Below are 71,570 nucleotides of genomic sequence, written 5' to 3'. Positions count from 1 at the left end.
CCGGTAAGGGTTGGTGGATATTTCACACAGGGCCTCAAGCAGTGGAAACTGCTTCAGCCATCTAGCGGCCAGTTTGGAGTCTGTCTGGGTGTGGTCAGACTGCAGGCTAAGAATGGCCGGTTGGGCAGTAGTGTCGTCCCTGTGACACCAGCATCCCCTGTTGGAGTCCCAGCTACTCTGCTTCTGATCCAGTTCCCTAGAGAAGCAGCAGGTGATGGCCCAAGTACTTGGGTCTCTAACATCCGTGTGGAACGCCTGGGCGGAGTTCCAGGCTCCTGGCTTCAGCCTGACTCTGCCCTGGCATTTGTGGCCATTTGAGGAGTGAAGTAGCAGATGGAAAAATAACTCTCCATGCCCTCTCTGCCACTCTCGATAAACAAATCTTTAAAAAACAATTGGCTAGATGAACATAAGCTTTATCATCTGCTCCATTCTGAATCTCTTAATAAAAGACAAAAAAGCCATTTTTTTTGTAAATGGCGTAAGTTCACAGGACAGTGGTAACAAGAGCCAGTGCCTGGTGCAGTGGGTTAAGCTGATGCCTGCCAAGCTGGCGTCCCACGGGAGCACCAGGGCCCGAGATACATGTACAAACGGTTGTGCGTGTGTGTGTTTTCAAAGTAAGTCATTTTTGTATTCTTTCTCCCAAAGCCCTAAAGTTGGTTCAGCATCAGGCCCCACAGAACGGGATCTGATCCCAAGGAGAGGGGTATCACGTCAGCACGGTCTCTCCTGAGTGCACCAGACTTAGTCAAGGCTGGAGTCCCGTACTGAAAACAGAGGCTGAGCAGACTTCCATGCAGTGTAAGTTTCGATGCTGAAAGTTAGGCCCTGCTCTGCCCCAGACGGCTCTGACCTACCCCAAGAATACTGTTGGCTGGGATTATACCCTCTCATCAGGGGACTGAACAGAAAGTTGTTCCTCTGAAGTTTGGCTCCCACGAGAAAAGACCTGATGATATTGCATCCGGGGTCCCACGGGAAAGGCCCAGTGAGTGACCCACAAGGAAGCCCACAACTGCCACCCTGCCCCTCTCCCCAAAGAACTCTCAAGTCTACTGCTAAGTTTAAATGTATATACACAAAAGCCAGCATCCGATGGAAAACCCACTAAAAACACTCTGAAAAGTAAAGTAACGGGATATCATCAGTATAAAATAAAAAGGCTTCTGGGTAGGCGTTGTGGTGCAGTGCGTGAAGCTGCCTCCCGGGACAAGGGCCTCCCACATCAGAGGACTGGGTTGAGTCTCAGCTGCTGCAGCTTCCTTGCTAATGCCCCTGAGAAGGCAGTGGAAGATGGTCCAGGTGCGTGGACCTCTGCCACCCACATGGGAGACCAGCATGGGGTTCCTTCCTGGCTTCTGGAATTGGCCTGGCACAGCCCTGGTTGTTGTGGCCATTTGGAGAGTGAACCAGCTGATGGAAGATTCTCTCTCTCTCTCCCACCCTCTCTTTCTCTGTATATAAATAAGTATCTTCCAAGAATTAAAAAATTCTTCATCATGCCATTCCCATATTGGCATGCTTATTTAGCACTTTTTTCAGCACTTATCACACACCCAACACTGCTTTGTTTTACTCACAGTATTGGCTCCTCACAACAAAGTAATATAAAACAGGTATGGCTAATGTCGTGCCTCCTCCCACCATTTTACTTGACAGAGAAGGGAATCAGGATTAAAATCCAGGCAGTTTGGATCTTAGGATAACATGCAAGTGTACAACCCTCCGTCCTCTTAGGATCTTAGGAGTTGAGTCTTATGTGGGCTTGGCTGGAGGACACGGTAGAGGTGAGTATCCTGGCTGGAGAGTAAGGAAGTGGGGGAGGGCTCCAAGATGGCGGAATATGGAGGGAGCTCACTGATAGTCCAGGAAAAGAGTTTAATAAAAATGGAGATACTGTAGTCTCAAGGAAGAGTTAGGGAAAAAACTTCAGAGGAAACTCTTCCGTAACTAGTGGGACACAGTGGACCTACGTGGAGGGCATGGGCTCCCACGGCTCGGGACCCCAGCTGCCGAGTCTACACACCAGCGCTGGAAAGGGAGGTGAGGTGAAACCACAGTAGCCTGAGACACTGGCGGGGAAGTGGCAGGAAGAGCCTAGAAGGAATGCAGAGAAGGAGTGAGCACCTGCTGACCTGCAGTGTTTGCTGGCCCCGTCTCTCCTCACCATGTCCAGTTTCTCAGTTTATTGTCTGATTATCATGTTTGTCACAACGAAGAGAGAGTGTTATCAAGAAAAGGCGAAGCTACATTTAGTGAACTGCATGGGGAAGCGAGAAGTCTGTAAAGCAGCTTAGGCTGCCTGGCACCCCAAGTGGTTAAAGCAGGTGTGAAGATGAAAGGCAGGCTCAGGAGGTTCCCCAGGGAACTACTACCGAATGCTTTATTTCCCCAGGTGTCCGTGTAGCCCAAGTCTTATTGCATCAGTTAGTAGCCTTGGCCAGGACTGCGTGGAAGTCCATTTGCTATTATTAGATAAAACCTTGCTGCTCTTCCCACCGGAGTGTGCTGTTCCGCTCAGGGCGTGGGAAGCAGCTCATCACAGTGGCTCCTGCAGCACTCTGCTACTGACTTCTGATCTCTCAGGTAATCCAGGCTCCCTGAAAGTGAATTACACGTACACCCTCAACTCCAACGTTTGTGTCACACCGTCCCAGACTGCCCTCCAACTTTAAAAAAGAATAATCCAGAAGTATTTGAGTGATAGATTAACACTTTTACTTTTTATATAGAAAGGAGAGACATAGTTCTCTGCCTTGACTCTACATTTTTTATTTGACAGGCAGAGTTAGGCAGTGAGAGAGTGAGACAGAGAGAAAGGTCTTCCTTCCATTGGTTCACCCCAAAATGGCCACCACAGCTGGTGCTGCGCCGATCCAAAGCCAGGAGCCAGGTACTTATCCTGGTCTCCCATGGGGAGCACTTGGGCCATCCTCCACTGCACTCCCGGGCCACAGCAGAGAGCTGGACTGGAAGAGGAGCAACTGGGATTAGAACCCAGCACCCATAGGGGATGCAGGCGCCGCAGGTGGAGGATTAACCAAGTGAGCCATGGTGCCAGCCCCCTTGACTCTACATTTTAAGTCAAGCAGAAGGTGTTTTTGTTTGTTTGTTTGTTTAAGAGTGAATGCCTTAGGGGGTGGGGGGAGATCAGTGCTGTGGCATAGCAGGTAAAGCCGCTGCATCCATTTGGGAGACCTGGATGAAGCTCCTGGCTTCCCTCTCCCTCTCCCCTCTCCCTCCTCTCCTCCTCCCAGTCCACTCCCCCCCTCCCTCTCCTTCTCTGTAACTCTGCCTTTCATACAAATAAATAAATCTTTAAAAAGAAAAAAACAATGAATGCCTGGCTGGGTTGGATGCAAACCAATCAAACAGCATCTACGGGGGGTCCTCAATATTAAAATTCAGGCTATCTGGGGCCAGCAGTCCGGCACAGGTGGTTAAGCCGCCACCTGCAATGCTAGATTTCTGTGTCAGAGCACAGGTTTGAGTCCTGGATGCTCTGTTTCCAATCCAGTTCCCTGCCAATGCACCTGAGAAGGCAGCAGGTGATGGCTTAAGTACTTGGATCCCTGCCACCCACATGGGAGTCTTGAGTCTTGAGAAGTTAACCAGTGGCTGGAAGAACTCCCTCTGTGTGTCCTTCTCTCTCCATCACTCTACCTTTCAAATAAAATAAACATCACTTCAAGTTCCTGGGTCCCTGCCACCCATGTGGAGACTCAGAACGCATTCCAGGCTCTTGTCTCAACCTTTGCTGTTGTAGGCATTCTAGCAGATGGAAATGGAAAATATTCTCTTTCTCTCTCTCCCTCTCTCCCCCTTTTAGCCTTTCAAATAAAAGTCCATCACCTCTTGTAGTTACCGTGTATATGTATGTGTGTCTGTGTGTGTACATGAGAGAGATATTTAAGATCTACCCTCCTTACAGTACTTTAACTATTGTCACTAGGCTGTATATTGGATCTCTGAAGCTTATTGTTTTTTTGTTTGTTTGTTTGTTTGTTTGTTTTGACAGGCAGAGTGGACAGTGAGAGAGAGAGACAGAGAGAAAGGTCTTCCTTTGCCATTGGTTCACCCTCCAATGGCCGCTGCGGCCGGCGTGCTGCAACCGGCGTACCTCGCGGATCCGATGGCAGGAGCCAGGTGCTTCTCCTGGTCTCCCATGGGGTGCAGGGCCCAAGGACTTGGGCCATCCTCCACTGCACTCCCTGGCCACAGCAGAGAGCTGGCCTGGAAGAGGGGCAACCGGGACAGAAACCGGTGCCCCAACCGGGACTAGAACCTGGTGTGCCGGCGCCACAAGGCGGAGGATTAGCCTAGTGAGCCACGGCGCCGGCCGCTTATTGGTCTTATAGCTGCTAGTTTGTGACCAACTTTGCACTATTTCCCCCATGCCTCAACCTAGTAACCACCTTTTTACTCTGTTTCTACAAAGTTGACTTTTATTTATTTGTTTATTTGAGAGGTAGGGAGAGGGAGAAAAATAAAAACAGACAGAATTTCCATCCATTGGTCCACTAGGAGCTGAGGGTACAGGAACCCATTTACTCGAGCCATCTCTGCCTCCTCCTAGGGTTTGCAATGGCAGAAAGCCGACATCAGGAACCTGAGCCAGATATTGAACCCAGGTACCACAATGTGGGTAATCAGTGTCCTAACTGGTGCACCCTACCCTCTAGGCCAAACACCTTCCATGGGTTTTAAATTCTACAAAAGAGAAACCCTGCAGTATGTTTGTTACAGCGTCTGATTTATTTGACTGAGCACGTTGTCCTCTAGGTTCATCTGTGGTGTTGTAAATGGCAAGATTTCCTGCTTTGTTAGTGCTGAATAATATTCCACTGTATATGCACAAGAGCCAGGCTCCTGTGCTAGAAGTTTGGTCCCCAGTGTACTGAAAGGTAGAAGCACTTAGACAGAGGGAGGTGATTGGAAGAGGAGACTCTCCTGAGGGATTATGCTAGTCTTACAGATTGGGTTAGTCCCAGTGAGAGAGAGCAAACTTGGGCGCTCCTGTTCTCTTGCTCCTGCTCTCTGGAACACAAGCTCCTGCTGCACCTGTCCACTTACCCCACCTGTGTGCTGTGTTGTGAACAGCCAGGAGTGTCCTCCCCAAACGCCAGTGCGATGCTGTCTGAACCTTCCAGCCAGCAGAATCATGAGCCAAATAAACCTCTTTATTATTTTTTTTAAAAATAGATTTCTTAATTTATTTCAAAAACAGATTTAAGAGTCAGAGTGAGAGACAGACAGTGAAAATGATCTACAGGGCTGGTGTTATGGCATAGTGGGTAAAGCTGCTGTCTGTGACACGAGCATCCCATATGGGTGATGGCTTGTGTACTGGTTGCTCCACTTTTGATCCAGCTTCCTGCTAATGGCCTGGGAAAAGCAGCAGAAGATGACCCAGGTGTTTGGGTCTCTGTCACCCGTGTAGGCGACCTGGATGAAGCTCCTGGTTTTGGCCTGGCTCATCCTTGGCCGTTGTGGCCATCTGAGACATGAACCAGCTGGTGGAAAATCTCTCTCCCTCTCTCTCTGTAACTCAGACTTTCAAATAAATAAATTTGAGAGGGGGAGAGGAGAGAGTGATGTAGAGACTCTTCTTCTACTGGTTCATGACCCAAATGGCTGCAACAGCTGGGGTTGGGCCAGGGAAAATCCAGGAGCCCAGAATTCCATCTGAGTCTCCCATGTGGGTGCAGGGGCTCAAATACATGAGCCATCTTCTACTGCTTTCCCAGGCACATTAGCAGAGAGCTGGGTCAGAAGTGGAACAGCTGGGACTTGAACTGGTGCTCATATGGGATGCCAGAGCACCTGCACCACAATGCTGGCCCCAAATAAACCTCTTTTTAAATATATTACCCAGTATTATGTTATAGCAAAACAAAAAGAGTATGATAGACACTTAGCTTATTTATATATCTCAACTATTGTACACAATGCTGCAATGAACATGGGGGTGCAGATATCTCTTCTATGTACTGCTCTCAATTTCTTTGTATATATACCCAGAGGTCGGATTGCCGAATCATATGATAGGTCTATTTTTAATTTTTTTGAGGAACTCCATGCTGTTTTCCATAATGGTTGCTTTAATTTGCATTCTCACCAACGTTATATTAAGGTTCTCTTTTCTCCTTTGACAAAACTTGTGATCCTTTCATTTTTGATAATACCCATCCTACCAGGCATGATTGTGATATCACTGTGATTTTGATTTGCATTTTCCCAATGATTAGTGATGGGAGAACTGTTCCATACAACTATTGGCCATTTATATGTATTCTTTGAAAAAATTGTGTATTCAGGTCCTTTGCTCATTTTTTGATCAGATTATTATTTGTTGCCATTGAGTTTTAGGAGCTCATTCTATATTTTAAATATTAACCCTTTTAATTTATAGGGCTTGTAGATATTTTCTCCTATTCTCTGGGATGCCTTTATTTATTTATTTATTTATTTATTTATTTATTTATTTTGGGGGGTGAAACACCTGTGGAACACTTGACTACTTGTCTTCTGTGATGTTACGGGAATTTGTGGTGTGACTTCTTTCCAGAAAAGTCTTTGTTTCCCCCAAGAATCTTTTATTTAAGGTATAAAAACTTCATAAATTTCAAAAATACAGATTTAGAGATATAGTGATTCTTTCATCCCTACCTCCCTTCCACTTGCACTGCCACCCCTCTTCCTCCTCCCTCTCCTATTTCCACTCTTATTTTTTACTAAGATCTATTTTCAATTAACTTTAAATACATGTGATTAACCCTACACTAAGCACAGAGTCCAACAAATAGTATGAAAAAAAAGACTGTTCATCAACAGCCAAGACAAGGGCTATTCAGTCATCTCAGTGTCAATTTCACTTCTATAGACTACCTTTTAGGTACTCTATTTGTTACCACAGATCAGGGAGAACATATAGTATTTGTCTTTTGGGGACTAGCTTATTTCACTAAGTATACTGTTTCCCAGTTGCATCCATTTTGTTACGGAAGACAGGATTTCGGGGCTGGCGCTGTGGCGGGGTGGTTTAAAGCCCTCGCCTGAAGCTCCAGCATCCCATATGGGTGCCAATTCTAATCCTGGCTGCTCCGTTTCCGATCCAGCTCTCTGCTTTGGCCTGGGATAGCAATAGAAGGTGGCTCAAATCCTTGGGCCCCTGCACCCATGTGGGAGACCCAGAAGAAGCTCCTGGCTCCTGGTTTCAGATCGGCACAGCTCCGGCTGTTGTGGCCATCTGGGGAGTGAACCAGCGGACAGAAGACTTCTCTCTCTGTATCTACCTCTCTCTGTAACCCTGTCTTTCAAATAAATAAAATAAATCTTTAAAAAAAATGACAGGATTTCATTTTCTTTTTATCACTGTGTAGTATTCCATGGTGTACATATCCCATGATTTCTTTATCCAGTCTTCAGTTGGCAGGCATTTGGGTCGATTCCATATCTTTTGTTATTGTGAATTGAGCTGCAATAAATATGGGGTACAGATAACTCTTTCATATACTGATTTCATTTCCATTGTATAAATTCCTAGGGGTGGGATGGCTGGGTCACAGGGTAGGTCTATATTCAGATTTCTGAGATATCTCTGTACCGTCTTCCACAATGGCTGTGCCAGTTTACATTCCCACCAACAGTGGATTAGGGTACCTTTCCCCCCACATCCTCACCTGTCGCTCCCCCTCTTCGTGGAGGAACGACACTAAACCCTGCCTAGGCTTCATATCCGAATCACGGCACCATTATGTCGCTCCCCCTCTTCGCGGAGGAACGACACAGGGTCCTGCGCTGTTCTTTTGTCTGCTCGGCCCTCCCCGGGTTTGCTGCTGGTTCTTCCCGGGTTGGCTGCCATCCCTTCCACCTCCGTGGAAGGGCGGTTCCCCCTGCCACTTTTCCCACTTCCGCGGGGGAGCGGCACACTGCCGGCCGGCTCTCTTGGGGGCTACACAGGTGTTCCTTCAGATAGATGTTCCTGGTGCATGTTGTCTCTCTCCTCCTTTATAGTCCTCTTCCACCAATCCCAACTCTGCTACCCACACGCCGAGTACGCTGCTCTCCTCCAATCAGGAGCAGGTCCTGCTGTTTATTGGTTGAACTGGAGGCAGCTGTGTAGAAGCTGTTTCTTCCTCTCCCAGCACCATATTGTGGGAGAGCAGATGCATAGAATAAGTCTTAATTCGAGTAACAGTCTAGTCTGAGTTGCTCCCCACACTCACCAGCATTTGTTGTTTGTTGATTTCTCTGAGAAAGCCATTCTAACTGGGGTGTAGTGAAACCTCATTGTGGTTTTGATTTGCATTTCCCTGATGGCTAGTGATCCTGAGCATTTTTTCATGTGTTTGTTGGCCATTTAAAATTTCCTCTCTTGAAAAATGCCTGTTTAAGTCCCTTGCCAATTTCATCAGTGGGGGTTTGCTTTGTTGTTGAATTTCTTGAGCTGTTTGTAGATTCTGGATGTTAACACTTTATCAGTTGTGTAGTTTGAAAATATTTTCTCCCATTCTGTCAGTTGTCTCTCCACTTTGCTGAGTGTTCCTTTTGCAGTGCGTAAGCTTCTCAGCTTGAAGTAATCCCATTTGTCGATTTTGGTTTTGATTGCCTGTGCTTTTGGGGTCTTTTCATTTTGTTGAGTGTTTCCTTTGCTTTGCAGGAGTCTTTTAGTTTATTTTTGCTTTTGTTGCCTGGACTTTTGTGTCAAAAAGCCATTGTCTATGCCAATGTCATGGAGCTTCTCCCTTAGGTTTTCCTCCAGGAACTTTGTGGCTCCAGTCTCTACATTATGCCTTTAATCCATCCTGACTAGAGGTTTGTGTGTGGTATAAGATGAGAACCCAATTTCATTTTTTTTTTTAAACAGAGAGGGTCTCCAGCTGCTGTTCACTCCCTGATGCCTGCAATGATGAGCGAGGAGTTGGAAGCCAGGAGCTGGTAACTCAACCCAGGTCTCCCACGTATGTGGTAGGAACTCAATTACTTAAGCCATCACCATTGCCTTCTGAGGTTCATATTAGCAAGGAATAGGAATTGAGAGATGGATCTGGGAATTGAATCCAGGTACCCCAATGTGGGATGTGGGGTCCCAACTGCTGTCTTAACTGTTAGGCAAAATGCTTTTCCTTCTCCATTTAATTTTTTCTTGGCATGTTGATATCCCATTTTTCTAGTACTGTTTTTCAAGAGTGTATCTTTCCCAGGTGTGTATTCACAGTGCCTTTATCAAGGATTAGGCAACCTTATGTATGTGGTTTGTGTGATTTGTTTCTGTTCTGTTCTATTGGTCTATGCATCTGTGGTGTTTTTTTTTTTTTGCCATTAAAAACTTTTTTGCTTACTTATATTTGTAATATAATTTTACATCAGAAAGCCTCATTTTTCTTTCCCAAACTTGCTCTAGCCATTCAGAGTCTATTGTGGCTCCTTATTTAGCTTATTTCAACCTTTAAAAGATACCTCATCATTAAATAGACAATAGAATGGAATAATTTTAAAATAACAATGATATTGCTTCTTACGGCTAAAACTGCAGATATTACAATCTTTACATGTAGGTTTAGGAGCCACCAAGAGTTTGATATTTTTATGAGAAATACAATATGGAGAGAATTATATAGGAGATGGCAAGGAAGACTCAACTTGATCCTAGGGGTTCTATTTTTTTTTAGCACCATTTTCATTTAATTCAGAGTCCTAGTGATAAAAATCACTTATGACTTAGCTTTAAGAGTCACCATGGAGACTACAGCATGTTCTCAAGTCGCATCAATGAGCACCCTCTGTTGTGCCAAGGAAGCTCTTGCTCCGGCTATAAACAGAGGTTATTGATTGTGTGGCTGCAAAACACACACACACACACACAGAAAGAGAGAGAGAGAGAGGAGAGAGACAGAGAGAGGGGGGAGAGAGAGAGAGAGAGAGAGAGAGAGAAATCAACATCAGTAGCAAGAAGTTTATCAAAAGGACAAAACTGGCCACTTCAGAACATTTGAAGAAAGAAAATGTAATTGAGCTACCTGGAAAATGAGGAAAGAATGTTAAACACCCCGCACTTTGTTTCATCTCCCTGAGTGCCATGACCGCTGCCTCTCTGTGCTTGCTTCTAGGCTTGCTTGTGGCATCTCTATAACCCCATAAATTACCTTGTGTTTGGCTTTGACTTGCTGTCCCTTGTCAGGCTTTGTCCTGACCTTTCAGTCCAAGGACTTAGCACTGCATGACCGATTGGCTCAATATTCATATTCAGAAGTCCCAAGGAAAGAATCTGATTGGTTAAGCTTAGGTCAAATTGCCTCCAGGAGGACTAATAGGCAATGATAGTGGTGGAAGCTTTAAATAGGCCTTTACAGGGGTGTGGTCAGTTAAAATATCTTTTCTATTATTCATTTTTTTTCCTGAAATCATTGGGGGAGTAAAGGAGTAAGATTGGTTGTGATGATAATATATTCCCAGTTGTATTCTGGAATTTTAATGTCAATAATTTAATCACATTGTCCTCACTGATTTTTTTAAAAAATTATTTATTCAAAAGGCAGAGTGACAGACAGCGAGAAGGATACACACACACACACACACACAACACAAAGGAAGAAATAGAGAGGGAAAGAGAGTATGTTCCATCTACTAGTTCACTCCCCAAATGCCTGCAGTGGCTGGGGTTGGGCCAAGCCAAAGCCAGGGGCCTAGAACTCCATTTGGGTCTTCTATGTGGGTGGCAGGAACCAAAGTTCTTGGGTCATCATCTGTTGCCTTCCGTGGCACATTAGCGGGAAGCTGGATGGGAAGCAGAGTCAGAACTAGATCCCAGACACTCCAGTATGGTATGTGAGTGTCCCAAGTGGTGACTTAACCCGCTGTGCCACAATGCTGGCCCCTCTTTCTCCCACTGAGTTTAAAAAATTAAAAAGTACATGTACATACACACATATACATCTACACAGTGTAAGTTATGAAACAGTTGTTGACAGAAAGTTGATGTTCAATTGATTTTTTTCAGCTGACTTGTTAGCTGAATGACAATTCAATCAGCAAATATTTATTGATTTCCTTTAATGAGCTCAGTACTGGACAGCATGAAGTGAGGGTGAGGCAGAGCGTAAGTGACAAAATTTGTGTTTGATATTTAAGTTTAAAGTTTTTCCTAAGTTATGAAAACTCCAAATTCCCAAAGGACCCTCCATTTCTGGTGGTTCCCAGCTGTCTCATTGATGTACTCATAAAGGCTACACATTCCTACTGTTTGTCTCCTCGTCACTTTTAAACAATTCTTTAAAAATTTTTTTTGAGAAGGAGAGAGAGAAAGAGAGAGTAAGCAAGCTCCTACCTGCTGGTTTATTCCCCAAATACCTGCAACAACCAGGGCTGAACCAGGGCCAAAGCCAGGAGCCGGGAACTCAATCCAGATCTCCCCTGTGGTTGGTAGGAACCCAGTTACTTGAGCTATCACATGTTACCTCCAAGAATATTCATTGACAGGGAGCTGGGGTCAAGAGTTAGAGCCAGGAATCAAATCCAGGCACTCTAAAGTAGGAGGTGGGCACCTCAACTGCTAGACTAAACCCCTTGCTGTTTAGCTCCTTGCTGCTCAATTCTTGCCACAACATTTCCAATCATACTCTTCCTTCTCAGATCTTGACCCTTCTATAGATTTCAAATGCAAGATGACTTCCAGAAAATTCTCTTAAGAATTTTTTTTTCTGAGGGGAAAGAGAAGCCATGTTGTTTTTTGGTTGGTTGAATTTACTGGTGCGCCGGCTGCAGCGCGCTGGCCGCGGCGGCCATTGGAGGGTGAACCAACGGCAAAGGAAGACCTTTCTCTCTCTCTCTCTCTCTCTCTCTCACTGTCCACTCTGCCTGTCAAAAAAAAAAAAAAAAAAAAAAAAAAAAAGCCAGTATCTAAAAATATCAGGAAAATACATGTAATTTTTTTTTCTTGTTTCTTTTGAAAAAATCGGGGAATCTGGCTATTTTGAATTTGTATTTCCACATGTTGTTAGTTCTCTGAACCTAAAGAGCTGTCTCTCTCTTACTGGAGGGGTATGAATATCCCAAGTTATCTGGTCCCCATACTGTGTGATAAGTTATATCTAGCCTGCTGGATTCATTTCACTTATCAGCCTGGCGGACACTGCATTTGCAAACCTTTATCTTTTATCGTTGATGAGATGTATTGTGTTCTATATTTTTTCAAACCAGATTTCTGGAGTAACTGGGACACACCTCCTGGTTTGACAATATCAAACAACTCATTTCTAGTCTCTTAATCACGGGGTAGTTCTTTGTTCACCTTCTAGGACTTCTCCAGCTCTGAAAAAACCTATTGTCTGCTTAATTTGTCCTGAAATTTAATGACCATGTTCTTGATTAAAATATTGGTTCTCTTTATCGTTTGTGTAGAAATCTAGAGCAAAACGTGCCGCCTTGTGGTTTTCCATAACATTGCAGCACATAGAATAAGGCTCACTCCCTCCCCTCTTTTTTTTTTTCTTTTTTTTTGCACTTGTGGTGCTCATTCTACCAAGAAGATTATTGTTTTTTAAATGGTAATGTTAGGAAAAATTGTCCACCACTTGGAAATAGGCAAAAGAGAGGATTGATGTTAGCAGAGCTTCTGGAAATCTTCTGATTATATACAGTGTCCCCTTTGACTACTGATTTGCCATAGAGGAGGCTATTTTACATCTGAATGTGGGTAGCAATTAACTTCCACCCACCTAATAGTAATGCCAGCGGCTGGCGTTGTGGCACAGCAGGTTACGCTGTTGCCGCAGTACCAGCATCTCATGAATGCCCTTTCCATTCCATTCTACCACATGCCAATCCAGCTCCCTGCTTAATGCACCTGGGAAAACAGCAGAATCTGGCCTAAGTGCTTGGGCTGCGGCCACCCACATGGTCACCTGGATGGCGTTCTAGGCTCCTGGTTTCAACCTGGCTCGTGCCTGGCCATTGTGGCCACTGGGGTGTGAACCAACGGACGGAAAAATCTCCCTTTCTCCCCGTAACTCTGCCTTCCTTGTCTTAAAAATACAGTTGATTTCTGTCTTGTAGAAAAGATCATCACACATTATTGCCTTGTAGGTTATTTAACCAGTTTTGCTTTTATTAGCAAATTCTTCACATTGCTGATCACGTATTGGTAGCTTTGGAATCCGCAAGGAGGGAAGGCCTACACTTCTGGGAATGGAGAGTCCCTACCTGTACTTCCAGGGAAGAAAAGTCCTTGTCAAGATCCCTGCGGGTGCCTAAAGTTCAACCAATGAGGATCAGACCCGCCTCAACCTTTAACCCCCATGCCCTGAATCTATAAAAGGAGCCCTCCCAATCTCTGAGGCACGAATTCCCCGGCCCCCACTCTGTTGGGACCGGGGAACCTCGCCCAGGAGGGGAACCTCGCCCAGGAGTGGAATCCCAATAAAAGCTTGTGAATTAATTGATTCATCTGCCTGGGAAGATTTGTTACGCACCGGACAGCTTGCACGTGTATGTGTTTTTGAAATTTTCCTTTATATGAACTCTCATTAATTAATGAGCTGAATAAAATCTTTCACTGTATTTATTTCATATTTGCATGAGGGATACTTTTTTTTTTTTACTTTTTCAACATTTTAATTTAGCAGTCAAATGCCTGACGTTTTCATGATCATACTTCAATAGGTTTAATTAGGAAGGAAACTCAGACATATTGCTAAGTGTGTAAACCTGAATGACACTAGGGGTGGTAGTGAGCTGAGGTGGAGACTGCATTTTGGGTAGAGTTACTGTAGCTTTTCCACAGTGTGTACAGTGTCCTGTTGTAGCATCCCCATCACAAGGGTCATCTGCTCTCAAAACCTCCCTTCTGTTAGGTAGGAAGTCAGTTATGAGCTTATGTGTGTGTGACATGAAGGCCTAGAGAGAAGACATCTATGTCCAGCATATGCTGCATCTCAAGGTCATCCCGATGGTGTTTCAGGGGCAGCCCGGTATTCACATCCTGCCCTGCCCTGCCCCCTTCCACCTGATAACCTGCCAGGTGAGGGGGTCCCCACCCCTTCTGCCTGACAAATCTTCCACAATCTCCCAGGTTCAGCCCAGTATCTGCATCTCAAACACCCTGCTCCCTTCCTCGTGTCTGATAACATTTACATCCATAAAGTCCTTTGTTTCAGACCTTCAAGAGAGAAGTTTTTCTATTTACATCCAAAAAGCCCTTTTTTCCAAGGGGAACAGAGGTGGGGAAGCAAGACCCATCTCCTTAAAAACCCCCGGCCTCAACTGGACTGCGTGCTCAGCCCTCTGCCTCTCTGCTGAGCCACCCGCCTGGTCTGGCCAGGTGTACTCCACTCAACCATGTAACCTCACTCCTTTCTCCCCTCTACCCCACCCCCCCAGTCTGAGTGACTGCACTCTTTCCCAGGTCCTGTCTGGAGAGGTGCCCATCCATCCTTACGGATGATGTCCCTTCCCTAATAAACCTTGCTATTTTACCTCCCACTACTCTCTGTCTCACGCCTGAATTCTTTCTCACACGAAGACAAGAACCCTGCAATTTCTCCAGTAACATTTTTACCGCTGGCTTGTTTGTTTGTTTTTTTTAAGATTTTATTTATTTATTTGAGAGGGAGAGTTAACAGACAGTGAGAGGGAGAGACAGAAAGAAAGGTCTTCTTTCTGTTCTTTCTGTTGGTTCACTCCCCAGATGGCCGTAATGGTCGGAGCTACGTGGATCCGAAGCCAGGAAGCAGGTGTCTCCTCCTGGTCTCCCTCGTGGGTACAGGGGCCCAAGGACTTGGGCCATCTTCTACTGCTATCCCAGGCCACAGCAGAGAGCTGGACTGGAAGAGGAGCCACCGGGACTAGAACCCGGCACCCATATGGGATGCCGGCGCCACAGGCAGAGGATTAACCATGGCTCTGGCCCTGGCTTGGTTTTTAATCCGCCAAGAACAAAACGGCATTTTAGAGATGGGGAAACTGGATAAGGAAGGGAAACACAAGTGGTGGAAATAAATGCAGACATACTCAAGCTCACTGGTTCGGTGTGTCTCTGTCAAGTCTCCTGAAAGGTCTGGAATCTCAGAAGCCTGTGGGCTCCGCGGCAGTCATCCCTTTCCTCCTGGGGGACCCAAGGACTACTCTGGAAGAACATTAATCCCTACACCCCACGCACAGTGAAATAAATGGTCTTCCATTGGACTAGAATTTTCTCTGCTATAGTTTTCTTTTCCTATAATGGGAGAAGAGATATTCGTCAGCTTAGGGGAAAGCTGTTAAAAATACAATTGCTTCAAGAGGCCTTTACAGTTGATTCACAAAGAAACAAAGACATTGCCACCTAGTGGTTTAATTGGAGAAGCTCAGTAGAGCGATTTTTCTCATGAGGTTTCACAGTAATATTTTCATGTGGCCCTGAATATAAAAACATTTGTTTTAAGGAAACAATTATTAATACAGTTTTTCAAATTAACATTGCAGATTCGGTCACTCATCTTTTCCTTTCCAGGTTAAAAATTTCTATTTATTAAACTCAGTTGGATATGAATTAGAGCACACAAAAACCTTTTCATAATTGAAGAAAATATTAATAAAAGATGATGTTTCACTGAATAAATTTTAGATATAAAACATCCTAAACCAAATAATAAAATTAAAGTAATGATCAAATTAATGGTTTACAACAAATTGTAAAAAGAAATTATGTAAAATAAATAGTTGTACATTATGTACAGTTATAAAGCCAGGTGTTCTGAAGTAAAGTCTAAAGCCAGGGTTCTTTGTTTTTATTAAATAGCTCCATCACAGCAAAACTGACTGCAAAATAATATTCCATTAAACACAATATTATTATATCATTGACTTTTAATCTAAAATGAGAAAGGTAGTTCTATAGAACTCCCTAATTAAAGAAACTTTGACTGCTACTATTTTTAAAAAGATGTATTTATTTATTTGAAAGGAAAAGTTACAGAGAGAGGAGAATAAATAGATATCTTGCATCTACTGGTTCACTCTCCAAGTAGCCATGGCTGCCATGCCATAGCCAAGAACCTGGAACCCCATCCATGTCTCCTACATAGATACAGGAGCCCTGTAGCACTTGGTCCATCTTCCTTTGCCTTTCCAGGTGTATTATGAAGGAACTGGATCAGAAGTGGAGCAACTGGGATTTAAACCAATGCTCTCATATGGAATCCCAGCATCACAGGGTTAGCTTAACCCACTGGTCCACTTTGCCAGCCACGGACATCCAATCTTTAAAGAATATATCCATAAATCCAGAAAAAATTATTTCTAAACTCAGAAAATTCAGATATTATCAAATACATTCTCCATTTGTCTATCTTTTTTTGGTCCCATGTGACACAGAATCCCTTTAGTCCACTACAGAACGATAGTATTTCCAGCAACAGTACAAGAGACAACCGCTCCTGTAGATATTCTGACTCCATCAGGCTGGGAAGGGGATTTTCCCAGGTTCCCTTTGGATGTTTCAGACTGGACAAACAAGACAAACAACGTGCCACGTTGACATGACATCTTCCAGGGCTGGTAGAAAAGTCTCGGGGGCAGGCAAAGAACTAGACATGGACAGCCAGGCTCTGAAAACAGCTTAGGGGTACAGACTGTGGGTGGTTTGGGAGAGGGAGGAGGGAGAAGGTGTAACTTGCCCCCATCCTGCAGCTCCTCGATTGTTGTCAAGGTTCAGGTGATGACACAGACCCTCCTGTGGGAAAGAACAAGCTCAATATTTGGAGTAAAGTTTGGTGTATCATCCCCTGAGAAGGAATTCTGGTGTGCAGGAAGAAAATACCCCACTCCCAATTCTTTGGCAGACATTGGCAAACTTGCACGGTATCTTCAATATCTCCTAAGAAGAAAAGAAAAAGATAGACAATGACTTTTGTTAGGGTCCATTAAGTCACCAACCCTGCCATTCAAGGCAAAATACAGCCGGTGCCATGGCTCAATAGGCTAATCCTCCACCTGCGGCGCCGGCACACTGGGTTCTAGTCCCGATCAGGGCACCGGATTCTGTCCCGGTTGCCCCGCTTCCAGGCCAGCTCTCTGCTGTGGCCAGGGAGTGCAGTGGAGGATGGCCCAAGTGCTTGGGCCCTGCACCCCATGGGAGACCAGGAGAAGCACCTGGCTCCTGCCTTCGGATCAGCGCAATGCGCTGGCTGCGGTGGCCATTGAAGGGTGAACCAATGGCAAAAGGAAGACCTTTCTCTCTGTCTCTCTCTCTCTCTCACTGTTCACTCTGCCTGTCAAAAAAAAAGTCTTTTATAAAAAAAAAGGCAAAATAAAAGGGGTCTTCAAAAAGTCCATGGAAAATGCATATTCTGAAAAATATGTACATGGATTTTAAAATTCTTTGTACCAAAATAAACATTTCCTTTAATTCCATCTTTCTTTGCACATTTTAGTGTACATTTGCATGATTGCACTGGTAACCTTCAATATCTATTTGTACAGAAATTGATAACCTCCTTTGAAATAGGTCAAATACAATTGTTTTTTTTTCTTTTTCTTTTTCTTTCTTCCCCCCCCCCCCCTTTTTTTTTGACAGGCAGAGTGGACAGTGAGAGAGAGAGAGAGAGAGAGAGAGAGAAAGGTTTTCCTTTTCCGTTGGTTCACCCCCCAATGGCGCTGCGGCCGATGCACTGCGCTGATCCAAAGCCAGGAGCCAGGTGCTTCTCCTGGTCTCCCGTGTGGGTGCAGGGACCAAGCACTTAGGCCATCCTCCACTGCACTCCCAGGCCACAGCAGAGAGCTGGCCTGGAAGAGGAGCAACCGGGACAGAATCCAATGCCCCGACCGGGACTAGAACCCAGGGTGCTGGTGCCGTAGGCAGAGGATTAGCCAAGTGAGCCGTGGCACCGGTCAATACAATTCTTTATGTAGAGGACAAGACACCTGACTGTGTATCTGTTTGTAGAAATGTCACATTTTTCTTGAACCATCGATAAGACCTGACTTCAATGTGCATTAAAAATCATCCATTTTTTATAGAGGCTAATTTCTCCTTCAAGATCTTGTTCAGAGCCTTGCCCCTCCATCCCTTCTCAAATAGTAAGCTAGTAGCTTTGGGACTGGAGTTCAGATATCATGATTTTTAAAAGTATATTCCACATTTAGAGACAGAGAAAGAGATCTTCCATCTGCTATTTCATTCTTCAAAATGCCTGCAATGGCCAGTGCTGGGCCAAGCTGAAGCCAGGAACTTGGATCGCCATTCAAACTCCCAGAAGGGTGCCAAGGGGTCCAAGTGCTTGGCAGGAAACTGATCAGAAGCTGAGCAGGGGCCGACGCTTTGGCCTAGAGGGTAAAGTCTCTGCCTGCAGTGCCAGCATCCCATATGAGCACCTGTTTGAGTCCCAGCTGTTCCACTTCTGATCCAGCTCTCTGCTATGGCCTGGGAAAGCAGTGGAAGATGGCTCAAGTCCTTGGACCCCTGCACCCATGTGGGAAACCTGGAAGAAGCTCCTGGCTCCTGGATTTGGATCAGCCTAGCTCCAGCCATTGTGGCCATCTGGAGAGTGAACTAGTGGACAGAAGACTTCTCTCTCTGCTTCTGCCTTTCTGTAACTCTGCCTTTTGAATAAATAAATAAATAAATAAATCTTTTTTTTTTTTTTTTTAAAAGAAGCTAAGCAGCGGTGACTTGAGCTGACACTCCAATATGGGATGCCAGTGTCCCAGGAGGTGGCTAAACCCAGTGTGCCACAATGCTGGACACTGTTGTTAGCAAGCTGTCTGGTCATTCAGCTGTATCTGACTTTGAAAGCCGGTCTTCTAGATTTCATTAACAAAACCTGTAAGACTAAGTACTTTTCATGGAAAAGATTTTAAGGCAATCAAGGGTGAAAAAGTGGAACAGTGGGTTAGACTTCATAGCCATTTAGCTAGAGGACTGGCAGATCACCAATAAGATTCCCAATTTATAATGCCATCTGTACAGAGAATAATTTTTCTTTAATGAGTCTGATTACCACAAGTGACAACCTGATAAAATCTCTGTGAAAGAGTGGCAATTTTCAAAATATAAACACTTTTAGCTATTAATTCAAATGCTACTTAATAAGTATTAGGAGCTATGCTAGGTACCAGAATTGGAACAAAGTTCTTCCCTGTAGGAAGCTGTTAGCATAATAAAATAATTCTGAGACTTCAATGTGGATAGAAATCACCTTGGGTACTCATTAAGAATGTAAATACTCAGGATTTGATTATGAAAAATAATAGTCTAATTAGTAAGACAGAAAGTAAACAGACATTTATAATGCAAATAAGATGTTTTAAAGAGATATACAGAAATCTTTCACTGTTACAGACCAAGAAGAAAGAGGAGCTACAAGAAATACATTTTCATAGAATATGATTAACAACTTGAATTTTGGAACAAAAATTAGGACAAAGAAATGGGGGTATGCATTTGGTCCAGTAGTAAAGAGAATGCTTGGACACCTGCATCCCATTTTAGAGTCCTGGGTTAGTCCTGGCTCCGCTTCTGACTCCAGCTTCATTTTTCTTTTTCTTTCTTTCTTTCTTTCTTTCTTTCTTTCTTTCTTTCTTTCTTTCTTTCTTTCTTTCTTTCTTTTCTTTCTTTCTTTCTTTCTTTCTTTTCTTTCTTTTCTTTCTTTTCTTTCTTTTCTTTCTTTTCTTTCTTTTCTTTCTTTTCTTTCTTTTCTTTCTTTTCTTTCTTTTCTTTCTTTTCTTTCTTTTCTTTCTTTCTTTCTTTCTTTTCTTTCTTTCTTTCTTTCTTTCTTTCTTTCTTTCTTTCTTTCTTTCTTTCTTTCTTTCTTTTCTTTCTTTCTTTCTTTTCTTTCTTTTCTTTCTTTTCTTTCTTTTCTTTCTTTTCTTTCTTTTCTTTCTTTTCTTTCTTTCTTTCTTTTCTTTCTTTTCTTTCTTTTCTTTCTTTTCTTTCTTTTCTTTCTTTCTTTCTTTCTTTCTTTTCTTTCTTTCTTTCTTTCTTTCTTTTCTTTCTTTTCTTTCTTTTCTTTCTTTTCTTTCTTTTCTTTCTTTTCTTTCTTTTCTTTCTTTTCTTTCTTTTCTTTCTTTTCTTTCTTTTCTTTCTTTTCTTTCTTTTCTTTCTTTTCTTTCTTTTCTTTCTTTTCTTTCTTTTCTTTCTTTTCTTTCTTTTCTTTCTTTTCTTTCTTTTCTTTCTTTCTTTCTTTTCTTTCTTTTCTTTCTTTTCTTTCTTTTCTTTCTTTTCTTTCTTTCTTTCTTTTCTTTCTTTCTTTCTTTCTTTCTTTCTTTCTTTCTTTCTTTCTTTCTTTCTTTCTTTTCTTTCTTTGACAGAGTTAGTGAGAGAGAGAGAGAGACAGAAAGGTCTTCCTTCCGTTGGTTCAGCCCCCCAAATGGCTGCAATGGCAGGAGCTATGCTGATCCGCAGCTAGGAGCCAGGTGCTTCCTCCTGGTCTCCCATCCAGGTGCAGGGCCCAAGCACCTGGGCCATCCTCCACTGCTTTCCTGGGACTGGAAGAGGGGCAACCGGGACAGAATCCGGTGCCCCAACCGGGACTAGAACCCTGGGTGCCAGCGCCGCAGGCAGAGGATTAGCCTAGTGAGCCACGGTGCCGGCAAATGACTCCAGCTTCTTGCTAATGCCCACTCTGGGAGGCAGCGATGGATTGAGTTCCCAGCTGCCAGTTTCAGCCTGGCCCAGCCATAGCTGTTGTGGGCATTTGGGCAGTGAACCAGTAGATGGGAGCTCTATCTCTCTGCCTTTCAATAAAGAGATAGATATCTTAAAAAAGAAACAGGGGAAAGAGTTGAACAGTGGCACTGAACGATGGGAAAGTGTGGACTGTGTTAGGCACTAAATCTTATGTGTAGGGCTTAGAAGTTGAGGGTCAGGTGTGGGGAGATGGGACCAGATCAATAAGGAGGAGCTAGGTCATAGCAAGACTCGGAGGCCTGAGCTGAGGTTTTAATTTCAATCAGAAAGAAGAGGAAATCATTGGGGAATTTGAAGTAGTGGGTGACCTCACCAGATCTGGGTTTTAGAAAATGCATCCTGAGAAACGAGTGGGTTGGATGGAGTTGGGGTCAGGCAGGACAGGGCGAATGGTGGGAAGGCCAGTGAGAAGGCTGCTCTGATAGCTAAAACAACACACATGAAATGCTTGCTGTACGGTGATGTTGCTGGAGTGGAGAAGAGGCAGGGAGAGATGCCAAGTGAATGAATTCATGCGACCTGGAGAAAAAGGTGGGGTGGGGAATGAGGGGCAGCAGGTAGAGGGAAAGAGGGCTTGAGGCTTCTGCTTCAATCCCTTTCATCTCATCTCCTTAGCAACAGTGTTTTCTCCTTTTAGTTGGGAAGAATTTCCGTCTGCTGTCATAGTGCTGGCTCAGTTGTGTTTTTCGTAGTTATATCATGGTCGAGTGCGTACTGTGATGCAGTATTTCTCCATAGAAGATAATCATCTGTGCCTGCCCATATCTCCCCAGCGTCCTCCAGAGGTCACCTGTGGCCTTGATGGACAGTTCCTGTAAAAACCCAAAGCTCTGCATCTGAAACCCTGGGTGCTTCTGCTGAGGGCCTTCTCTGCACTGGAGTGCGCCTGACATGTGCTCAGGGCAGGCCTGAGTGTCTGGGAGACCTTGGTCTCAAGAGCAAGCCTCCACCACAGAGACCCAGGAGGTTGGCAATAAGTCTCCTTCCCAGTTCCCTAGCTGACCACAGCAAGAGTGGACTTCACACAGCCACTCCTGGCTCTCCTCCTCTCTCTTCCCAATTTATCAGTCCCTTACCTTGTTTCTGAGGTCATCTTGCAAATAAACTACTCACACTCAAAACCATGTCCCAGTACCTCCTTTGGGGAAAATGTAAATCTAGGTACTCACTCCTCAAAATTACCCAGGGAGCATGGTGGGAATTGTCCCTGTCTCCCTCTTGTATGTATTCAAGCAGGTGCGTATAGAGGTTGGACTGATCGTCCACATCACTTGGCTGGTGAGTGCTAAAACCTAGGTTCAGATCCGAAGCCTGTGGTCTTAGCACTAGGCTGCACCACCAGCCCTTAAGTCCAAGGTGCAAGCTAAGCACCACCAACCACGGAGTGAAAGTCAGACGCTGTCTGCTGGTGCCTCTTAGGTGACCCTGAAGCCGACTACAGTCTTCTCCCTATGACCATCACCAGCGCTAGGTCTGAGACTTGCCTGCCAGCACATCTTCCTTTTCCTCACACCCGCGTCACAGGATTGAAAACTCACTGTGTAGATTTTTTACGCTTAACTAGAGACGATCGTAGCAGAATTCATCAGATCGCGTTTGAAGGTCAACTCTCAGCACCTGGTTGCAGAAAGTGGTCTGATGCATCAACTCTTCTCAGTCCTTTGCTCTACTTGTCAGGATCTCCCCCTGCAGTGCCTTGGTTTGGCTCTTGGTTAAGAATTTAAGTGAAGGGCTAGCATTGTGGTGCAATGCTTTAAGCAGCTGCCTGAGACCATGCCAATGTTCCATAGGAGTGCTGGTTGGTTTCCTGGCTGCTCCACTTCTCAACCAGCTCCATGCTAATACACCTGGGAAAGAAGCAGATGATGGCCCAAGTCCCTGGGCCCCTGCCACCCACGTGGGAGACCAGGATGGAGTTCCAGGCTCTTGACTTTGGCCTGGCCCAGACTCAGCTGTTGCGGCCATTTGGGAAGCAAACCAGCAGATGGAAGATTTCGCTCTCATTGTGTAACCATGCCTTTTAAGTAGATAAATAAGTCAATCCAAAAGAAAAAAAAATAACTTGAAGAGAAAATGAGCAATGAAAGGAGAATGGCAACTGCTATTTGAGGTCAAGGAAACAGTGATGTCAAGAACTCAGAAGCATCTCAGAATGTTCTCTCCCTGCTTGCCCTAAAAGTGATCCATGTCCAGGGAAGTGTGAAGGGGAACACTGGAAAGCACATGATTTAACCTCCATGCCTTCACCAACCCGCTGTGTGGCATTGAAACCCATTATGTTTCAATATCCTATACAAAAACTGAAATTGAGCAATAAATATACCTCTTAAGGTAACATTGAAATAAATACTGTGTCTTTGAAATATTTGCAGCATTGAGAACTTGGGACTGAATGGGTTGAATCAAATCACCTAACTTCAGGGCTGGAGCTGTGGTGTAGAGGGTAAAGTTGCCACCTGTGGTGCTGGCATCGCATGTGGATGCTGGTTCAAGTCCAGGCTGCTCTTCTTCTGATCCAGCTCTCTCTATAGCCTGGGAAAGCTGTAGAAGATGGCCCAAGTGCTTGGGCACCTGCACTCATGTGGGAGACCCAGAAGAATCTCCACACTCCTGGTTTCAGACTGGTGCAGGTTGGGCCATTGTGGCCGTTTAGGAAGTGAACCAGCGGATGGAATAACTTTCTCTCTGTCTCTCCCTCTCTCTGTCTGTAACTCTGCCTCTCAAATAAACAGATAAATAGATCTTGTTTTAAAAATCAAGATATAGAGTTGTCAGCTATAACAAGAAAAATATCTAAAGTAGGTGATCTATAAGTTCCTGACTGTTTTTCACATTTCTGTGGTCCTATCAAGTCCTGAGATTGAGTTACTTGAATGAAGGAAACTCGGTTTCAAATATACCATCCCACTTTCAAGTCCCTGCAACCTGTTTTGCTCTTTCCTAAGTTCATGCTTTTTTTCCCTTTGATTTCCTTTCTACCTGAAATGCTTTGTCTTCTTTTATAAAATTTCCATCCAACTTTGAAAATCCCTTGTCTTAATGATTGCAGAAATAATTGTGCCCTCTGAATCTCTAAGCATTTATTATCACACCACTCATTCATGCGGCACTTAGCATTTATAGCAGAAGAAAACTCTGCAAGAGACATTTCAGCAGGCGTAGAATATGGGTTTAATTGCTGGAGAAGTGGTTGGGAGCATAGTTCTCAACGTGTGGTGGACGAATCACATCGAGTTCTGGGGACTCGACTGCTTTCTCTTTCACTGATCAGTCCCGTGCCAGCATGTCATAGCACTCCAGGCTGAACATAATTAGTATATAAATGAGTTCAAATGCCTGTGTAGGACATAATACACAAAATGAAGCAGTGCATTTGCAATAAAATTACGAGTGAAGAGACCTCCCCATAAGAAGGAGTGTGGAAGTACCACCTGGAGGGGGTAGTGGAGCCCTGGCTGGGGTGGGGGTTGGCGGGGAGATGGGGACAACACCAGTATTGCCAGGTCTTCCATTTTTTGAGAAAACTCAGAAACAGAAAGGCTTCCTTGTTTATTCCTGATTGCTAAATGTTAGCAGCAGAACCCAACATTTTAAATGTTTTTTCTGTGAGTTTTTGCAGCAGGGAGGTGATCATTAGGCTGTGGTCATCTCTTCTTCAGCCTGTTGCAATCCAACTTGTCCCCGGTGATCACTCCCCCTAAAAGGGGTCTGCCCAGCTCTGTGACCCTAGCCAGCTGCCTTTGTCTGAGGGTGAAACATATACCAAATGGCCAGAGTGTTTTATGTCTATGATATCAGCCCCACAGCCCACAAGTGTGCAAGCTGTGCATGAGAAAACACCCAGAAAAACCAACCCACGAGAACAACACGAAGTGATCCATGAATATTTTTGAATATGTTTTATTTAATTTTTTTCTTTTGAGAGCAGAGAGACAGAGCTATAGCCACACTGGCTGTAAACAACAGATGGGAAGGAGAAGCAGGCAAGGAGACATCGCAGAGCGAGGTTCAGGAAGAAATTTGGCCTCAGCTTGCAGGTAAGTCTGTACATCTAAGATGGTTCTCACCTGACAGTTCTCCTAATTAGAATAAAATGTCGAAATACATTTTGTATAAATAGAAACACTGTGACTATTTTGGCTGATGTTGTGGTGTAGTGGGTAAAGCTGCTGCCTATGATGCCGGCATCCCATGGGGCGCTGGTTCAAGTTCTGGCTGCTCCACTTCTGATCCAGATCCCTGCCTCTCTGGGAAAGCAGTGGAAGATGGTCCAAGTCCTTGGGCCCCTGCACCCACGTGGGAGCCCAGGAGGAAGCTCTGGCTTCAGCCTGGCCCAGCCCCAGCTGTTGTGGCCATTCAGGGAGTGAACTATTGGATGCAAGACCGTGCTCTCTCTCAGTCTTTCCCCCTACCCCCTCTATCGCTCTGTAACTCTGCCCTTCAAATAAATAAATAAATCTTTTTTAAAAATGGAAGTAATTTTTAATGCTTCTTTTCCCAGCCTCACCTAATTCTGTTTGGTTTATGCTATTTTATGTTATTCTTTCTTGTTTCCCTGTTCCTTCTTCCTCTGTAAGATGAAAGGAAACGGTGCAGGCATGTGTTGGAACTTGATGCCTCCTCAGTGATGTCAATGACTTCCTTGCTGAATGAAATGAGAGTTTCTGAAACTATTTTCTCATTTTTTTGTGTGTGATGCCCAATGTAATGGTTGCTACAATATTTTCAAGCTTAATCTGAATTATTAACATCTCCGTCATTGCTTTCTTAAATATAGACAATTGACATAACAAATTAAGCCCCAATTTGTATCATGGGACAAACCTGTGATGTAAACACCCAGTATTGATCCATCTTTTTTTTTGGACAGGCAGAGTGGACAGTGAGAGAGAGAGAGAAAGGTCTTCCTTTACCGTTAGTTCACCCCCCACTGGCTGCTGCGGCCAGCGCACCGCGCTGATCCGAGGCCAGGAGCCAGGTATTTCTCCTGGTCTCCCATACGGGTGCAGGGCTCAAGGACTTGGGCCATCCTCCACTGCACACCCAAGCCACCGCAGAGAGCTGGACTGGAAGAGGAGCAGCTGGGACAGAATCCGGCACCCCGACCGGGAATAGAATCCCGTGTGCAGGTGCCACAGGCAGAGGGTTAGCCTACTGAGCCGCGGCACTGGCCCTCAGTATTGATCCATCCATGCAAGATCATTGAGGGGCTGGCGTTGTGGTGTAGTGGGCTAAGCCTCCCCCTGTGATGCCAGTATCCCAGGTGGTCACTGGTTTGTGTCCCTGCTGTTCCTCTTCTGATCCAGCTCTCTGCTTATGGCCTGGGAAAGCAGTAGAAGATGGCCCAAGTGCTTGGGCCCCTGCACTCACATGGGAGACCTGGAGGAAGCTCCTGGCTCCCGGCTTTGGATCAACTTAGCTCAGGCCCTTGCAGCCATTTGGGGAGTAAACCAGTGGGTAGAAAACCTTTCTCTCTGTCTCTCCCTCTCTCTGTCTGTAATTCTACCTCTCAAATAATCATTGAAGATGCCAGTCAAAAGGTACTATATGGTATTTCCACTACTTATGTATATAAATGTGTATTTATGTATATGTAAAATGATGCTATTTCAAAAAGCTTGTGGAAAAATAAAATTGACAGGTAAGTTTAGGAGTGGGTATCAGGGGGCGGGTCAAGCTGCCACTTGCGATGCTGGCATCCCATATTGGAGTGGTTTGGGCAATTGTTGGAGTCCTGGCTGTTCTGGTTCCAACCCAGCTCCCTGCTAATGTGCCTGGGAAAGCAGAAGATGGCCCAAGTCCTTGTGCCTCTGCCACCCACGTGGGAGACCAGGATGAAGCTCCTGGCTTCTGGCTCCCACATGGTCCTGTCCTGGTTGTTGTGGCCATCTGGGGAGTGAACCCATGGATAGAAGACCACTTTCTCTGTCTCTCCTTCTCTGTCACTCTACATTTCAAATAAATAAATTAAATGTGTATTTTTAAAAAGATGTTTATTTTAGCGCAAAATAGGAAATTCATACATAGTTTTTTCACAATGCGCAGGTTTCTGTAAGCTTTTTGGAGACTGCTTGTGTGTCTGTGAAAATATCCATATTAAATATAAATAACTGTGGCCAGCCCTTGTGGTGCAGTGCATTCAGCCGCTGTCTGCGGTGCTAGCATCCCACGTGGTTGGTTCCAGTCCTAGCTGCTCCCTTTCAGATCCAGCTCCCTGCTAATGCTCCAGGGAAAGCAGTGGAGGATGGTCCAAGTGCTTGAACCCCTACACCCACATGGAAAACCTAGAAGAAACTCCTGGCTCCTGGCTTTAGACCAGCCAAGCTCCGGCTGTTGAGGTCATCTGGGGAGAGACCCAGGCGATGGAAAACCTCTCTCTCTGTCTCTCCCTCTCTCGTGAGAACTCTGCCTTTCAAATAAATGGAATAAATCTTAAAATATATATAAGTTGCTGCAACAGCATGGATCATACTAAAACAATTAGAAAATACTGAGTTTTATTTTTTGCTTTTGTGTTTAATTTGTGTCATTATTTTATATGGTTTAATTTTTACTAATGTTTATGTTCAGCATCCAGCTCACAGAGTCCCTGAATATGTCACAACATATTCAGTGCACTAACACAAGTTAGTGCACTAACACAAGGTTCCAGTGCACTAACACAAGGCGGCTCCAGCTTTCCATTGACACCGGCATTCTCTCGGTTCCTGGGTTACTCCACAGTCTTTCCTACCTCAGGACATTTGCGTCTACTCTTCTCTGCTCTTCGGTTCCTCACAAGACTGGATTCTGACCCTGGTTCTGGCATCATGGACTTTCTCACCTTATTCTCTTCACAGAGATTCAGCAGTAACTAGTCCTGAAAACCACGTATGCATTTATGATATTTGCTTATTTAAATGAACGATTCATGCTACAGCAAAACAAGAATTCCAACAATGCAAAAATGTATCCCAGGGGCACTTCCACTTCAAGGAAGATGGGAGAGATGGACTTTTCCAATTATGACAGAAAACACAGGTGTCATGTATGAAACATATGGATGAAGATTCTGACAGGTAAGGGAAGGTGGAAGTGCCACGGATCTCAGGACCCGAGGAGGAATGTGTGGTTGCTCCATGGGTGTTTCTGGTTGCTTCCCATGTCCCAGATTGGGTGCTGTGGAAGTCAACAACCTGGAAATGCCAGTGGGCACAGGCAGGTCTCAGAAACACAGCACTCCCATGAGCCAGAGGAGCAGAGGAAGGGCAGGCCACCAGGAGAGGAAACTTAGAAAATAACCAAGTCGGGGCTGACACTGTGGCGCAGAGGGTTAATCCTCTGCCTGCAGTGCCGGCATCCCATGTGGGCACCAGTTCGGGTCCTGGAAGCTCCTCTTCCAATCCAGCTCTCTGCTTTGGCCTGGGAAAGCAGTAGAGGATGGCCCAAGTGCTTGGGCCCCTGTACCCGCATGGGAGACGCAGAAGAAGCACTTGGCTCCTGGCTCTGTCTCTCTCTCATTGTCTATAACTCTACCTCTCAAATAAATTAATTAGAAAAAAAAAAGAAAAGAAAATAACCAAGGCACTGCTGTAAGCACTACAGGAACGACTGAGGCCCCAACCCCACCCACCCCAGTAAAGCCAAAGGGGGAGATTTGAACTTGACCTATTTATGGCTTTATTCTCCTGTAGTGCGCCTTCCTTGGAGAAAGTTTGTTGAGATAATCATATCATTCCACAGCTTCCTTTTTTTTTTTTTTAATTTTATTTTGAAAGGCAGAGTTGCAGAGAGAGAGAGAGAGAGAGAGAGAGAGGGAGACACAGAAAGAGAGGTCTTCCATGCTTCAGCTCATTCCTCAAATGGCTGCCATGGCTGGAGCTGCACCAGGCTGAAGCCAGGAGCCGTGAGCCAGGAGCTTCTTCCCGGTCTCCCACGTAGGTGCAGGGGCCCAAGCACTTGTGCCATCTTCTGCTGCTTTCCCAGGCCCATTAGTAGGGAGCTGGATTGGAACTGGTCTGCACCTCCTTTTGTTTCACTTGGTAAAACGTTTCAAGTGAGTACACACTCATCTGTCTTATTGTTTTTAACAGGTGCATAATAATTTCAAGGTGTGAATGTAAAGAATATATTCAACTTGCTTTCTGTTCATGGGCATTTAGTGGTTTTCCAATCCTTTTCTCTTATAAGCTGCATAAATAGGTTTATAAGTACTTTATGCACAAGTGCAAGTATATCTAGAGTACAATTTCTGAGAATAAATGTTCCAAAGGGTGTATACGTTTTAGGTTTCAATATATACTATATCCAAGATTCTCAAAAAAACTTGTCCCAAATTGCTTAACCTCCACAAATGTTTAAGGAAACCCTGTCCTGCTACACTTTCCAGAGTGAATTCATGTTACCAAGTTTAGATCTTTGCAAATCCAGTGGATGAAAATACGTATCTTATTATATTTGGAGCATTTACCTTATTTATAGAAAAGCTGAACAAGTCGTGTGTGAGAAAGCTGTTTGTGTTCCTTTCTGTGTGAGCTGTCTTCTCAAATAGCTGTACTAGAGAAACATATGCTATGTACAACAGAATGTAATGCACCACAGATGAAATAATATGTCACCGTTGTGTCTTCTTATTTTACACAGTATCTTGTATCCTATTGAATTTTACTTGTAGAGTTTCTTACACAGTTTGGAAACATACATGTGTATTTTCTTGCCCTATCTTATGCAAGCTACTAGGGTGACTTGTGACTCTTTATCTACGTTCACAAAGCTTATCTTTAATGTTCGGATATTGACTGGTTTAAGTCTTAAATATATATTTTTCATTCCTTTCTCTTCTGGTACCACTTCACAGGTTCTACCGTAAATATACCTTTTTCTTCTTCAAATTACTACCTTTTATTTGTTTAATAGCCTAATTCTGCCTACAGCTTTCTCCCTCCCCACTCTTCTCTCCTCCCCCCTTTCTTCCCCTGCATCTCTCTTTCTCTTCATATTTAAGCTGCTGCTACAGTAATCATTTTATATAATTAGATGCCCCAATTTGGGGAGAAAGAAAAGAATTTTTCAGGAACATTATGGTTTATTAAACTAAAAGAACCATCATTTTCCTCCTGCTCTTGATGTTGCCTTGATATTGTATGTAGGTGGCAGCTAAAAATAATCCTATTAATATTCCCTTCTATATTGTATTCACTAGCATGTTTAGTGCCTCATTACTAATGAGAATTCATCAAAAAATAATGCAAAATTCTTTGCTTCTGATTGTTGTAATAAGAGCACCATTTGAGTTCACAGACAACCTGTGAATCTACAAATAAGAAAATCTAAATAAAACTTACTTGAAACCCAGAAATATAAAATCATACAGAGAAGAGAGGTTATATTTCTTTTTCCTTAGCCAAGACTCACAAAAGTGGACTGCAGACCACTGCTAGCTGCTACATTTTTTAAAGGATTTATTTATTTGAAAGGCAGAGTTACAGAGAGGCAGAAGCAGAGAGAGAGGTCTTCCGTCTGCTGGTTCATTTCCCAATGGCCACAACGGCTGGAGGTGGGCCACTTCGAAGCCAGCAGCCTGGAGCTTCTTCCAAGTCTCCCATGCAGGTGCAGGGGCCCAAGAATTTGGGCCATCTTCCACTGCTTTCCCAGGCCATAGCAGAGAGCTGGATCGGAAATAGAGCAGCTGGGTCTGGAACTGAATGTTTTGGTTTGAAGAGCATATCTAAGGACTGGTGCTGCGGCATAGCAGGTAAAGCCGCTGCCTGTAGTGCCGGCATCCCATATGGGCTCTGGTTCAGAAGCTGGCTTTTTTCACATACAGGTCTACGATGCATCTGAAGTTAATTTTTGTGTATGGTGAGAGGTAGGAATCAAGGTGCATGTGTGTGTGTGTGTGTGTGTGTGTGTGTGTGACGCTGCAGCATCATTTGTTGCAAAAGTCTTTTTTTTTTCCCACTGAATTCTGTTAGTGTATTTGTAGGGAATCCATTGTCAGTTTGAGTAGGTTTACCCTATAGATACATGTTTCTGCTCTTTCTCTAATAGTCTCTTCATTGTTATGCCCCATTAATTTTGAAAAGCAGAGGCCTTTTCTTAATTCTACTGCTTATCTTCTGTTCATTACTTAAATTTGTCAACTATTCACATTCTTTGTGGGGAACAACAAAGGCATTGACATCAGGGAGACTTATGAGAGAGACAGAGAAAGAAACAGAGAGAGAGAAGGACAAACAGAGCTCCCAGGTCCTAGTGTACTCCCCATTCAGCTGTGTTAATGCTAGCAGGCAGCATTTGCTGGCTCAAGTAGTTGCTATCCACATGGGAGACCCACGTGGAGTTACTGGTTCTTGGCTTCGGTTTGGCCCAGCCCTGGCTGTTGGAGCCATTTGGGGGAATGGACCAGCCTGGCAAAGATCTCTCTCTCTGCCTTTAAAATGGATGAAAGTAAGGAAACATTTAACACATCTGATGCATCCTGCGTGGTCCCTGTGCTTCTTCCTAGGTAGAAGATCTAGGAGAGGGCTGCCTCAATAAGCTGACCAACTGCAAGGCTGCTGAACACCCAGCGTGCTGTCACTGGATAAAACACACGAGAGAGTTTCTGGGCTAAGTCCCTGAGACTGTGTGCATGGTTGTTAGAGCAGTTGGCCTGCCCTACCTCATGCACATGCTCAAGACTCACATCTTCAGGGGCCAGTGCTGTGGCACAGCGGATAAAGCCGGCACCTGCAGTGCCAGAATCCCATATGGGCACCAGTTCGAGACCTGGCTGCTCCACTTCCGATCCAGCTCTGGGAAAGCAGTGGAAGATGGTCCAAGCCTTTGGGCCCCTGCACCCGTGTGAGAGACCCGGAAGAAGTTCCTGGTTCCTGATTGGTGCAGCTCTGTTGCGGCCATCTGGGGAGTGAACCATTGGATGGAAGACCTCTCTCTCTCTGCCTCTCCTCTCTCTATGTAACTCTGACTTTCCCTAAAGGGAAAGAGAAAGTGAATCTGCTTGGGAGCAGCTGAGCTAGCGCCCTCCGAGGCCAAGCCTGCCCATCCATCTCCGCATGCGCCTTAAGCAGCAGGAAACTTGGCCCGCCCAACCAACCGTGGGGACACCAGAGCTCGGCCATTCCTGCCCAACGCAGAACCCTTGTGAGGGGCGCTTTTAAAAACTGAGGATTTCTGTCTGCATTAAGGCCTTGTCACCACCACTCTGCGCTCTGAGGTCTCCAGGTCCAATCCGCCTTCCTTCTGCTTGGTACTGAAGCTGGAAGACCCCCGCTCCCTCCTGCTGGCCACACCTCTCTCCCTCACAGGTGCTTCCTGGCCTGTCCCACGATGATAATCCTGTTATCCAGACCTCGGAGGACCAGAAGGGACACAGCTGGCGGTCATGTAATACCAGCTCAAAAGTCACTTTCTCAGAGACCTTCTCAAACCTCCACTATTTAAGCTCTGGTCACCCCTGTTGCACGTTCCTGTCTCAATTTCTTTGTAGAATTTGACATTGTACCCTTTACATTTTTAATTTTTTTTCCCCGAATAGACTTTTATAAAGTAGCTTACAGGTATCTTTTTTTTTTTTTTTTTTTGATAGGCAGAGTTAGACAGTGAGAGAGAGACACAGAGAAAGGTCTTCCTTTCCATTGGTTCACCCCCCATATAGCCGCTATGGCCAGTGTACTGCGCTGATCTGAAGCCAGGAGCCAGGTGCTTCTTCCTGGTCTCCCATTGGGGTGCAGGGCCCAAGGACTTGGGCCATCCTCCACTGCCTTCCTGGGCCACAGCAGAGAGCAACCGGGACAGAATTCGGTGCCCCAACCGGGACTAGAACCCCGGGGTACTGGTGCTGTAGGTGGAGGATTAGCCTAGTGAGCTGCGGCGCCAGCCATATAGTGAACCTTTAAGTTAAATATATTTTGATTCAAAATATGAAAGTCTCACTTTAATTTCCAAGTGGACTGAGTGTTGTCCAATAGAATTTCTTTAATTTTGCATTAACAGAATTCGTGAACAAGGTATACTAAATTTAGTACAGAAGGACAGTAGCCACCTTCTCCTCTTTTCATTTCGACTGTGAAAACACAGGGACCGCAGTCAGTTCACCTTTCCTATACCATTTCTGAATTTGCTAAAGATATACTATAGCAAAGGAAGAGTGCTGAAAGATAGGTAGTATGAGAAATGGTGGTGGTTGGGGTCAGTGCCAGTTCTAGTCCCAGCTGCTCCTCTTCCTTTACCCGTTACGCCACAGCACCTGCCTCCACTCATGTTCTTTAAAAATAAATTTTCTATTTTACTTTTAAAAACATTGGGCTGTATAACTGTGCTGAGACAATACATTTGTCTTGCTTTTTTTTTTTGTTTCCTGTTTTTAAAAAATATATTGTATTAACTATGTCTTAGGTTGAGTTCTTTAAGGAAGTGACTGTGAGATCTGCATAACTGGGGTTTACTGGGGCAGCGTCTCAGAAACAAGACCTGTGGGGACTGACAGAGGCAGAACTGGGCAGAGGGAACAGGGGCGCTGTGATGCAGTCAAAGCAGAGGCCTCAGCCAGCTCTACAGGGCGCCATGATGTTGGAGAAGCCCTTCCCCTCAGAGTTCACCTGGATTGAGGCCAGGAAGCCAGGCTCTTCCCTTTCATATTGGCCTGTCTTTGGATAAATTCTGCCTCCAGGGAGACTTTGTAATCTGGCTGAAGGCACCTACTTTTGGGAAAGGGCAATTTACCAGGAGGAACTGAGCTGGGTGTTTTCAGCTGCCCAAATTTCTGGAAGCTGGGGGAATAGGTTCTTTGGTTCTGAAGACAGGAAGGCGGGTGGGCTATAGCACTGACTACAGCCTGATAATGCATTATTTTAGTTTATGTCATTTTAAAGCCATGGTATTCTTACTAACCTTTATTTTTAAAAAGAATTTCTAGTTACATTAGTTTTTCTTTTACAGTGAAGAAATATTTCTTTATCAACTCACTGAACATATTTAAGTTCTCTTTATCCATTTCTGTCTATTGGTTGGAATCCATTCAGCTTTTCTTCCCTCTAGGCCTACTCCATCAATTTATTTTAAATCTCTCATTTTTCTTTTTTCATTGATTTAGGAGGTGTATTAATTTTCTATCATTGCTATAACTAATTACTATAATTTTAGTGCCTTAAAACAACACTTGCATACTATTTTTTTTTAAGATTTCTTTTATTTATTTGAAGACAGAGTTACAGAGAGAGGTAGAGACAGAAAGAAGGGTCTTCCATCCGATGGTTCATTCCCCAGATGGCCTCAACAGCCGAAGCTGTGCTGATCCGAAGCCAGGAGCCAGGATCTTCTTCCGGTCTCCCATGTGGATGCAGGGGCCCAAGGATTTGGGCCATCTTCTACTGCTTTCCCAGGCCGTAGCAGAGAGCTGGACTGGGAGAGGGGCAGCCGGGACTTCAACCGGTGCCCATATGGGATGTCGGCGCTTCAGGCCAAGGCTTTAACCCACTTCACCACAGTGCTGCCGCCCCATTTCCTTTCTAGCTGTTGGCCAGAGGTCATCTCAACTTTTAGAAGCAGTCCATATCTGATTCTATAGATTTCCTGTGCAAATTATTTCTGTGAAATCCATTTTGCTATTATTATATCTTATAATCATTGTTCTCTCAAATGTGATGATCAGCTACTTACTGAATTCTTTTTATCAATTCCAATAGCTTCTTTGGTATTCTTGGATTTTCCAGGTGTTATATAATTCATACACAATGTTAATTTCATGTGGCACTTCTTCCCCTTGTTTTATTGCATCATTCATGAGAATTTCAAGGATAATATTGATAACCATTTTAATGGTTTCTGTGGCAGACTTGCTAATCCCATTTTATGTTTAGTAACAGATGGTATGACCTCATGTTTTATCAGGGAACATGGCATCCAAACTAGAGAGCTCTTCTCAGCCTCCCTTACAGCAAGCAAGTAGTGGCCATGTCACTAGTTTCCACGGCTTAAATGTGAAGAGAAGTGATGCGTGTGACTTCCCTATCATTCCCTTAACAGGGTATGGCACTGACGACATTTGACCTTAACAAGTAAAAACACATTTTCCCAAATTACTTGTCCACAGTGTCATTCTCTATGAAATGACCATAAGCATCTCACAAAACTCTAGTGTTCCGGGGATCAAGGTTGAGAAACCCTAATGTTCCATTCTAAGTGTGTTATTCAGCATGGTAAAAAAAAAAAAAAAAAAAAGCACTGTCCATACCTGCTTTATTAATATGTATCTTAGAATGAGTAAGGGATATTTTGTCCTTGAGATCATCTCGGTTATCTAGCATTATGATTATTTAATAGATTTATATGTTGAATTCTTCATAAACACACTCTATTTAATGATAGCGAACTGTGTCGTTAAGAGGACACCAAACGTTTTGCTAACATCTAGGACCCAAAGGAACATCAACTGCAGCCAGCCACTGGGGACACAATGAATGACGTGCATAAACTCGGTCGCAAGTGAGCCTGCGTAGGATGCTGAGGGTTGGGTTGGCCGCAAAAATTAAGCTCACGTCTCTGAGAGCACCTGCACCGGTCTCCTCCCCGCCATTCCCTACCTGGGAGCTGTCCACACGCCGGCCCGCAAAGGATTCGGGGAAAAAGCAGCTGGCCAATCTAAGGGGCCGGAGGGCACGGGAGAGGCGGGCACAAACGCTCCTTTGACTGACGCTAAAGCCATCCAATGAAAATAGGGCGTAGTGCCGAGCGGGGCACAACCTTAGCGGGTTTCGACCAATCCCGCTCAGAAGTGTCTGTCTTCTGGGCGGGGCTGGTGGTGGCAGCGGCCGTTCGCGTCTGTTGAACGGCTTGTGGGAGTCCTGCTGCTTCGGGCCAGGGCATAAAGTCTCTGAGAGGAACGTGTCTGTCCGGGGAGGAAAATGAGTTTAGCTCTGAGGTCGGTAGTCGTGAGGCGGCCGCGCTCCCCACGCCGCGGAGCGGGCCCCGGGCGTGCTCGCGTGCGTGTGTGGGTGTGGAAGGGAGGCCGTTGGGGCCGAGGTGAGGAGGGGGCTCGCCGGCCTGCCAGCCCCCAGCCCCCCGGGAGTGCAGAGCCCTGCAGGTGACCGGCCCGGCGCTCGCTGCCGAGGTGGTCGCCTGTGGCCGCGCACGGGGCTTTCGGCCTAGGGGGGTGGGCCGCGGGCGTGCGGTGCTGCGACCCCGCACCGCTGCCCACGGAGTCGCTCGCCCGTGTGCCCCCGGCCCCGCCGAATCGGAGACCCGCCCGGAGTCGGTGTCTTCTGTCCCGACCCTAGCCCTCGGTCTGTGCCCCACCCCACCCCCCGTGTCAGATAGCCTTGAAGGCAGGTGCTCAGAGACTGTGTTCCGCCACGGGTGGCCCTGGCTGCGGTCAGGTGTGGGCGGGGTCCGGACTTGCCCGCGGGCAGTCCGGGCAGGGGAATGGCTGACCCCGGCTGTGCCCAGGTGTGTGTCCACTCGGGTCTCTTGGGGAAGGTCTTCCTCAGCTCTGACGTACTGCACCTGCTGTCATTTGGTAGCCATCCCTATTGCCTTTTTTTCCCCCTTAAGATTTCAGAAACCAAAATAAGTTTTTTGTTTGTTTGTTTTTTTTTTTTTTTTAAAGATTTATTTATTTGAAAGGCAGAGTGAGTGACAGAAAGAGACAGGGAAAGAGATCTTGGATCCGCTGGTTCAGTCCTCAAAGGGCGTCCATGGTTGGGGTTGGCACAGGGGGGAGCCAGGAGCCCTGAACATGGCAGTTCACCTGAACATGCCACCCTCCTGGGTGGCAGGGGCTCAAGCTTTGGGGCCATCTTCCGCTGCCTTCCCGGGGAGCAGCTGGGACTCAGGGTTTGTGTTCCTTGGACCTGAGAGGCAGCCCTACCTGCTGGGCCACGATGCTGCCCGCCCCCCCCCATGGCTTTCACATGCAAATAAGATGATCTGTTATGAGACAATCAACTGGTTTTACATTTAGAATTTTTAAAACGTGTTCTTACAGAATTGGTGTTCTCATTTGAAACTCTGAAGCACTTCTACATCTGTCTCAGATGGAAGACATTCCTAACTTCCAAATAATTTTGCTTTTCATTTTCTTTACTCTTTTCCAGAGTTATGAGAAGTTTGACCTATAGTTTATAAGTTAAATGAGACAAGAATTTTCACATTTTTTGGAAGTAAGCACAAATGCTACATACCACTTTTTGATCTTTTAACATTCATGATATATTTAGACTCACTGCTTTGTTGGCTGACATGTTAATATTGATGGAAGAAACTACAAACAAAGTACCTAGATGTGATCCAAAATAGTTTTGAACTTACAATGCCAAAATATAGGTTAATTGATAAATTATTTGGCACTTTTTTGTAGTAATCTTGAAAACTTAATTACAAGAAATATACTGAAGTATAATAAATATTTATGTTGATTGTCAATTATGAATTCTACTTTGATTTGGATTTTTTTCCACTTTTGCAGAATGATATAAGTGTTGATTTGGTTTTGATTGAGGTTTTTGGTCTGAAAGTAATATTTCTGACCATTCTTTTTTTTTAAGGTTTTTTATTTATTTATTTGAGAGGTAGAATTATAGACAGTGAGAAGGAGAGACAAAGATCTTCCGTCTGTTGGTTCACTCCCCAGTGGCCGCAACGGCTGGAGCTGTGCTGATCTGAAGCCAGGAGTCTGGTGCTTCTTCCTGGTCTCCCATGTGGGTACAGGGGCCCAAGGACTTGGGCCATCTTTTACTGCTTTCCCAGGCCACAGCAGAGAGCTGGATTGGAAGAGGAGCAGCTGGGACTAGAACCAGTGCCCATAAGGGATGTTCGCACCACAGGTGGAGGATTAACCTACTGCGCCATAGTGCCAGCCTCCTCTGACCATTCTTGTTTCTGAGTTGGGAGGAGGGAAGGTTTGGTTCCCCCCCCCCCCCCTTTTTTTGAAACGTATATGAAAGAGTGACAGAGACAAAGTCAGAGAAATCTTCCATCTCTGAATGGCCGCTATGGCTGAGGCTGGGCCAGGCTGAAGCTAGTAGCCAAGAACTCCATTCAGGTCTCCCATTTGGGTGATTGAACCAACCACTTGAGCCATGCCATAGTTGTCTGCCTTCCCAGGTGCATTAGCAGAGAGCTGATTGGAAGTGAAGCAGCTGGGACCTGAACTGGCACTCATGTGCGATGCCAGTGTGGCAGGTGGTGGCTTAATCCATTGCATTGTGACAGTGGCCCTTGTTCCCCATTTCTGTCAGAGTTTCGGCTTCATACTGGGAAGTGTACATTCATAGAACTGTGGACTATGGAACAAGCAGGATGTCAACTCATACAGAAAAAATACTTTATCTTTCTTCAACATATTTCCTTTTTGGAAATTTAGAAAGTTGTTGATTGTTTAGTTTGCATAAGAGAATACGATTAGAGTGGACTAATGACTTTTTTGTTTCCATTTTATAGAAGTGAGCTTGTAGTAGACAAAACAAAGAGAAAAAAAAGAAGAGAGCTCTCTGAGGAACAGAAACAAGAAATTAAAGATGCCTTTGAACTTTTTGATACAGACAAAGATGATGCAATAGATTATCATGAACTAAAGGTAAAGTATAAAGTATATATTTATCTGTTAAAGTGATTTGCATTTTTGACAGCTTTAAAATACATTTATTTTATTTATTTATTTTATTTTTTTGACAGGCAGAGTGGACAGTGAGAGACAGAGACAGAGAGAAAGGTCTTCCTTTTCCTTTGGTTCACCCCCCAATGGCCGCTGCGGCCGGCGCACCGCGCTGATCCGATGGCAGGAGCCATTTGCTTATCCTGGTCTCCCATGGGGTGCAGGGTCCAAGGACTTGGGCCATCCTCCACTGCCCTCCTGGGCCATAGCAGAGAGCTGGACCGGAAGAGGAGCGATCAGGACTAGAACCCCGTGTGCCGGCGCCGCAGGTGGAGGATTAGCCTATTGAGCCGCGGTGCCGGCCAAAATACATTTCTATATAATTATTGTAACTGAACTGGTTTTGGAACTATGAAATCTTTTTAAGCATTCGTAGTTAGGTGCTATAGTAAAACAGAACCCCTAATGCAGTTGTATGAAAACGTTTTTGCATGGTAAAGTGAATGATATTTTAAATGTAAAAATACATTCCTATGAAAGATGGTTATTTTTCATTCACAAAAGTAATGGATTGGAAGCTATGGAATTTAAGCAGCTCTTATCATTATCATTCTTCCTGTTGGTTTTATTTAGATTTTGGTAACTCATGCTTTTTTTTTTCATACTGGGAGAGTGGGTTTTTAAGCTTTTAATTTAAACATGTTAGTAACACAATCTCAACCTACTTTCTGTAGTGCATGCATAATAAGTTGTTTGATGTTGAACACGTGCTAATGGAGAAAGATGTCAAATTCAAGGCTTAAAATTAGTTGTGGTGAGACACCAGCATCTTACATGTGTGCCAGTTGGAGTCCCAGCTAGCTGCTCTACTTCTGATTTAGCTCCTTGCTAAGACACTTGGGAAAACAGTGGAAGGTGGCCCGAGTACTTGGGACCCTGCACCTATATGGGAGACATAGATGGAATTCCAGGCTCCTGGCCTAGCCCAGCCCTGGTCACTGTGACCATCTGGGGAATGAACCCAGGATGAAAGATCTGCCTGTCCCTCTCTCTCTGTAACTCTGTCTTTCAAATATAAATTTTTTTGAAAGAAGTATTATTTATTAAAGATCTAAGGGGAAATTGGTATTTAAGGTTGTGTGGTTTTTACATTCAGCACAATTTGAAAAACAGCACTTTTGAGATTTTTAGTAGCCTTAATGGGTAGGTGAATAACTATCAATGTTCGTTTTGCGGCTTTATTTCTGGTAACTTTGTAAGGGATTTTAAAGGATTTCAGGTGGGGTAAGACATATGTAATGACAGGTTGGGATGTACGTGTGAAAGCAATACTAGGTGTGTTAAGTGCAACTTCCTTAGTCTTGCAGTCCTCTCTTTTCTCACATTTTAAAGAAATTACTCATTTGAGCAATTCTTCCATTATAGTGTCTCTGCCATTTGTTGCCATTGGTGTCTTGATTTGTGTGGGGCTATACTTCGTTCCTGGAGCCTCCTGAGTGGTTCCTTCACTTCTAGTTCACATTGTACCCTATCCTTAGATTTAGATCATTCTCAAACTCAACATATTGTTCAGTGCTCATAAAACTTTACTGATTGCTCATTGCCCATAAAGTTCAGATTTACTTGCTTTCTGTTGAATGCCTTCTGTATCATCTGCTTTTCTCATTTGCTAACTGCTTCACTCCATCTGAACTCTTCCCATTCAGGTGAGACTGCTCTGTTCACTGTTCCCCAACCCTATTCTTTGTTTCAGTGTCTTTTAACACCAGCCATGCTTGCTTGCTTGCTTTCTTTTTTTTTTTTTTTTAAGATTGATTGATTTATTTGCAAGGCAGAGTTACATAAGAGGGGTGGGGAAGAGAGAGATTGAGATTGAGATCTTCCATACACTGTTCACTCCCCAGATAACTGCAACAGTCAGGATGGCCCAAGCCAAAGACAAGAGCCTGGAGCTTCCACATGTGTGCAGGGGCCCAAACACTTGCACCATCTTATGCTGCTTTCCTAGATGCATTGTCAGGGAGCTAGATGGGAAGTGGAGCAGCAGGGACTTGATCTGGTGCCTATGTGGGATGCCAGCATTGCAGGCGATGGATTAACTCGTTATGCCACAACGTGGGACCCCCCCCCCCGCCCCGCCCCGCCTCCCCTTTCCCCGCAACCATCCTTTCTACATACCCACTACTACTCCTTGTCTGTCCACCAAGAAACAACTTGAATGCCTCCATATAAGACTGTAATGAGTAAAATGTCTTTCTTGTTAGTAGTGACAAAATCTCTTTTCTCTGGCTTCAGGGTCCTGGACTGTTTATTTGCTAACTGATCATGTAGGATCTGATGGTAATATTTCTTCTGTTGTGTAGCCTTATAATATTTATGCCACATCTTTTTCCCATTTTGGTTGTTAATCCCTTGAGAACAAATAAGTTGTTATGGCCTTTGTCAGGTGCCTATGCTGATGAACATATCCAGTGGCAGTGAAGATACCTTTCCCTACTATGACTCAGTATTCAAAAAATGACCCTCTGTTAATCCTCCTTCATTCCCCTCTTCTTTCAGCCCCAGGGATTGATGAAACGTCAGGGGCTTCTGTTTGGGGCTTCCTCAGCAGTGAGAAGATCCCCAGGTAGCTGTATGTGACTCACTTTCTGGTGCTGTCCCATGGGAAAAGTGTGACATGAGTGGGACAGCGTCTGCTTTCCAGCTGCCTGCTGGTGCTGTTGCAGTAACTGAATTAAGACTGGATTGTCAAAAAACAAAACAAAACAGATATGCAATATTTGAGTGAGCACTTAACATCTGCAAAGAAGGGAAATCAGAAAATCCAAGAATTGAAAAAACCCTAGAAGACCAGTGGCACACAACAATATTTCCTGATTGTGAACTATTTTCTAAACACTAACTTAGTGTTTAGAAAATGCAGCCCTAGCTTTTACAAGGTATTTATAAATATTCTGGGTCAAGGGAATACATACCATTGTTTAAAATAAAAATAAGGTATATTTGACTGTTTCTTAATTTCTTCTAATTATAATGATTTTTTTGTTTGTTTTTTAAAGATTTTATTTATTTGAAAGAGAGAGAAATGGAGACAGGGGAAGAGATGGAGAGGGAGAGATCCTCCATCTGTTGGTTCACTCCCCAAATGGCTAAAATGCCAGGGCTGGGCCAGACCGAAGGCGGGAGCTTCATCTAAGTCTCCATGTGGTGCAGGGCCCAAGGAATTGGGCCATCTTCTGTTGCTTTCTCAGCAGGTGCATTAGCAGGGAGCTGAATCAGGAGTGGAGCAGGCAGGACTCAGATGGCATGCCAGCATTGCTGGTGGCAGCTTAACTTATTATGCCACAGTACTCTTCCCCTGATGTTTCTCTTAAAGAGGGAAAGGCACTCTGTTTTCTTAAGACTTCTAACATTTTTCAGGTATGTATAGAAGGAGGTAAATAATACAGAAACCAGTCATGAAAGGGCTCTGAGAAGACTGGATTTGTCATTTCCATGGAGAATGGCAGAAGTTGGGTATTCCTGAAGTGTGATTATTAGTGGGGGGGGGGGATCTTCAGCATATCATGAAAAAATATACATGAATTTCAAAATTGCTTTATCCCAAAATATGCTTCTTTTAATTAAAAAATAGTTTGCTAAAATTATATGTGCATTGTCAGTTTATTGTATAGTATATTCTGTAAACACTTGATTAGTCTGTCATATAAAAAACAACCTATACATTGAAAGATTTCCTGTTTGATTTCAGCAGTGGAGAACTACACTAACACTTTGTTATTTTAGAAACATTCAGAAGAATTATATTTTATTAATGTGTTGCCATCTCTTTAAGATTTAAAAACTTCCTTAAGAATTGGAAATCACTTCTTTAGTAAAGAGTACTTTATAATTTGTTTTTCCTTTTTAATCCAAAAGGTGGCAATGAGAGCCTTGGGGTTTGATGTAAAAAAAGCTGATGTACTGAAGATTCTTAAAGATTATGACAGAGAAGCCACTGGGAAAATCACCTTTGAAGATTTCAATGAAGTTGGTATGTATTTTAATAAATAGTCTGTAGCCAGTAGTTAGGAAGGTATCTGATTAATACAAATTTTGTTTGCTTAATTTTCTGGATTATGGAATTTTTTAATTGAACATTGGTGTGTAATATGGCTCTTATGTCAGGTTTTTTCTTTTTTAACTCTTTAATTTTCAAAGAAAAATTATTGGCAGCTTTGCTGTGAAATTTATAGTTTTGTCTTCTGTTTTATTCTGAATATTCTAACCAAGGAACTATTGGGTAGCTTTTATGGAAAGCTTTTCCAAGTAATATGATTTATATTATGTGATAAAACTAAAAAGATGGTCAAAAATTTGTTTTCTTTTTTTTTTTTTTTTTTTTTATCTTTTATTTAATGAATATAAATTTCCAAAGTACGACTCATGGATTACAATGGCTTCCCCCCCCATACCGTCCCTCCCACCAACAACCCTCCCCTTTCCCATTCCCTCTCCCCTTCCATTCACATCAAGATTCATTTTCGATTATCTTAATATACAGAAGATCAGCTTAGTATACCTTAAGTAAGTATTTCAACAGTTTGCTCCCACACAGAAACATAAAGTGAAAAATAATAGATGATTTTTTTAAAATGATGATGAAATCAGATCAGACCTATTGTCATGTTTAATCCCAGTGAGAGTCAATTTTCTCTCAATAAAACAGAAAATTTGTATCCTGCTGTTTGGAAAACAATTCCCAGTACCTTTCTGGTATGTGATTTTTGTTGGCAAAGAGGAAGAGAAGGAAACTGGTAGCAGTTGATGTCCTTGGTTGTTGAAGTGCATGCCTTCAGGCTGACAGTTTATAAGGGGCTGTGTACTCTGGGTGACCTTGATCTCAGTGAATTAAGTCATCTGTTTAGTTGAGGGTGGAGTGTGGGAAGTAAGGGAGGCAGTTTGCCAACTGGAATCAGAAGAAAATACTTTAAAGTCATCAATGTATCATAGTTTATAATGGTTTAATATGGTTAAATTATTGCACGGTTGATTTTAGCGAAGTGTTTATAGCATATGTAGATTGTAGTTTTTCAGAATAGAAGATTTTGGAAAGACAGTTAATGTAACAATGTATTGTCTGTGACATACATAGAATGTATAAATAGTCAAGTTTATTTTCAGTGTTATTTTCTAAACCAATGATACCACTTTTGGTGAATCATAATATAGGCACAGCTAGATATTTTCAGATTATCTAAAAAATTTAGCAACAAATTAAATTATATGCACATACATACCATTACTTTAAATATTAAGCAAGAAGCAATATGAGAAGGAAAAAAAAATGGCAATGTGCAGACCCCAAACCCAGAGAAACAAGATTCATATCATTAGGTTTTTGTATTTGTTGTGTTTTTGTTTGTTTGCTTGTTTTGGTCTGAAAGCTCAAACCAAAAGCAGTTAAGCTGCGAGGTAGACCTAAGAGGAAGAAACTGTAGCACAGAGGATCCCCAGCTCAGGAACTGATAAATGACTGTTTGGAGAGGCATCTTTGGCTCTTTGGGGAACATATTCTTTCTTTTCCTCTAATTTCTAGAACTGGGGAGAGGAGGAGAGTCACCTTTATTCTCTCAGTTTGGCTGTTCTTCTGGAGTTTATGATCGTAGTATTCCAACTTTGAACTTAGTTTTTTTGTAGAACAGGGTTAGGATATATGGAAATAATGCAGGTATATTACCATTCCCCTTGTTCCTGCTATTGGGAAAGAGCTATAATTCAGGTGCATTAGACCCAGTAATAGTGGGTTAGCATGCACCACCTGGGAACCAGATCCCCAGGGTTCAGATCTTGGTTTTGCCACTTCCAGTTGTATATCTTGGTTATTGTACTGCCTTATTTTTAACTATAAAATGGGGATATTTGCACTCTCCAAAGTGTTCTTGTGAGGATTAATAAGTTAATTGTATGTAAAGCATTTAGAAATTGGCATAGTGTATAGTTAAGTGCTACGAAGTCTGAGTTTCATTGGCTGGAAATAATCATATATGCATCACTGAGAAATAAATATTGTTCTCTGCATATTTTTATGGTCTTTTTGTTTTAGTTGCCAGATATTTTAAGTACCATGTCATTATCATCAATAATTTTATAAAACATTTCATCTTGGGCAATTATAATTTTTTTAGGATTTATTTATTTATTTGAAATGGAGAGCGAGGGAGAGAGAAAGGTTTTTTCCATCAGTTGGTTCATTCCCTCAACAGCTGAAATAGCCAGGTGTGGATCAGGCTGACACCAGGAGCTGGGCCCTCCATCCGGGTCTCCCATGTGAATGACAGGAGCCCAGGTATGTGGGCCATCACCCGCTGTCCTCTTGGGTGCATTAGCAGGGAGTTGGATTGGAAGCAGAGTATCTGGGACCTGAACTGGCACTCTGCTATGGTGCCAGTGTTGCAAGCTACGTCTTAACCTGCTGCCACAATGTAGGCCCTGAGGGAGTGTAATTTTTTTTTTAAAGATATATTTATTTATTTGAAAGTCAGAGTTACACAGAGAAAAGGAGAGTAGAGAGAGAGGTCTTTCATCCGCTGATTCACTCCCCAGTTGGCCACAACGGCTGGAGCTGTGCCGGTTGGAACCCAGGAGCCAGGAGCTTCTTCTAGGTCTCCCATGCAGGTGTAGGGGCCCAAGCAGTTGGGCCATCTAATACTGTTTTCCCAGGCCTTAGCAGAGAGCTGGATCAGAAGTGGAGCAGCGGTACTCCAACCGATGGCCATATGGAATGCTGGCACTGCATGTGGCAGCTTTACCTGCTATGCCACTGCGCTGGCCCCTGAATATAATTTGAAAAGTGTGATTTTTATTAGTTGAGACCAGAGTCCCATGCCACCTCTGTTTTCTTGACATCTCGTTTTTTCTATCTTATTAGTGGAACAGAATAAACAGAAATACATCTTTTCTGTCTTATTAATAGAACAGAATAAATATCTTTGTCTTGACTCTCAAAGGCCATCTGTTAGGAGTAAAAATTTACTATTGGGGAATCAAGCAATGAAGAACTGTGTATTCTCCTTATTTGTTGATTGTTCTTAATTAATAACTGACCACATAATATCTGTTTTATACTTTGGGGCAAATGACTCCAAATCAAAATGTACCATCCATTACTGTCTCATGGATGTTTCTGGGTGAAGTCTGGCACTTTACTGGATTCTTCCCAGTAATAGAAAAAAACTGTAAAGCATATTTAATGTCAGTTTAGAGTCAAGTCAGCCCGAGGCCAATGAGTAACATAGGTGTTTTAGGAATCGCTAAGATCAAGATAAGTCATGTTTGTACTCTATTTTTAGCCATGTACTACTTATTATTTAATTGCATGGTTAGAGTAGACCATTATATCATTGTTCATTTTACTTATTTAACAAACACTGAGTTTCTTGGCATTAGGAACTGCACTGGTATGAGAAAGGGGAATTAAAAGTTACTAAGAGGTTCTTTTTAAGGAACTTACTATTTAAATATAGGTGACTACAAGCTATTGTACTATGTGGTAAATTATCGTTTTGTCCAGGGCAGGAATTGAGATACTAACCCTTGGCATAGATTTGCTTGTTGCCAGGACACTCACTCTGTTTTGCTGCTTTTGTGCTACCTTGGCAGAGTGAGTAGATTAGACAAAGAGTTTATGACCCCTGGAAAGTCTAAAATATTTACCATCTTGCCTTTTATGGGAAAGATTTCTCCATGCTGATAGACAGGGACTGGAGAAGACTTTGAAGAAGGGATCTTAATCTAGGCCTTTGGGATGTGAATAAGATTTCATTCCAAGGAGAAGATTTCAGGAGGAATAGAGAAAAGGCATTCCAAGAATAGAAGTCAGCGACAATGGAGTGGTACTAGAAGTGTACAACAGTCTTGGGAAAATTCCGGTAGCCCCTGGAACTGGAGGATAGGGAAATGATTGGAGAGGCAGGATTGGGCCGGTTTGGGGACATTTTGTGTAACATAAAGAGTTTGCACTCTAGTCAGCAAATGAATCATTGACAGTTATGAAGGAATGGATTATGATATTTTTTAGAAAGCGGATGAGAATATTGAAAGATGGATCAGAGGGAAAAGAGACTACAGACACAAAATACTAGACTTTTCATACTGAGGACGAAAAGAAAAATATTAAATTTAAGAGTAAAAACACCAATATCCTCAATATTAAAGGAGCTTATCAATGAGTAAGTTTATGGAATTCAAAATGATTCAGACTTTAAATATAGGAAACTAACAGTTAACAATACTGTTATCTTTTGGGGGTGGATGTGGAAATGAGGGGAATGGCGACCCCTACCACAGTCATGGGGGAAGGACGTAGAAATCCAGTATGCTGAGTGTAGGTTAACTGTGGAAATCCAGCATGCTGAGTGTAGGTTAACTGTAGAAATCCAGTATGCTGAGTGTAGGCTAACTGTGGAAATCCAGTATGCTGAGTGTAGGTTAACTGTGGAAATCCGGTATGCTGAGTGTAGGTTAACTGTGGAAATCCGGTATGCTGGGTGTAGGTTAACTGTAGAAATCCGGTATGCTGAGTGTAGGTTAACTGTAGAAATCCAGCATGCTGAGTGTAGGTTAACTGTAGAAATCCGGTATGCTGAGTGTAGGTTAACTGTAGAAATCCGGTATGCTGAGTGTAGGTTAACTGTAGAAATCCGGTATGCTGAGTGTAGGTTAACTGTAGAAATCTGGTATGCTGAGTGTAGGTTAACTGTGGAAATCCAGTGTACTGAGTGTAGGCTAACTGTGGAAATCCAGTATGCTGGGTGTAGGTTAACTGTGGAAATCCAGTATGCTGAGTGTAGGTTAACTGTGTTATGTTTGCATAGGAACTTCTAAAGCTACTGAGAAATAAAGCTCAAGTCATTTCTAGCCTCACTTCCAGTTATTTTTTAATTTACTTTTAATGTGATGTTTTTGAGTTTGCTGCATTCTAAAGTGGTTTTTATGTTTGTAAAGTCTAATTACTTTGATGAAGTATATTTCTGATCATATATTTAAATTATTTGAAGATGGAGTTACATGAGCAAAAATTTGGAGTTTAACAGATGATACCCACCTTGATTGCCAGTGTGTCGATTGCCTTATTACTTTGATTGAAAAAAAAAATTCTTGCCATTACGTTCTACTACATTGTAGGCCAGAAATAGAATGTGAAGGTGGATAAAAGAGTCACCATAAAGTTATTTACTGGATAATGCATTAGCTGTCCACAGTGAAGGCATTTGCAAGTCCTAAGAAAAACTGCATTATAAAGGAGAGTATTGATCAATGATTGCATAGAGCGTGAGTCTGAAGTAACTATAACAATTCAAGCAGTAGTGGGATAAGAATTTTTACATCTTGGAGCCCCATCTGTTCCCCAGATCGCCCTGTTGCTTCTGTAAGTGCATTAATACTTTCAGCAAGCTGCTTTTTTGGTTCACCTGTCATGTAAATTATTCAGTTGGTAACGAAAATTTCTTAATGCTTTTTTTTCCTTGTCCTTTGTTGTTGTTGGGATTAAATTCAAAATAAGTTGAGTATGAGCCATAGAGAAGGGTGGTATTTTATTTTGGTGTTATGGCTTTATATATGCCAACTACTTTTTGACTGAATATTTATGAGCTTTGATGATTTGCATACTTGTAGTAATATACTTCAGTTAGTTACTTGGAAACCTTTTTGTATAAAATTAATGGCTAAAAGAAAATTATGGAATATGTGTGTAGATGATATAACATTACTTGAATAGGAAGGTGCTTATTGAACCAAATACAGATGAAACAACAGTAAAACAGCAATTTGCTGGGGAGTTGGGTTGCCTTTTTTCATTCTGGATTCATTAGGTTTTATTTTCCTGTACTTTACATTTTTAAACAGTTGTAACTTTTTCAAATGACTTTATTTGAGAGGTAGTTACAGTCAGAGAGAGGGAAAAACAGGGAGAAAAGTCTTCCATCCTCTGGTTCACTCTCCAAATGACCACAGTGACCAGAGCTTGTCCGATCCGAAGCCAGGAGCCAGGAGTCTCCTCTGGGTCTCCCACGCGGGTGCAGGGGCCCAAGGACTTGGACCATCTTCTGCTTTCCCAGGCCATCAGCAAGAGGAGCAGCTGGAACATGAACTAGAGCCCATATGGGCGCCAGCGCCACAGGTGGAGGTTTAGCCCGCTGCGCACAGCACCGGACCCAACAGTTGAAATTTTTTAATGATTCTGTAAACTGCAACAGGATTAACTTTTTTTAAACATTGTTTCTTGTAGTGAGTCAAATAGCTTGTAAAAGTACATGAGATGTGCAAACGACTGAAATCTTTGCTTAATGTACACTAAACTGATCTTCTGTAAAAAAAAAAAAAAAAAAAAAAAAAAAGAAAGAAATTATCAATTCCCAACTTGACTCTCACTGGGATTAAACATGACAATAGGTCTGATCTGATTTCATCATCATTTAAAAAAAAATCATCTATTATTTTTCACTTTATGTTTCTGTGTGGGAGCAAACTGTTGAAATACTTACTTAAGGTATACTAAGCTGATCTTCTGTATATTAAGATAATCGAAAATGAATCTTGATGTGAATGGAAGGGGAGAGGGAGTGGGAAAGGGGAGGGTTGTGGGTGGGAGGGACGGTATGGGGGGGGGAAGCCATTGTAACACATGAGTCGTACTTTGGAAATTTATATTCATTAAATAAAAGATTAAAAAAAAAAAAGTACATGAGATGTATATTTAGATTTTTTCAAAATTTTATTTAGTAACTTAGAAAACTTTAATTCATTAATTTTTGCTTCAGTATGTGTTATTGTGGTTATGGATTAAAGACTGGTAATATAAAAAAATTAAGCTTACTAAATTGTTAGATATGGTTATATTTAGTATATTAACATATACTATCAGAATACACTATTACTGTTGAGCTCTGAAATTACATTTTGTTTAGTTGTTTGAGAGTTATTATCTTGTCTAAAAATGTTAGAGAGACTTCCTTTGTTTAGTTGTTTGGTGTGTTTGTGTGTGTGGCTTACTTAGTATAATAGATTCAATCTTTTTTTTAAGATTTATTTATTTATTTGAAAGGCAGAGTTACAGAGAAGCAGAGGCAGAGAGAGAGAAAGAGAGGTCTTCCATCTGTTGGTTCACTTCTCAACTGGCCACAATGGCCAGAGCTGGGCCGAACCAAAGCAGGAAGCCCAGAGCTTCCTCCAGGTATCCCACGTAGGTTTAGAGGCCCAAGGACTTGGGCCATCTTCTGGTTTTCCAGACCATACCAGAGAGCTGGATCAGAAGTGGAGCAGCCAGGACTTGAACCGGCACCCGTATGGGATGCTGACACTGCAGACAGTGGGTTTACCCACTACGCTACAGCATCAGCCACAGATTCAGTCTTTGTAACTGCTTTTCACGTTTTGGAAATTCAAGATGCTCTTCTAGCAGAAGGTGTTGTGGTGCAATGGGTTAAGCTGCCGCCTGGGACACCTATGTCCCATATTTGAGTAGGGTTTGAGTCCCAGCTCCTCTGCTCCTGATTCAGCTTCCTGCTAATGCTCCTGGGAGGCAGCAGATGATGGCCTGAGTACTCAGGCCCCTGCCACCTATGGGGGAGACCCCAATGGAGTTCCAGGCTCCTGGGTTCCATCTAGTTTAGCTCAGGCTGCTGCAGGCATTTGGAGAGTGAACTAGCTGGTGGAAGATCCATCTCTCTCTGACTCTCCCTCTCGGTTTCTCTGCCTTCCATATAAATAAATAAATCTTAAAAATAAAAAAGAGTTCTTGTAATCATGTGAAATGTTCGTCTCTTGTCTGAGATTGTGCCTATATCAATGATGGCTGTGATTTTGTTAATCTTTCGTTTTTAAATTTGGGAAAGAATTAGTTTTAGCAATAAGTGTAGTCAGCAAACAGCTTTTATTTAGTTTCTTCTAATTGTGTTGATATGTCTCTGTAACTAGGTTACAAATGTGTAGACTTGTGTGCTTAATGTCAGTGGAGCTTAGTACGACTTTTGATAATAGTAGACCGTAAGTAAGGAAAGTATGAGAATAGCCCTGTTTATTTTGCCTTCACGTGATACAGTTTTGCTTGCTCTTATAAGTCAAATTGTTGATAATAAAAAGGTTTATATAATATCAGTTTTTTTTTCTGGCCGGCGCCGCAGCTCACTAGGCTAATCCTCCGCCTTGCGGCGCCAGCACACCGGGTTCTAGTCCCGGTCGGGGCGCCGGATTCTGTCCCGGTTGCCCCTCTTCCAGGCCAGCCCTCTGCTGTGGCCAGGGAGTGCAGTGGAGGATGGCCCAGGTGCTTGGGCCCTGCACCCCATGGGAGACCAGGAGAAGCACCTGGCTCCTGCCATCGGATAGGCGCGGTGCGCCGGCCGCAGCACGCCGGCCGCGGCAGCCATTGGAGGGTGAACCAATGGCAAAGGAAGACCTTTCTCTCTGTCTCTCTCTCTCACTGTCCACTCTGCCTGTCAAAAAAATAAATAAAAATAAAAAAAAAATCAGTGTTTTTTCTAATATCAATTTGGTTTTTCTAATTTCACATTTATTTGGATTTGAGGAAATAACATGACATTTTATTGTCACATTAAATGTTGACATACTCATAGCTTTGATTGTCATCCAATGTTTAGTTGACCTTACAAATGAAAGCCTTTGTGATAATGAAGGCTTAAAAAGTTTCTTTTTAACTGCAGTGACAGACTGGATATTGGAAAGAGATCCACATGAAGAAATCCTGAAGGCATTTAAACTATTTGATGATGATGATTCAGGGAAAATCAGCTTGAGGAATTTGCGACGTGTTGCCAGAGAACTGGGTGAAAACATGAGTGATGAAGAGCTGCGAGCTATGATAGAGGAATTTGATAAGGATGGTGATGGAGAAAGTAAGTTTTGGGTAAAACATGTTTGTAGTGTCATGATGCTGTGCATCTAATACATGTTTCTGAAACTTAAAGACCTTCAAGACCCCTTGCAAGCTATCACTTATTCAGTGTATTTGTTGTTCAACCTGTAATGAGCTGTGTGCATACTCAATTTAGAGTGAAGTGGATTGTAATACCAATGACATGAGAGTCCATACTTCAGGTAGGTACTTTACTATTCTCTGAAGATGAAACATCTCTGAAATTTCAGCTTCTTAGTAAAACTTTGATGCCTCTTTCCTTAACCTGTGTGCATGTCTAAGCTCTTAGGAAGTTGCCTTGATTTTACCCTTCAGATGTTGATAGTTTATTTTTTACTTTGTCCACTGCTGCTGTCCTAGCTCAGAACCTAATTTCTTTTCAAGAATATTATGTTAGCCTTTATTTTGAGTGCCGTGTCCCATGTGCTGATTGCTACATAGTGACATAGACAGATACGGTTCCTGCCTTCCCTTTGTAGTCTCTTGTCTCCTCTCTTCCCATACTCTAGGCCAATAAGCCTCTGATTGCTACTTCTTCAGTCTATTGATTGTATAGACATCAAATCTAAAATACAGATTTGATGATGCCATTCCTGTGTGCTAACACAGAATGATTCCTCGCTGCCTCCAGCCTGAAGTTCAGAACCTTTTGTCATCTGTTCCACGTTAGTAACTAGTTTTATTTCCCACTGTATTCTACTTTAACCCTCCCTTTCCATATGTACATACTTTGACAATACTCTTGAGTATTTAGAAAAGATGCTTTGAAGCTGTGCCTTTTGTCATCTGTGCCTTTTGTCAGGGCTTTTCTTGATCTCAGAATGCACTAATTGCTGCCGTGTGTCTGCTAAAATGTTGCTCTTTGTCCCAGGTACATTTTAAATGCCATATTTTTCTCAAAATCCACCCCTAATGCCTCTGACTGTATGAATTATGAGACTTCCATTGAGGGCCCGTAGTGTATAGAGGAGCAAACTGGAAACTTTAACTTTTGGTTGCAAACCACATTTTGTTTAGAAATACAAACTGCTTTTTTACTTTCCTACTTCTGTGGATTTTAGTAATTCTATGTTTGTGAATTTTTCACTCTGCAGTTTCTAACAGCAATGAACATATTTGTTATATTTATTGAATAATAAACATGATAAGTGTGGAGTTAAAGGCAAACCAGTACTATACAGGAAAGCTGTGGTAATGATATAGAAAGGATTGTGTCCCCATCATCACAATACAGCTTTTTGGAAAAATATATGAAACATTTAAAAAAGACCAACTGGATCATTTTAAAATAATTTTAAAATTTAAATAAGTGATTTAGCAGTAACTGTTTCTTACATCTGTGTGTAGCAGAAGCGTGCATTATGTTACTTATCATGATAACTTTTGTAGATGTAGTATTATACCTTTATATGCATATTATAGATTGGTGAATAGTACATGAAGCAACAAAGCTTTGAGCAATTAATAATCTGCTGAGGTTATTACAGAGTAATGCATGGCAGAGCCGTAACTCAAACTCAGATCTCCATCATGACAACCAAGGTTTTTTTTTTCTTTAAAAAATTGTTTTCATTCTTATTTTACTTGAACGACAGACACAGATCTATCTGCTGGTTCACTCCCCAGGTGTCTGCATTAGCCAGGGCTGGACCAGGCCAAAGTCAGGAGCTGGGATCTCAGTCTCTCACACCGAGTTGTAGGGTCCTAAATACTAGAGCCCTCTAGACTGTGCATTAGCCAGAAACTGGAGTGGGAGTGGAGGAGCCAAACCAAGCACTCTGATCCTGGACATGGGCATCCTAAATGGCATCAGAACTACTGAGCCAAACACGTGCCCCAAAGAACAGGCTTTTAAATATGAAGAGTACTGTATTTGGCTATCATGTAAAATATTAACTAGGCATCCATGTTTAGGGATTTTAAAATTGCATACTATTGAAGTAGTACATTAGCAACACATTCAGCTGGCACTTTCAGTGCTAAACTTTGTTTTTTCTCCTTCAAAATCAGATGATCTCCGACGTACTTAATTTTTTTAAAAGATTTATTTTTAAATTATTTTGAAAGAGAGGCAGAGATAGAGAGAGAGAGAGAGAGAGAGAGGTCTTCCATCTACTGGTTCACTCCCCAAGTGGCCGTTACGGCTGGAGATGAGCCTATCTGAAGCCAGGAGCAGGATCTTCCTCCAGGTCTCCCACATGGGTACAGGGGCCCAAGCACTTAGGCCATCGTCCACTGCTTTCCCAGGCCATATCAGAGAGCTGGATCTGAAGTGGAGCAGGGGGGACTTGAACTGACACCAGTATGGAATGTCGGCACTGCAGGCTGGGGCCTTAACCCACTGTGCCACAGCGCTGGCCCCTGAGGCACTTAATTGACTTAATTCTCTCAAATCTTGCCAGCTTCCTGTAATAAGATCTGCCCTGTGAAATGATGGAGTAACAAGAAAACAAATGTCATATTTGCTCGAGTCAATAATTGTCTAATCAGATCCTTATTTTAACTGGGCATCATGCTGGATTTAGTAAGCTTTTAAATACATAAAACCACATGTTCAGAGGTATCACATATTCTCTTTTAATTACCTGAAAGCTCCCTGGTAGCAGTTATGTAGCTAGTTTAATTTCCTTAATCCCTACATTTTGAACTTAAGTGTTAGGTTTTTAGATATGAAACCATGGCATAGCTTCAAATACTTTTGAATGCTATTATCCTTGAAATTTTTATGTAAAACATAAAGATTACATGTTTTTTGGTCTTAGAACTTCTATATGAAGCTTAATTTGAAATTCAAGTAATTAAATTTTATAGATTAAGGAAAAGTTGTAAGTCTTTATGTAGCAAAACAGTACTTTTCATATTTTGCATATTTTAATTATGTCTCATATTATTAAAATGACATTGTTAAATCATTGTAAGGCTGTTTTCATTATTTTTTTTTAAGATTTATTTATTTGAGAAGCAGAGTTATGGAAGGCAAGAGGGAGAGACAGAGAGAGGTCTTCCATAGCAGAGAGCTGGATCAGAAGAGGAGCAGCTGGGACTTGAACCGGTGCCCTTTTGGGATGCTGGGACAACAGGTGGCGGCTTTACCCCTACGCCACAGCGCCGGCCCTAGTCAAGGGGTCTTAAGTGAGGTATGCACTGGTTAAATAGTTGAACTTTTAAAAATTAAGGATATTGAAGCCAGCGCTGTGGAGCAGTAGGTTAATCCTTTGCCTGTGGCACTGGCATCCCATATGCGTGCCAGTTCTAGTCCAGGCTGCTCCTTTTCCAATCCAGCTCTCTGCTGTGGCCTAGGAAGGTGGTAGAAGATGGCCCAAATGCCTGTACCCCTGTACCTGCGTGGGAAACCCAGAGGAAGCTCCTGGCTCTTGGCTTCAGATTGGCTCAGCGCTGGCTGTTGTGGCCATTTGGGGAGCGAACCAGCGGATGGAAGACCTTTCTCTCTGTCTCGTTCTCTCTGTCACTGTCTGTAACTCTGCCTCTCAAAGAAGCAAGTAAAATATAAAAAAAAAAAAAGAGGTATATTATTCAAAAGCATTTATTTAACTGCAGAGATTACAGCTCATTTCTCCCAGTGTGTAAGATCTTTAGAAGTTGTTACAAGTGTTATAGATTTTTATATTCTGTTCTTACCAGGTCTGTTGTAGTATCTTGTAGATATGTGATACTGAATACATGGATTTGTGGTTCTCAGATTCTGGACAGCTCGTTCTTCTTTTTAAACTTTATTTGTTTTTTATTTTTTAAGATTTATTTTATTTATTTGTAAGGCAGAGTTATGGTTGGGGGAAAAGAGAGAGATCTTCCACCTGTTGGTTCAATCCTCTAATGGCCACAACTTCCAGGGCTGGCCCAGGAGCTTCTCCTGGGTCTCCCATGAGGGTGCAGGGTCTCAAGGACTTGGGCCATCCTCCACTGCTTTCCCAGGCACATTAGCAAGGAGCTGTGTGGGAAGTGGAGCAGTCAGACTTGAACCTGTGAGCATATGGGATGCTCCCATGGCAGGCAGTGGTTTTACCTGCTGTGCCACAATGCTGGCCCCAGCTCATTCTTAACACATAGCTTATTTTTGTTAGGCACAACTGTTTTCTTTCTGTAACTATGTTTCTGAGGCTGTTCATCTACCTCAGCTCTCTTTCCATCATCTTTCCAAATTCTGTATTTTTATTTAGAGACCAAATCATGATTACTTTTTAACCTGAATTTTTCTGTCAGTAGTGAGTTTTCACATTATGATGGATTTTGATTTTCCAATTGATACTGGTTTGTATTTTAGTAATAGATCACATATTGTGTTATATAGTGTTTCTTCTTGTTATAAAATCTGACTAACAGAATTACTGAAACTGGTTTTCTATGTAGTTTCTGTGACCAGAATATTCTTTTCATTCCTTATGAACACATTTTATCTTCTCAACATTTTAAAATTAATTTTAAAATCTTCATTTTGAATATCTTCAAATATAGAGAAAAGCGGTTCGATTACCATAGTAAGCACCGATGTACCTTCTGCCCAGCTTCAGTGAATATATTGCTGTATTTGCTGCATCTTTTTCTTTCTGAACGATTTGGAAAGGAGTTCCTTATATCAAGAACTTGACCCCCTAATGTTTTAGCACGTGTTTACTAAGAACATTGTCTTTCATAGCTATCAGACTGTTATACCTAATAAAATCAGAAATAATTTTATGATGTTGTCTAGTATCTTCGTCACGTCAGTTTAATTTGACATATAAATAAGTCCTGAGTAGGAACTCTGGTGTGTGTTTTTGCATATTCCACTCACTAAGCATGTAAAGATGTTTGTGTCAATGGAATGTTTTCGTATATCACCATCTAGGGCATTAAAGAGTTAGAAACAACCCAAAGCACTCTCTCATAGTTGGTGTTCTCAGATGAAGAACATGAGATGTAGAATTGTTCTGGGCAGTGCTATGTCTGGAAGCTAAGTCTCTTATTTTTCACTAGTATTTTTTTTAATCATTTTCAAAATTTTCTTTCAGAACTTGTGCTTTGTTAAGGTGTATTAATTCTTGGGGCCCATGAACTCCACTGTTTCACTAAGTGGAAGCATTCTTTCCTGTCGGTTTCTATGAATTGTTGTGTGTACATTGGTTTTTAAAAATTGTACTTAGTAAGATTATTCAATTTTCTGTTTATTTTTAAGTTGCTGACTTAAACGTTGTGCTTTATAAATTAGAGATTCTTAATGAATTTTATTGATGATTTTGCTAAACTAACAAATGGTCTTTACCAGTGATTATTTCCTGTATTTCCATCTGTATTTTATAGTTGTTACTTGATCATTAAGATTAAATCTCTTTTAAAAAATTTTATTTGTTACACAAGTTTCGTGTATTTTATATATACAGATTTAGGGACATGGTGATACTTCCCATCTTATACTCCCTCCCACCCATGCTCCAACCCTTCCTCTTCCTCCCTTTCCCATTTGCACTCCTAATGTTTACAAAACTCTACACTAGGTAAAAGAGTTCAACAAATGGTATGAAAACAAAAAAAAAATTATTCCTCAGCAGAGGAGACAAGGGTAAACAATCATTGAATCTCAGAATGTCCATTTCTCTCTAATACATACATTTTAGGTACTCTGTTAGTTACCTTGGATCAGGGAAAGCATATGGTATCTGTCTTTTTGGAACTGACTTATTTCACTAAGTATAATGGTTTCCAGTTGTGTCCTTTTTTTTTTTTTTTTTTTTTTACAGTTAAATAGTACTCCACAGTGTATACCATAATTTGTTTATCTAGTCAACATTTGATGGACATCTGGATTGATTCCATATTTTAGTTATTTTGAATTATGCTGCAATGAACATGGGGGTATAGATAATTAAATAGGTCTTTTAGTCCATTCTCTCTTTCCAGACCTTTGGGAACTTCTAAGACTCATATGTTGGGTCATTAGATAGTATTCCATAAATCTTCAACACTGTTTTGAAGTTTTTTAATTTCTTGTTGTTTTTGGTCTGATTGAAAAATTTCCAATGATTTGTCTTCTAGCTCAGATACTCTTCTGCCTCACCATGTCTGTTATTGAGGCTTTCCATTGCCTTTTTTGTTTGATCTATTGAATTCTTCATTTCTGATATTTTGTTTTGATTTCTCTTTAAAATCTTAATTTCCTGGGAAAAATTTTCATTCACGTCAGGTATGGTTTTCTTTAGTTCGTGGATTTGCTTCTGATTGCTTTTGAGTAATCCTATGATTGATTTTTTGAACTCTGTTTCCGGCATTTCATCAGTGTCTTTGTCTTCACATGGTGTCTTTCTTGTTTTTATTTCTTGAATTTATTTATGTATTTTTAGGTATTTGTGGAGTTACTTGTTGTTTTTTTCCTCTGAAGGATCTAGCTTTCAAATGTTCCTCTGTGGCTTAGAGGAATGTCTGCACTTTCAGTGAATACCAAGAAGTGTATGGTGGGTGTGGCCAGGGAGCTCTGATCAGTGCTCCAGGGTGGGTGTGGTAGATCTCTTGTTAACAGAAGGGGGAGAATGGTCACTTCTGTTGGTGTGATCACTCTTTCACCTCCTCTCCTCCAAGCTGCGTAATGCCCAGGTGTTAGCCTGCAGTGGTTTCTACACTCATCTGTGCTGCCTCTAAACCACACAAATGATCTGATCTGCGCAGTCCTCACTCTGAGCATGGGTCCTGTTGCAGTGATCTGCCCCATGCAGCCAAGGTGCTCCGAGCATGTTGAGCTGCACTCAGTGATTGCCCAAAGACCCAGTTACACACTGTACCCTCTGTGGTAGCCACCAAGTCCTCACAGTCTCAGCACACAAGACTCCCCCACTCACTGGGTGCAGAGGATCCAGTCATCAGAGTGGTAAATCTTCTCTGAGCTAGCTCTGCCTAGGCGGCTTGAGCCCCAGAGCCTGTAGTATTTGGGAGGCTGGGCATGCGTCACAGTCCTATGTGGGTGCCCAGCTAGCTGCCTGTCAATCCACCCAGCCAGGCTCAAAGTCAGTGGGGACTGCGGATTTTCCTCTCCTGTAGAATCTCTGGATCACCTGCATATGCAAGAACCACTGGCCGAATGTTGCCCTCTCCCTGCTGAGAAGATGTCGTCATTTTTCATCCAGTTGCTATGCGTGTGCACAAAGGATTCTGCAGCTTCTACCAAAGGCCAATATGGTGCCCGCCCTTTCTCTGCCAGGCAGTGCTTGCCATTGTGGGGAGGATAGGGGGAGATAAATGTGCCCCTTTTACTTCACTTCATCTAGCCCCTAGGACTCCAGTCCAGACTCATGCCACGCTCTTCCTCTGCTATATCACCATGTGTTGCTGCAGTCTGGTCTCACCTCCATCTCCAGGCTGCTGCAGTCATGGTTGTTTCTGTGTTTGTTCTGCAGTTCACACCCTCCACACAGATCCATGGCATTCCTCTTCCTTGTGTAGGATTTCTCTTTAAAATAGGCTTTTAAAGATATAAAAGTTAAATGGTGCTGGCATTGTAGCATAGTGGGTTAAGCTGCTGGCATCCGATATGGGCGCTTGTTTGAGTCCTGGCTTCTCCAATTCTGATCCAGTTTCCTTAGGCCCCTGCACCCACGTGGGAAACCAGGAAGAAGCTCCTGCATCCTGGCTTCCGACCAGCCTAGCCCCATCTGTTGCAGCCATTTGGGGAATGCACCAATGGATGGAAGATCTCTCTTTGTCTCTCACTCTTTCTCTTTGTAACTCTGCCTTTCAAATAAATAAAATAGATTTTTAAAAATAAATAACTAAATGGATGTATAAAAATTCAAAAAAACAATATGACTTTTTTTTCTACTTTTGTTCCATAGAATTCTAATTTATATCCATGACATGTTCAAGCTTGTTTATGAAGAGAGAGTTTGCTAAATAGTAAAATAAAGATTATAAAGATGGTTGTTTAGCCACTGTGTACAACTATTATAGTGATGATTGACTTTTTTGATAACAGAATGTTCTGTATTTTTTCCAGTTACTATTATAGAATATTAATTTATAATGTTTCTCACATTTTATGGGCTTTTGTGTTCAAGAAGTTCTATTTAATAAACATTTAATTTCCTAAAGTAAAAGTAGCCATATCTTGAATTAAAAATTTTGTGTAATACAAAAATTTTTGAGTAGTGTACAATGGTTATTGTAGTCTCTGAAAAAATAAAATTTCTGTATTTTTGACTGATGTATTTTCTTTCTTACCACAGTAAATCAAGAGGAGTTCATTGCTATTATGACGGGTGACATTTAAAGAATTACAAGGATAAACACATGAGAATGTTGCAGTTACCATCTTGTATTCTATTTCTGTGCCTGGAGCCACGTTTAAAAAATCTGTTTTTCTTTTTCTTTTTTCCAGAAGGACCAAAAAATAAGAAATGTTATGTATTTCTGTTTTATTACTGTTAAGTTTCTTTATAGGAACAACATTGTTAATATGCAGTAATTTAGCTTTGTATTTATAATATAGCTTTTATATAAAGTTTTAAAGGATCAAATCATGTGGTACACATTCTTTGAAATTTTTTTATTTCATATTAGTAGTGACTTTATTTTGGTGCACACAGTTTCAGACTTCTATTAATAAAATGTTTATTAGTATTTTAAAAGTTTGGTAAATTTCCTGTCTTATTTTGATTTCTAAGTTCTATTAACTCTCATATCTATTTTTAAGTCTTTTCTCTTTACATTTTTCTAGTTTATGAAACAAAAGTTGAATTACAACTATCAGTAAGATTTCATGAGGTTTAATAATTTATGTTTTAGTACAAGATTACTGAACATAGGCCTAATTACATTTTTAAAAAAGCTTTTATTTAAGTTATACAAGTTTCATGTATTTCATGTATTCAGATTTAGGAACATATTGATACTTCCTACCCTGTACTCCCTCCTGCCCATGCTCCAACCCTTCTCCCTTCTCCCTTCTCCCTCTCCCGTTCCCACTCTTATTTTTTACAAAGATCTACTTTTAAGTTTACTTAATGATTGTAGATTTACCCCTACATTAAATAAGAGTTCAACAAATAGTATTAAGGAGAAAAAAGCACTCTAGACAATCATTGAATCTCAAAATGTTCATTTCTTTCTAATACATTACATTTTAAGTACTCTATTAGTTGCCTCAGATCAGGGAAAACATATGGTATCTGTCTTTTTGGGACTGGCTTATTTCACTAAGTATAATTGTTTCCAGTTGCGTCAATTTTATGCAAATGATAGGATTTCTTTCTCTCTCTCTTTTTTTTTTTTTTTTTTACAGCTTAGTAGTACTCCATGGTGAATATATGTCTTTATCATGTCTTAGTTATTATAAATTGTGCTGCAGTGAACATGAGGGTACATATAACTCTTTCATATCCTGAATTCTTTTAGTTTGTATGAGTTCCCAGGAGTAGGATGGCAGGGTCATATGGTAGGTCTATATTCAGATTTTTGAGGTATCTTTGTAACAGTGGCTGCACCAGTTTATATTCCCACCAACAGTGGATTAGGGTACCTTTTCCCCAATATCCTTGCCAGCATTTGTTGTTTGTTGATTTCTATATGAGAGTCATTCTAACTGGGGTGAGGTGAAACTTCACTGTGGTTTTGATTTGCATTTCCCTGATGGCTAGAGATCTGGAACATTTTTTAAATGCTGTGGGCCATTTGAATTTCCTCTCTTGAAAAATGCCTGTTCAAGTCTTTTGCCCATTTCTTAACTGGCTTGTTTGTTTTTGTTATTGAATTTCTTGAGCTCTTTGTAGATTCTGGATGTTAACCCTTTATCAATTGCTAGTTTGCAAATATTTTCTCCCATTCTGTCGGTTGCCTCTTCACTTTGCTGAGTGTTTCTTTTGCAGTGCAGAAGCTTCTCTGCTTGATGTAATCTGATTTGTCAGTTTTGGTTTTTGATTGTCTGTGCTTCTGGGGATTTTTCCAAGAAGTCTTAGCCTGTGCCAATGTCTTGCAGAGTTTCCCCAATGTTTTGTAGTGATTTGATGGTATCAGGTCATAGATTTAGGTCTTTGATCCATTTTGAGTGGATTTTTGTGTAAGGTAAAAATAGGGGTCTAGTTTCATTATTCTGCATGTGCAGATCCAGTTTCCGCATCACCATTTGTTGAAGAGACTGTGCTCCAAAGATTGATTTTAGCTCCTTTTCAAAAATAAATTGATTGTAGATATGTGGATTGATTTCTGGATTTTTTGTTCTGTTCCTTTGGTCTAAATGTCTGTTTTTGTACCAGTACCAGGATGTTTTGATTATAAGTGCTCAATAGTTTGCTTGAAATCTGGTATTTTGATGTCTCCAGCTTTTTTTTATTGTATAAGGTTGCCTTGGCTACCTCATGTCTTTCCATATGAATTTTAACATTATTTTTTCTCGAGTTGAGAATGATATCATTGGTATTTTGATTAGGATTGCATTGAATCTGTAAATTGCTTTTGGTAGTATGGACATTTTGATGATATTGATTCTTCCAATCCATGAACACAGGATTTTTCCATTTTTGTATGTCTTCTTGAGAAGTTATTTCTTCCTTTAGTGCTTTGTAACTTTCATTGTAGAAATCTATGATATCCTTGGTTAAATTTATTCCAAGGTATTGAATTTTTTTGTAGTTATTGTGAATGGAATTGATCTTAAAAGTTCTTTTGCAGTCATGGCATTATCTGTGTATACAAAGGCTATTGTTTTTTTGTGTGTGTTGATTTTATATCCTGCTACTTTACAAAACTCTTCTATGAGTTCCAGTAGTCTCTTGGTAGAGTCTTTTGGATCCCCTATGTATAGAATCATGACATCTGCAAATAGGGACACTTTAACTTCTTTCTTTCTAATTTATATCCCTTTGATTTATTTCTCTTTTTTTGTGTGTAATAGTTCTGGCTAAAACTTCTAGGACTGTATTAAATAACAATGGTAAGAGTGGTGGGCATCCTTGTCTGGCTCTGGATCTTAGGGGGAATGCTTCCAGCTTTTCCCCATTCAATAGGAAAGCTGGCTGTGGGTTTGTCATAAGTAGCTTTGATTGTGTTGAGGAATGTTCCTTCTCTACACAGTCCACGCAGTCTTAGCACACAAGGCTCCCACAGTCACTGGGTGCAGTTTCCCCTCTGCCCTGCCAGCCTATCCAGTCATCAGAGAGGTAAATGTTCCCTGAGACCCGGAGCCCGTGGTATGTTGGGAGACTGGGAAGCCTCACAGTCCTAAATGGGTGCCCAGACATCTGTCAGTCCTCCCAGCCTGGCTGTAAGTCAGTGGGGACTGTAGATCTTCCCTCCTCTAGAATCTGCATTACCTGCATATACAGGAGCCACTGGCCAGATGTTGCCTTCTCCCCGCCACAGTCGCAGTACTGCTGAGAAGATGGCGACCTGTCTTAGCCAGTTGCTGTGTGTGCACACAAAGGCTTCTGAAGCTTCCACCAAAGCCCAAAATGACACTTGGTTTTTCTGTACCAGGCAGTGGGCGACGTTGTGGGGAGAATGGGGTGAGATAAATATGCCCCTTTTACTTCTACTGGGTCTGTGGGTAATTGGTAGCCCTTAGGGCCCCAGACTGGACTCATGCCATGCCCCTCCTGTAGCTGTTCCTCCATGGGTTGCTGCAGTTTGGTCTCACCTCCCCCTCCAAGCGGCTGCCCGCTCCGGCTCTCGGCTGCTGCAATCATGTCTGTGTTCATGCTGTGTGTCCACACTTTCCACACAAGTGCATGGCATTCTTCTTCTTTTTGTGGTTTCCAGTGTGGTTTTCTCTCTAATTCTCCCCTGAGAGTGCACTTCCTACACCTTTTTTTCTTTCTATTTATCAGCCTAGCACAGTATGTTGTTCCCTAACCCACCATCTTGGAGTCTCTCTAATTCCTTTTTGAAGAGTCATATCTTACAGTTTGGAGGCAATAGGAGGCAATAGGGTACATGTAGACCTATGTATCCTATGTCTCTTAACTCTTCTGGTGTCTTCATGTAGTATGACAGTTAAATCTGAATAGTTCCCCTCTAAGGTATTTGAATGGATACAGTTTGGATCATATAACCTCTTGATAAAATGAAAGCCTTAAATTTTGGAACTTTGATCTATGAAGATAATTGTCACTCAATTAAACGTCACAATGAGGAAAATAGAAAATCGTATGTCACAGAAATAATTTAAGGCTGCATTTTCCCTTATGAAGGAATATTCTGTGATTCATCAGGAAACAGTCAAGACAGATTTCATAGGTATTGGTAGGCTCTTCTGACTTACAGAAATGTAAATTGGGGTTGGGGATAACAAGCAGTTTTGGGAAATAGGTCTTAGAATAATAGAAGTTATACCAATCCTTCAGTAATAACCAATTCCATTGGTATGGGCTCTGTCAGGAAGAGAATTGAGTTGACCAAGTGCTCTTTCTTTATACTTGTTTTAAATTCAATAAAATTAGAAGCAATTTAAATGTTTTAAGACTCCTAGAATACTACATTAAGAGTTGTAAGGAATAATATAATAGTAGGGACATTTCAAAGTTATCTAGAAAGCAAGTTAATTGTCCACCTAGAGTAAAATTTAATTTTGAATATGAAGTCAGTGTTCATAGTAGTAACAAGTACTTAAGACAACCAGTATACTTTGAAATTCAAAAATTTCTGTGACCCGTCCTGGTGAATTACCTTCTGTTTCTCGATCATGAAATATATTGATCTCCAGGAAGGTGTAGAATAAAACATAAAAAAAATTGAAACTTGCTAGTTGTATACTTTATTGGAGCAATAACTCAAGCTATTTTTTGTCATTTATAAAGTTGTCTTTGCTGATAATTTAAATACTGTTTCCTTGGGATACCAATAATTTGTTTACTTTGAGTTAGCAAAGAGTGCTCACCTTTGTGGAAGCTTTGTCTTAGAGTAGGATATGAATTATTCTCAACTTTTTATCAGTGTTAATAATTATCACATTGGGCCAGCGCCGCAGCTCAATAGGCTAATCCTCTGCCTGCGGCGCCGGCACACTGGGTTCTAGTCCCGGTCTGGGTGCGGATTCTGTCCCGTTTGCCCCTCTTCCAGTTCAGCTCTCTGCTGTGGCCCGAGAGTGCAGTGGAGGATGGCCCAGGTCCTTGGGCTCTGCACCCGCATGGGAGACCAGGAGAAGCACCTAGCTTCTGGATCAGTGCGGTGTGCCGGCTGCAGTGGCCATTGGAGGGTGAACCAACGGTAAAGGAAGACCTTTCTCTCTGTCTCTCTCTCTCTCTCTCTCTCTCACTGTCCACTCTGCCTGTCCAAAAAAAAAAAAAAAAAATTGTCACATTGAAAGGCTGATTAAACTGGTTAGGAGGTAGCAATCTGAAGGAGTGAATTTTTTTTGTCAAAAGGAGATGGGTATTAGTCATATTTATTATAATCATATTTATCATGATTGTACCTAGTTATTGCAGTGTGGTGTCATGGTGAGCTTTGATAACTTGAAATTTGTTGACTAAGATATTTTCTTTCACCTTTGTTATAAATCAATAGATCTTGCTTTTTTTTTTTTTAACATTTATTTGAGAGGCAAAGAGGTCGAGTTCCCGTCTGCTTGGTTCACTCCTCAAATTACCACAGCGGCCAAAGCTGGACCAGTACCAAAGCCGGGAGCTGGGAATTCAGTCCTGATCTTGCAGTGGATGTCAGGGACCCAGTTATTTGAACCAGTACTGTTGCTTCCTGGGGTTAGAAGCTGGAGCCAGGTAGTGAACGCAGGTTTTCTGTTGTGAGGTGCAGGCATCTTAACTGGTATTGGAGCTGCCAGTCCAATGGCTACCCCAACTTGCTTTCTGAAGAAGCAGCATCTCCTAGATTACAGTCTCCTGGCTTGGTGGTTGGGATAAGGAGGAAATTGAAAATATTTTTTAACCATTTCATGTGTGATAATGTAAGAAAAAGCACTTTGTTTTTCCTGTTTCCCTACATACTCACTCAACACAACACTCTGACACCAGATTCTCCAGTGGACACCAGCTTGTTCTGTAATTCAGTTCAATTCTGACAGACTCCACAGGTTAAAGGTTCCTCCCACAAAACTTCCTCCAACCCCTACCTCAAGTGTAAGTCATAAGCCTCAGGTTTTAACCTGTTCTCACCTGTGCCTATAAATTACACATTCCCAATACTCCACTTATTTTTTAAGTTTGCTTCCTGGCTGGAAGAACTCAGGGAAACACGTTTGCTGGTTTATCATAAAGGTTATTGCAAAGGATGCAGATGAAGAGATACACAGGGCAAAGAATGGGGAAAGAGTGTGAAGCTTCCAGGACCTGCCCAGGCACAGTACCCTCCAGGGGCTTCATGTGTTCAGAAGCTCTCTGGACACAGTCCTTTTGGGTTTTTATGAAGGTTTCACTGAATAAGCTTGATTGATTGTATCATTGGCCATTGGTGATGGACCTAACGTTGAGCCCCTCCTCCTTTGGAACAAAATTTCCAATTTTCTAATCACATGATTTTTCCCAAGGCAGCCGCTCCCCATCTGTGGCTATTGAGGAGCACCCTAACCTCCAACTGGTCATCTTACTGACATACAAAAATACACCACTTCGGAGACTCCAAAGGTTTTAGGAGCTGTGTGCCATGAATCCAGGCAGAGACCAAATGCATATTAATATCACAGGCTGAAATTGTACTAAGCTTGTTTGATGTGAAAAGGAGAAATTTTTAATATCTCAATAAGTTAATTTTGAATTATATAAGTGATGCATAAAGACATTCTAAAAGGTAAAAGCAAAACTCCATCTCTCCAACCCATTCCTTTCTGAATAACATTGGTATCAGTCAGGATCTAGACAAGAGAGTGCAACACAGTTTGCAGAGTATAAAGAAAAGGAATAGGATGAGTTCGTACTAAAGAACCAAAGATGCAGAAAGAGGGTTCTAAGAGTCTTAACTGCAGTAAGCTGAAGCTTAGAAATAGCTCAATAGCCAGCAAAGCTCACTGTGGATTTTGTTACCTGAACCAGGTTACTTTGGAGAGTGAGGGGTTGTGGTGGAGGAGGGGAGCTGCTATTTATTTATACTGGGATAACAGGTGCAAACCATACCTGTCCTCAGCAAGCCAAGTCACATGGTCACCTGATCTCTATGAATAGTAACCACTATTATCCTAGAGAAGTTAATGTATTTTAATCTTAAAAAGCAAACAAAAAATCTCTTCTGGTGCTGATACTGTTGAATTGCACACCAGACGACTGATGTTTGGAGGGCTCAAGTCAAGTGTTCAAAGTAGTAGACAGACACTGAGTTCGATGCTGAGCTTTTTTTTTTTTTTTTTTTTTTTTTTGTCAGGCAGAGTTAGACGGTGAGAGAGAGAGAGGAAGAAAAAGGTCTTCCTTTTGTTTGTTCACTCCCCTAATGGCCGCTATGGCCGGCGCTATGCCAGTCCGAAGCCAGGAGCTGGGTACTTCCTCCTGGTCTCCCATGCGGGTACAGGGCCAAAGCACTTGGGCCATCCTCCGCTGCCCTCCCGGGCCACAGCAGAGAGCTGGACTGGAAAGAGGAGCAACCGGGACAGAATCCGGTGCCCCAACCGGGACTAGAACCCGGGGTGCTGGTGCCGCAGGCAGAGGATTAGCCAAGTGAGCCATGGGGCTGACCAGATGCCGAGCTTTCTTACTCTAGAGTCTACTCATAATCCCTAGGTAACTCTCTCTCCTCAGAATGATTTTTATATATTTTTCTCAGAGTAATGGGTCGAATCTTTAAAACTACAAAACATGAAATAAATGGTTTTTAAAACTTATGATTTGAATGAATTAGAGACAAAAGGACCAATATCTTCCATCCACTGGTTTATTCCCTAAATGCCACAGCAGTCAGGATTGAGCTAGCCCAAAGCTAGGAACCAGAAAGTCAATTCAGGACTCCCTTGTGGGTGGCAAGTACTCAAGTACTTGCTGCCTTCCAGTGTACATATCAGGAGGAAACTGGAATTGGCATCAGAGCCAGTAACATACCCAGGAACTCTGATACGGGATGTGGGCATCCCAAATGACATCTTAACTGGTATGCCAAATGCCCACCTCAAAGGAAATGTTTTAATAAGAAATCTGGAATTCAGAAGCTTAGCAGAAAAAGCATTGATTAAACATTTATGCTTAACCTGGCATGGCATTGTATTTGCCATTCTATGTGGGTTAATGTTTGGTGTCAGGTCTCTTATAGCTTGTTATCTTAAACTATATTTTATAGCCCTGGAAGGAACATATTGAAAAAGTAGGTGAGTTTAGAAAATAAATGCATTGTTTAAAAATCAGCGTTAAGCAAATGTTGAGAAAGTGAGTATTATTGAGTGGTGAAAACTCAAAAGATTTTCATCTTAAGGATGAAACTTAGGGAAAAAATTCTCCAGGTCATTTTTGTAGAGAAGATTTAATTTTAGGTATTGTTCTAAATGGAAGGGAACTTGAGTTTTGGAGTATGGTTGGTAAAGGGTGTGAGAGGGTCTTTAAGGCATTAAGCTGGAGAGAGAAAAAGTTTATGGACTTGATCTTGACAGTGTAATAGAACAATGCTCTTGAGGGTCTCAGTAGAAGAACATTGTTCAGAGAGGAGGCCACATAAGGTCATTTGAATAGTAAAAGTTTGAATTGTTCATATTTTGAGTGGTAAGTAGGAAATCTCATGAAATATGGCATGGAAGCTTTGTTGAATCTTGGAAATCTTGATTAAACAGCTACAGGTTTTGAGTTCACGTGGAATAAGTTTTCAATTGAAAATGCATAATTTCTTTACATTTTCTCATTCTGAATTTAATGTATCCTTTACTTAAAACATTCATTGGAAAGTTTATCCTAAACATTACAAGAAATTGCCAAATCTGATACTAGTAAAACGAAATCTCTTATTTGTTTGAGATACTTGTATGTTAAAGTTAGCTCTGTGTGGTGTACTTGAAATATTAGGTGTAATGATTAATAATAGTATCTAATCATCTACCAAAATCCAAGTTTTATTTTTAAATATAACTTCAGAAATCTGCATGTCTTGTGCTATTCTGAGAATATGTAAACTTTTTAAAAATATCTGATGATTTTTAGGAAGATTACTGACATTTTATAGAATCAAAGATCAGCAGGGTTACCTCCATTTTATACTTAATTAAAAATATTTTAAAATAGGTTTTCTTTTTTCTGTAATAAAAGAAATCGGGGATACTTAATAGAATCCCCAGAGTCCGACATTTCTGATTTTAATATGCTTGTAACATTTGTCCAACACACCACTGTGCTCTCTGAAAAGAGCGATCATTTTCCCTGTGTGGCATTACCACAGACTGCCTGTCCCCAGGGTCTTCCTAAAGGTCCGTGTAAGCCTGACAGCAAGGAAACACGTACTGTCGTAGAACATAAATTTTACTGACTTATTGATGAAAGCCTACTTCTGATGGATGGCTCTTTAGTGCAAGAATTATTCCATATGCATCAACTAAATGCTAAGCGATGAAAATATTTCCAAATCGTATTTCCTGCCACGGAGGACCTCTTTAAATTTAACAGCAGGTTAAAGGTTTGGGGTTCACCTACTGAGAAGTGATCTTTTATTAGAAAATATGTGTTTTGATTGTCTTGAAAGTTCATGCATTTGAAGTTCCTGCCAAACAGGAAGTAACCATACGTTCGCCAAGATCTACATTTTCCCTTTTTTTCATTTTTTATTAAGATTAAAGGTGTTCAATTAAATCCGAATAGCTGGCCAAACCTCAAGTTTGCCAAGAGACTTTTTCAGCAACAGTCTTGCTGGGAAATAATTGTTACTAATCTAAATCTAAGAGACAGTGGGCCCCTTTTCAACATTGGCAATAAAACCAAAGCAATTGCCTCAGAGAAGGGGAAGGGAACAAGCAACCACAGGATTCAAAAGTTTTCTTTGTGAAAGTAAACATTGTTCAAATCTGGTTGGTTTCACTACTGTACCAAAGATAAAAAGAAGAAAAGAACAAAATGAGGGAAGATTAAAAAAACTAGAAAATTAAAAATATTTTCTATCACCTAATTTGGTTTGGGGAGAATTGAGATTATATTTGTGAAAATGTTTTATAAATTCCCAAGTTATATTAAAATACTGTAGACAATTTTGAAATTCAGGTTGTTCTGTAGTTGGAATTATTGGCCTTTAGATCCGAGTATCTACAGTTCTACGATTTTGGATCCTAGGAGTTTGGAATTGTCAGGGCCCCTAGGGAATGTAGGCGTATACCTAAACCAGGTAGCTAGGATATTGTTTGGGGGTAATTTCTAAATGCTGCCTCAGTTCCTTACCACATTCATAAATAGGAAAGCGAGACAGGAGTTTAGCCTTGTACCCTTAGGGTGCCAGGATAAATTATTCAGATTAACAATTGGCCAAAACATGCTTAAAAATCATTATTTTCATTTCTACCTAAGTGACTAATATGAAGAGGCTAATCAAAAGTTAGATTCAAAAAAACTAATCCTAATTCCTAGCACCTATCCACTATCTCCACTTCTAAAGGTTAATTCATGTGTAAACTATGCAAATCTTTTAAATAGGATTTTTAGTTTCTATTTTATTTATAATCTATACATCATTTTTACATTTTTTTTGCAATAAAAGGATTTGCAGCAAACTTCTCCATACCAAACACATGATTAAATCAGAAACAATAGTTTGCAAACCAGATAGAAGTGTCAACAGAAGTAAAACAGACCAAAGTAATCAAATTCTAGTCAGAATTTCTGTGTTCCATGACAGTAAATTTTCATTTATCATTACACAATGAGCTTACATGGGCTTGGTCCCAAAAGGGGGGCTTTAGTTAAGCAAGGATGAATTTGCCACCAGTTACAGATTATTCTCTTTAGATCATGGCAAGTTATAGGCACCTGTAGAGAACAGGGTATTATCTCTGAAAAGAAGCTACTCAAAAGAAGACTGCTGCTGATTTGAGTAGGGACATTTCTGGGAATAGGTCAGGAATGTATAAAGAACAAAGGATTGCTCCTGGCTGCTCCAGATGGCTAGGATGAAGCAGACCCCGTGTGTATATCACCCAAGTCAAAGCGGACCTGGGGGATCAGATTAATACATCTCCAGACACGGCACAGACAGGTCGCAGTAGGTCTTTCTTTTGAATGTTTTGCAGACTTTTTTAGGAGCAGTTTGTTTTCAGAGGGAAGAAGAAATAAATAGTCAACTTCAGTTATCTGGGATCAGATGTAAGAGTTTCCAGGTTAGCCACAATCAGACACCTCAGAGACCTGAGACAAAACTCACATCCTATAATAATGGTTGCTGCCTGTTACCAGTTTTGCTCTCGTTTTAGCCCCCTTCTTTCCTATGGGATTAGAGAATTGCTGAGTTCACTGACTGGAGAGGTCTGCAGTTGAAGGACAGGTGGGGACCTAACGGAACCCTTCTCAGCACTACAAGGGAGGGAAGGTACTGGACCTCTGCCCTGCCTTGGTGTTATCCATCTACAGACCAGTCACTCTGCTTTTAGATGAGGGTGTCGTGGAGATGGCCCTGCGTGTGCATTGGTCCAAGTGCTTGTCTCCATGTAAGAAAGAATTCAAGGCAGAAGTGTAGGTAAAGGTAAGAAGAGAATTCTGCAAGGTTATTTACAGGCAAAGGGAAAGTACAAGCCAGGAGTGTGTGTAGGCAATCTCAAGAGAGTATGCCGCCCATTACAAGGTTTGAGCTGTTCTTTCACATAGGGAGTGGTGTCTGGGGCACAGCTTAATTGAGTATCCAAAGCGGGAGGAGCTGGGGCAGGACTAGAGTACCACCCATCTTGATGTGCATTTGTTTTTTTTTTGGAAGTGTCATTCTGTCAGGTGCATGACAAGAATGGTTGTGTTGACCATGGTAATTTTATTCTAATGACATTATAATGGCTTAAAGGTCCTCACAGGCACTCAGCCTTGTAGGCATATTGGATATTTCTAGTAGGCTGTGGTTCTTAGGTGTTGAAACCCTGGCAGCTGCAGTCTGCAGTGAAGGGAGTGGGGTGTGGGTGGCGCCCCTGAGGCTGCAGGGAAGGTGCTCGCAATCCTCAGCTCCTGCCTGCTAGCTACTTTCCTGCCCGCATCAAGAGGACTTCAAAATGCTCACAGAGAAATGGAATTAAAAGATGAATTTATTTCAATTTTTTTGAAATTCATGCTTAGCTTTTTCATAATGTACATTTTCCATGAAATTTTTGAAGACCTCTCATATAATCAAGAAACTTGTTCCAGGAATCTGGGCTGAGGTACAAGATGAGGGAAATAAAAGCTTGACTTGGACTGTGGCTTACAGAATGGATTTAGAGATTTTCCAAAGTGCGCATTAATTCATACTCCCTACTGGCTTGATGTCATAACCCATTGTAACAATTTCCAAGAAATATATACTTTTATATGTTTAGGGAAATCTTAAAGGAATTAAGATTGTTATAGCATTTGGCTTGGTATATTAAACAC

The 71,570-nt window shown here is 42.0% G+C and overlaps 1 protein-coding gene and 1 long non-coding RNA gene across 4 annotated transcripts; one reads left to right on the top strand and one right to left on the bottom strand.

Annotated features, from left to right (window-relative positions):
- Positions 1-30,084: 30,084 nt before the first annotated feature.
- On the bottom strand, positions 30,085-35,288 carry LOC138845139 (uncharacterized). Its single transcript, XR_011381919.2, has 2 exons — positions 35,233-35,288; positions 30,085-30,315 (listed from the first exon to the last, which is right to left on the bottom strand). It is a non-coding gene; the product is annotated as an uncharacterized LOC138845139 (long non-coding RNA).
- Positions 35,289-35,458: 170 nt separating this feature from the next.
- On the top strand, positions 35,459-59,762 carry CETN3 (centrin 3). Of its 3 annotated transcripts, none has more exons than XM_002713912.6 (5): positions 35,459-35,570; positions 38,087-38,222; positions 42,159-42,273; positions 50,942-51,133; positions 59,361-59,762. In XM_002713912.6, exons 1-5 carry the CDS (start codon positions 35,554-35,556, stop codon positions 59,402-59,404), a joined length of 504 nt encoding a protein of 167 aa, XP_002713958.1. In that variant the 5' UTR covers positions 35,459-35,553; the 3' UTR covers positions 59,405-59,762. The 3 variants fall into 3 exon arrangements, with proteins under 3 accessions (XP_002713958.1, XP_089169132.1, XP_051709577.1); XM_089313006.1 differs by having other exon boundaries at positions 58,713-59,762; XM_051853617.3 differs by lacking the exon at positions 59,361-59,762 and adding an exon at positions 54,098-55,848.
- The last annotated feature ends 11,808 nt before the right edge of the window (positions 59,763-71,570 follow it).

This window comes from Oryctolagus cuniculus, chromosome 14, assembly GCF_051225735.1.
Source record: "Oryctolagus cuniculus isolate XC-2025 breed Fujian yellow rabbit chromosome 14, ASM5122573v1, whole genome shotgun sequence".
NCBI lineage: Eukaryota > Metazoa > Chordata > Mammalia > Lagomorpha > Leporidae > Oryctolagus > Oryctolagus cuniculus.
Note: the sequence above shows the minus strand (reverse complement) of the source record. Positions and strands in the feature narration are given on the sequence as shown.

Bases quoted from the DNA above. Each gene is read 5' to 3' on its own strand.
- CETN3 (XM_089313006.1), top strand. The intron at 42,274-50,941 runs GTATGTATTTTA...TTTTAACTGCAG, and splicing joins TGAAGATTTCAATGAAGTTG to TGACAGACTGGATATTGGAA. The intron at 51,134-58,712 runs GTAAGTTTTGGG...ATTCTGATCCAG, and splicing joins TAAGGATGGTGATGGAGAAA to TTTCCTTAGGCCCCTGCACC.